Source organism: Carya illinoinensis, chromosome 5 (genome assembly GCF_018687715.1).
Source record: "Carya illinoinensis cultivar Pawnee chromosome 5, C.illinoinensisPawnee_v1, whole genome shotgun sequence".
NCBI classification, from domain to species: Eukaryota; Viridiplantae; Streptophyta; class Magnoliopsida; order Fagales; family Juglandaceae; genus Carya; species Carya illinoinensis.
In genome coordinates, this window is record NC_056756.1 from 35028897 (window position 1) to 35100985 (window position 72089).

General features: G+C 35.5%; 1 protein-coding gene, 1 non-coding gene and 1 pseudogene across 2 annotated transcripts; 2 read left to right on the forward strand and 1 right to left on the reverse strand.

The window, feature by feature from the left end:
• The first annotated feature begins 29934 nt into the window (after positions 1 to 29934).
• Positions 29935 to 33454, forward strand: LOC122311497 ((-)-germacrene D synthase-like). Its single transcript, XM_043126072.1, has 7 exons — positions 29935 to 30135; positions 30247 to 30520; positions 30980 to 31355; positions 31482 to 31706; positions 31839 to 31977; positions 32084 to 32329; positions 32997 to 33454. The coding sequence occupies exons 1-7, from the start codon at positions 30004 to 30006 to the stop codon at positions 33288 to 33290; spliced, it is 1686 nt and encodes a 561-aa protein (XP_042982006.1). The 5' UTR covers positions 29935 to 30003; the 3' UTR covers positions 33291 to 33454.
• Positions 33455 to 47014: 13560 nt separating this feature from the next.
• LOC122310289 lies at positions 47015 to 65379 on the reverse strand (annotated as a pseudogene).
• LOC122312120 lies at positions 52011 to 52114 on the forward strand. Its single transcript, XR_006243033.1, has one exon. It is a non-coding gene; the product is annotated as a small nucleolar RNA R71 (small nucleolar RNA).
• Positions 65380 to 72089: the final 6710 nt, after the last annotated feature.

Sequence of the window (72089 nt, forward strand, 5' to 3'; positions counted from 1 at the left end):
GTTGAGAAATTGAGAGTCTGTGGCTGAGGACTATGAAGCGTTGGGAAATATATTTTAGTTGTGATGTTGGGAATTGACTTGCTATGAAATTGGGTATTGTTTTTAATTCATAATTAATGTTGTTGTCAAGTCATTCACTAATTATCTTTTGCACATTGTTTTCATTATACTTTTTACCTGTCATTAATAATTCGATAATTATGGTATGCTGTTTTTATATGTTAAAATATGTAAAGATTTTGATGCAGAGGATCGGTTCAAGTATGAAGGTTTGGCTCCACCAGAGGAGTAAGGATTTGTGGCCTTTTTCCCTTTTTGTCTGTGTATTTGGGTTGATTTAATTTTGATGACTATAATATTTATATGCTAGAGTTTGGAAAACCTGTGGCGTATAGATATTTGAATGGCATTGTAGCTTTAAATTTTGGTACTGTTAAATTTTGATGACTGTCATTTTTTTCTACTGCAAATTTAACTGCACACACTTGATGTTACTATGTGTTTGGGGCATGTGACCCTTAAAGCCAACATCCCAATGCCACAACTCCCACCAAATCACAACTAGGGGTTGATGGTGCCATAGGTGGTATCAGAGCTTTACGAGTATGGGTAAATCCATAAGTCACCTAGGTACTGTGCTAGAAAAAAAAAAAAACTAGGCTTCAATCCCAAGTTATTACTTCTTGAAATGTGGAGATTAAAGAAGTTTACAGGAGCATTGAGTTTGGATTTTTGGTAGGCAAGGAAAAATGGCAAGATTTCCTCGAGACAAACCCTTTGGCCAAGCCCTACGAGATGACCTATCTTGTGGTGACAGGAGCTACGCCATGAGCACTGAACTGCAAGACAGAGTTTCTCCAGCAGAATTTCCAGAAACACTCGCATGAAGAGCAAAGAGGATGTTCATATGAGCATTATATATCACTAAAATTCATATTTTTACATAATTTTATATTTTTCCACTTGCTTGTATTTTGAGTGTTAATTTTGGTTTCACTTACTGAGATTTTACTAAATTTCACTGTGATGTCCCCACCTGCAGTTCAGCAAAGCAGAATCATAGACTTTGTTACATAGGATAGGTAAGAGTATCAAGGTCCCACTCTGCCTGAGGAGTGAAGATTTGGATCCCTCTCCCCGTTTCATTTAAGTGATGTTATTTAGTTTAATTTATTTGGAGAACTGTAATATTCTTTTATTAGAGTTTGGAAGGTTTGTGGCTTATGGATAATTGCTTGGTGTTGTAGCTTAAATTTTTGGTACTGTTAGAATTATTAATTGTCCATTTTTTTTTCTCTCCGCTACAAATTAATTGTACATTATCACGTTGCATGTATGCACATACTTGCTTTCACAATGAGTTAAGGTTGTACGACCTGAGTAGCCAACATCTCGGCATCACCACTTTCACCAATGCACAAGGGTTCCCCATCTAATATTGATAAAAGACATACATTCACAATTAAGACAAGGTTTCATCATCAATTAGGTATCATAGTCCAAAATCAAGCATAATCATGTAATAAAACATTACATGAGCATTTAGACTTACAATTTGTTTTTAAAAGAAAAGGAGAAGAGGTACATAACACTAAGGAACATTACCTCGACGTGCATAGACTTAAAAATGAAGTCTTGAACTCAATTAGCTATGTTCCAAGAACACGATAAAACCACTAACAAGGAGCAATTCTACAATACGTGCTGAAAAAGACAATTTAAAACATAGCTGACATGGACTGATTTGTATTTGTAATTTGGTATTAATATTAATGAAAGTTTTCCTATTAAAAAAAAAACACAGATAATATTGCTAAAACAAATCATACACCCGAAAAAAATGTTATAACACAAGTATTGAGTGACAAAAAAATATAAGTGCCACACAAAACTGCTGAACATTCAATGTACAAGAATCCAGGTCAACAAAAGGAATTGTTTATCAACCCCAAGCACTTTTCACCTTTCTTCTCTTCATGGTATATAGTGTATACACTACAAGAAATCAGGTCATTTGCAGTGCTTAAAATCGTTGCAAAAAACTGCATAAACTGCTACATATACCCTTTTATAGCGATTTTAATTTCCTTGCACGTTCGCCGCAATAATCGCGTCTTTTTTGCCCAAAGCAGCGCAAAAAAAAATTTCGTTGCTAAAACATCCATTCCCAGCAAAAATTTTCCCTTGCTAATACTTTTAACATCGCTGCAACTAAGCTAATGCCCATATACATCTATCGCTGAGAAATCTCAATTACAACATAATAAAATCCTTGCAAATACTACAAAAATCGCTGCAATTCTTTTCTACAACTGAAGCAATTCATAAAAAAGTGTTGGAAATGAGTTTTTTCAGCATAATATAAATGCTGAAACTTTAACCAAAAGCACTGCTAAAAGCAAAAACTGTTGCAAATGTCATCATTCAAGTGATTGAAATCGTTGTTAAAGTATAATTACAGCATTTAAAATCGTTGTAATAGCTCAATAAAGCGCTGCAATTGCCTACTCTTTTGCAGCAATTTGTTATAAATTTGTTGGAAATAAGATTTTGCAGCGTAACTAAAATGCAGCAAAAGAAACCAAAAGCGCTGCAAAAAAGGAAAAAGTGTTGCAAATGTGATCATCAAATATTGAAAAATCAATGAAGCAATTGCGATTTTTGTGAAATTTGTTGCGAATAAGATTTTGCAGGGTAATATAAATGTTGAAAATTTGTTGCGAATAAGATTTTGCAGGGTAATATAAATGCTGGAATTAGATCAAAACTGTTGCAAATATGGTCACTTAGAATCGTTGTTAATTGCTAATTGCAGCATTAAGAATCGTTGCAATTAATATGAAATTCGCTGGAATTAAGTTATTGGTGTATTTTTTTTTCCCGATCTCGCCATTTACATTAGTTATATATATATATATATATAACCGTCATTTACGAACTTGATTTGAAATATAGTTTTTATTTCTCGTGTTCATGTCAATGACTAATAAAATCAATTTATTACCTAGCCTAAAATTATATATTAACTTTTTTTTAATACCTTAAACTTCACTTAATTTAAGTCATTTAATTGTTGTTAATTCATCATTCATTGGCATCACCACAAGTTTAATGATCCTACATGAAACGATTACACATAAACCTATGAGCAATTCTATTCCATTGCTATATAATACTTATAGCAAATCCAACACCCAATTTAGAAATAGGAAAATTTTAGGCACTTTCATTATAAATCTATAACCTTTTTCATCGAATATAATAAATTTTTTGATAAGTTCATCGAATATAATAAATCAAATACATTTATTCATCTAAAGCCAATGGAAAATTCACATTAATGTAGTTATGGGCTATATACATTGGGGTGGACCAAACTCCTGTAATGGTAGATCAAGAAAGTGTACAACAAGAAGTGATGGTGACACAAGAAAGTGTACTAAAGCTTTACTTCATTTATTTCTTATATTTTTTAAATTATTTATGTGGGTCTTATTTTGTCGTCTATTACATACACAGATGCAACTAGGGATGGATGGGACACAGCCAGAGACAACAGATGGAACGCAGCCAAATAGCATGTTGTAGCAAGACTTTGTGTTTGAGTGTTGTTCTATGTTGTGTGTTTAAGTTGGTTTGTAAACAGATGCTTGTTGGAGTTTGAGATGTTTCAACCCAGCCAAGTGAACTTGTATTTATTGTTGGGCTGCTATTTATGTAAATGAAGTGCTTTGAGTGCATATACTCAATCCATAGTTCAAGTTTGCTGCTATAATGAAGATTTTTTTTTTAGTGACATGCAGTCTGCAGATTTTTGGATTATGGTCCTATGATGTACTCAGATCCATAGTTTCTGTAATGCACATGGGAAAAGTTGCAGAATTTTTCAGTTTATATGCAGATTTTGTAGTTAATGCAGCAGATTTTTTTTTAGTGACATGCAGTCTGCAGATTTTTGGATTATGGTCCTATGATGTACTTAGATCCATAGTTTCTGTAATGCACATGGAAAAAGTTGCAGAATTTGTCAGTTTATATGCAGATTTTGTAGTTAATGCAACAGATTTTTTTTTTTCACACCACCGGAAGTTTTTGTGGTAACTTTTTAAGTCCATAATGCAGCAGATTTTTTCCACCACATGCATACTGCAGCAAATTTTTCCCCTACATGCATACTGCAACAGTTTTTTTGAGTAAAATGGTGAGTTTTTTAGTTAACCTTTTAAATCCATAATGCAGCAGATTTTTTCCACCACATGCATAATGCAGCAGATTTTTTGAGTGAAATGACAAGTTTTTTGGTTCATTTTTTAAGTCCATAATGCAGAGTAAGTTTTTTCCACCACATGCAGCAGATTTTTTCCACCACATGCATAATGCAGCAACTTTTTTGAGTGAAATGACAAGTTTTTTTACTTAACCTTTTAAATCCATAGGACAGCAGATTTTTTCCCCCACATGCATATGCAGCAGTTTTTTTGAGTGAAATGGCAAGTTTTTTAGTTAACTTTTAAAGTTTATACGTAGCAGATTTATTCCACCACATGCATAATGCAACAGTTTTTGGGAGTGAAATGACAAGTTTTTTGGTTCACTTTTTTAGTCCATAATGCAGAGTAATTTTTTTTCACCACATGCATAATGCAGATTTTTCCACTATCAACCAATAATGCAGCACTCCATTGTTTTTGTAGCGCACGTGTAGACTGAGCAGAAGTTCTCAGTTTATATGCAGATTTTTTAGAACTATCCAGCAAGGAATTTCTGCACAGTGAATAGTTTCTGTTTCTAGAGCAGATTTTCATGCTAAAAAATCTCAAAAAGGCTCAAAAACTGTGAGACAATAACCAACTTAAGCACTTCAACATTAAAGAACAACAACAGCCTAGACTTTTTACAAATAAAGTCTCAAGTACATTCATTAAAGTCTAGACTTACAAACGCTAAGTTCCTATCAAATACAAATACAAATACAACATGTTCATCACTTTGAGCGTATCAAATACAAATAAATAACTATGGACATTAGCCATTGCCCACGAAGTAGTGTTCGTGCATGCCACATGTCGGCTTCTTGTCTACGAAGCTGGGCTTCATCGTTGTGGAGTGCCAACTCCCTCTTGTCAATCTCTTCTTATCTCTTTTTAAGTTCTTTCTCTTTCCTTAATATTTCTGCTTTTCTCTTTCCAAGAGCTTGCTCTTTGTATTCACTACCATCTGTCCACTTGAAATATTTAAAATGTGGTAACCCCTGTGTGTCACATAAATAATTAAGTATGTCAAATGTCACAATTTTTAACAAAACATTAATATGTAAATAGAAACACACAAGTACAACTAATTGCATTTAACTCTTTGTTGTACAATGGACACCCAAAAAATGCTCATCCAGGATTTCTTGGAGTATTTGATATTCTAAGTACAACTTCTTTCCCACAGCTGCATATTGGGACAATACTCAATATGCTATTAACAAGTGATGCTGAAGAAACTGATGATGACATCCTTAATTCTTTTTCCTAATGAAGAATAAGGACTATAGGTTTGGAACTTAACAGCTGGTTTGCAAGAAGATACAACATGTATTTATTGGTCAAATAATAAGAAACATAAGTTTTTTACTCTATACTCACCTTCTATGCTGAAGTTAAGATAACTTCCTTTAGTTTAAAGGACTGGATTTTGGGGCCGTATGTAGGCACCCACTAAAATCTGAAGAAATTAAGTAATCAACTAGAATCTTATGCTGCAGATAGGACTACCAAAAAAATAAGCAGTGATTTGAAGAAAGGAAAAAAAGAAAGTAAAATGTTATCATGAGAACCAAATATTCTTTGTTAACAAACAAAAGATTATTTCAGATATAAGTCTCAGGGAGTGTGCATGAGGTTTGACAACAAGCTGGAAAAATTCTATGATATATTCTATGATGAAATCTAAAATACTTGTGAGTCAACCAAATATCAGTCAATATACTTCTGGCCATGATATATTCATTGTACCTGACAAATACGCCAACTGCATGCATGCATATGATACTCCCCAGCCCAATATGTTCATGCATGTCATTTGTACGCTCTTCTTTTTAGTAGGTTTATAATTTACTGCATGGATATATGATGACTAATGGTAAAGATCAATACCACATGGATGCATTCATACATGACTGATGCATTATATATATGAAAGTGACTTCTGTCTTTCTTGGATTTTGACACATGGATATATATATATATATATATAATTATAGAGTATCCTGATCTTGAGGTTAGAAAAAAAATATTTTTGTAACTGGTATTCAAAAGTCATGTATATAGCCCCAAATTATATGCAAAAGAAATATGTTGCAGCAGAATATAATATATATTTAGTTAAAAACCAATCTAGAAGTTCGAAAATGGGGAAAAGTGTTGCCATAGCTACTGGAGACCAAAACAAGTAAAAAGAAAACAAAGTAAGCAAACTATTTTCAAATCAGAAATAGTAGCATAGAAAGTTAAAAACTACTAGCAGTAAGTATAAAGATCAACCCACTACTTTTACTTCTCAATGCACAATTCAAAGAACCAAACAAATAGAAACCCAACAAGAATTTAAGACCCAAGCCTTCCAAAACCCCACTATGAGCCGATCCCAATTGAACTTATAGGGCCAAAAAGGAAAGGGCACTCCTTTTACGGTTATAATTCAGAATACCAAAGTCTTTGTCAAGGGTATATAATATAGAAAATTGTAAATTCTAGTGGGGTGGATCCTTGAAGCTTACGTGAGATCTCAGTGCCAAGGCCAAAAACAGAGACTTCATTGGAGTAAAACATCATTAAAGCTCCGCAAGTCAGTGCTATCACAAAATGGGGAATACAGATAAGAAAAAACCAAGATGATCCCATGAAACAAAAACCCTCCAAAATCTTTGTCTAAAACTTTGATCTTTTCCACTTTGGCTAATCATTAAATAGCAACCCAAGAAAAAGGAACAAAATATAAACATACCCAGATCTAGGGCATTTTTGAGGAACGAAGTATGTTTCCACCTCAACCATTTCGCCGGCCAGTTTTGCAATTCTTTAAACCCGATTTCAATATTTTCATGACACCACATGCATAAACCTTAAACAAACGAAACTCAAAAGGGGAAAATAAAATCAGAAAGTGAACTTTGAGTTACCTAGAGTCCAGCTTTGAGGAAAATCCTCCAGTATAACGTAGCGGGTCTATCGCGTAAGGGTTAGGGAGAGGAACATGACTCGCACAGAGGAGGGCAGGGGAGAGAGAGAGAAAGAGAGAGAGAGAGAGAGAGAGAGAGAGAGAGAGAGAGAGAGAGAGAGAGAGAGAGAGAGAGAGAGAGAGAGAGAGAGAGAGAGAGAGAGCAGGAGAAAGAAAACGAATTTCAAAATTGAAACATACCGTTTCGAGGGTAGGCTACGAAATTTGAACTCAACTAAATGCACCGGTTTATTTATTCAAAATGGTGTGTCTGATGCCACGTTGGAAGCCGTTCGTGCGAAGGCCTCCCGTATGACTGCAGTTAGAGTTTTCGTTTTTCTATTGGCTGGAGTGGCACTGCCATGTCATCTGATGCCGCGGTGATGACGCAGGGACAGTTGTCGCCTAGAAGAACTGTCCACTAATACCCTGTCGTTTTATGGTGCTCTATTAGCCTAACAGTTGGAGCAATTGTGAAATTAGGATTTTCAAAAGCTAGTAGCTCAACCATCCTAAAGCTCTCTGCTTTATTTTTTTTAATGTTTGCCTTGGACATGTTCAGCAAACAGTTTACTTCTAACTTCATTATTCAGAAATTAGTTTGATGAATCTGATAGCATAACAACCTTTCTACGCTTCACATTCTGTAATTTGTGGACTCAAAAAGTAGTTACAGCCTGTTGGTTGTAAAGTTAAAATAATATTAAAGTATATAAGTCTCGTACATTCTTTTTATAAGATAATTTTATAAAAATTAATATTTGATATCCTAAAAAAATAAATTTTATAGTTTTATCCCTTATTTAAATTTTCTGGTGGCTCTTTTTTACTTGCCCTTTTTCTCTTTTATGCACTCTTCCATTTCTACTGAGAAAAAATCTACACAATCTCTTACTATTCACACAACTTCCATACACCACATTTTTTTAATTTTTATTATTTTTTTTCTTTTATCAAATATTTAATATATGAATAATGAATAAAAGAATTGAATTAACTTAAGGAAAATAAACTCAAAAAAAATTTATAAAAATATTAAAATTTTGAAAAAAAAAATAGTGTCTAAATGTTAGGTGGTTGTGTAACGTTGTTCTTCTACTTAATAGAAGCACTCTCATTACGTATAGAAGAAGAACCTTCGACTTTGGGTTAGAGTTCAGTTTATTTCTCTGAAGGAAGTCACCTTCATGCTTGATAGATCTATCGAACAGGTGTCTCTTAGTTTGAGAAATCAGTACTTTACCTAACAACATAGACATTCTTGATGATGGGTTTCTTCTTCTTTTTGACAATTAATGAGTTCTCACAAAAATATAGTCTGTCTACCCAAGTCAAAGTGACAAGGAAGGGAAATCAAAACTAAAAGAAATAAATGAAATTATTGACCTGTACGTCTATGGTGATTGATAGCGAGTGGACAATGGCAACAGACCTAGAAGGATGGCTGCGATGGTGATGCCTCATTTTCTTTTCTTTTTCTTCACTATTTTCCATTTAAGAAGCAATTTGGTGCAAGCCATTTAAGAAACCTTTCAAGATTTGGACCACTTTTTTCTATACGTTATAAATCTTTGAGGGACCAGTTTTAGGGCCACTGCACAGGGAGTCCCGGTCCCATATCATGTACGTGCGTTATGTCCCCTGCATCATGCCTACACATTTTAGCTGAGACGCAATCTTATTTCCTTTTATTCTTTTGCGTTTTGGCCGGTCTATGGTGATTGATAGTGAGTGGACACTTAAAAAAAGTTTTTTTGGTTAATTATTGAGTTAAAATATTACATATTTTATACATATAAAATTAATATATTTTAATTATTTTTTGACATTATTATTAATTCTAAATAGAAAAATAGTTAATAGACATAAATTTGGATTATGATTTATATTAATTAATAACATGATTTATATTTAATTTGTAACTTGGAATTTAATTAAATGGTCAATATTTCCTCAGTGCAAAATATGTTTTTGATATCCTATTTTTATTTCTAATTTTTGTTTCATTTCTTTTCATTTTTTTTTTTATATATATATGCTTTTAAATAAAATGCTATGATACCATAAACATCAAAGAGAGACGCTAGCTGGTGGTTTGAAAAAGAAAAGGAGAGGAGCGGGACTGAATAGGAAAAAGGGACACACAACAGGCTTCATTTTTGGACGTGAGATGCTAGACTTCAGCTTTGAATGGGACTGCACAAGCATCATGCGGGAAGTGTTTTTTTGGTCTAGAAAGGGAAAAGGGCAGCTATTTTCGATTGAGGAAAGGCAACAAAAGAGACTCGCACTTTAGGAAAGAGTGAATGCTGGGCGTTTGGCAAAAAAAGAAAGGAGTAGCGATAGGCAGGAGGGGTGCACTACAGGGTAGGGCTGAAAACCGACTGGCCAGTTTCGGTTTTAAGCCTAAACCAAAACCGACCGGTCCTTCAAAAAAGTCTGCATCAACCGGCTGAAACCGACCGTGCTGGGGGGAGAAAACCGGCCGATTCCTTTGCCGGCCGATTCCGGTCGGTTCGCTTGTTTGGACCATGGTTTTGGGCCCTGTTTTGGACTTTTTATTCAATATGTTTCGACTTTTTTTTTTTTATATATATATATTTTTCCTGAATTCATCATCCATCTTTTTAATTTTTTGTTCTTAACTAATAATTCAATTCATCATCCAAGATCTTGTAAATTCATCATTCATCATAATTCATATTATAAATAAATAAAAATAATAAATAACAAAAGCATTCATCATATTAACTAACTAATTACTATATTACTTACTACAAATTAAAAATAAATAAAAACAATTTCACTAGATATTTAGTATTACATATTACAAATTTGAAAAACAAGCCAAGTTGTCTTAAGCAATAAGCATAGCAAAAATGCAAGTAAAAAAATAACATAAATAAATGAAAACAAATTGTCTTAAAGACTTCAACATAGCAACAATGCAAAAAATTAAGAATATCGATCTTCAAGTTCACTCATTATTGCTTCAAGCCTTCAATCTTCAATCATCAAACTTGTTACGTTCGATTGTGCGGTCAACTCTATAAGAATAAATAAGAATAAAATATCAAATATTAGTAAATTCATATTAGTGAAAAGTATATGTAAAAATGTCTTTAATATTTTATTCAAATGTTAGTGAAAAGTTGACCTAATCATTCACGAACCGACCTATTCATCATTTATCATAATTCATATTAAATTCATTTTATCAAGACTTATTAAGCACAATGTCTTGGAGAAAAGGTTTGGTCAACTTTTCCAAGCCTAAGGTACGGTTCAAATTTCTCATCTTATATATACTATTGACGTGGTGATTTTTACTAATGGTAGTATGAGATCCATTCAGGAGCTATTATCTGTTTTTGATAAGTATGAGAAGTGATCAGGCTTAGAGGATTAATAAAGAAAAAACAGTAATTTGTTTTTCTCAGACTTTCTCTTTGGGTAGTAAGAGAGCTCTCAAGCATATGACAGGGTTTTCAGAAGATTTCACTCCCTTCAAATATTTAGGGGTGCCTATTATTCTAGGGAGACATAAACAAGTGTGGTGGAGATGGTTAAAGTCTGGAATAAAATAAGTACTTGGAAGATGAAGACTCTATCCTTGGGAGGCCACCTTATTCTACTGTGGCATGTGCTATCTAGTATGACATTGCATTTGTTTGCTATTTTGCAAGTACCTCATTCAATCATTAAAGAGTTACTTCACTTGATAAGTACTTTCTTTTGGAGAAAGGCTAATGGTATAGGCAAGAAAAAATGGGTGGCTTGGCATAACATGTGTAAACCAAAAGAAGGTGGTTTGGGTTTACGTAACCTGGATAAAATGCAAAAGGCTTTGCACATGAGATTCACGTGGAATTTAATCAAGGATATTTCTCTTTGGGCTCAATTCTTTAAAGGAAAATATGTGGGTTCCAAACCTTGGACCCTCTTTGATTTGAACAAGGGTATAAGATTTTGGAAGATGATTGTTAAAAATATTATGTTGGTTCTTGATAATTCTAAGTGGTGTCTTAGGAAAGGTAACCTTTTCTTTTGGTATGATAAATGGTGGGATCAGGGTCCTTTAGTCAATGACTTTCTGATTGTGGACCGACCTATGATTAAAGTTATGGATTGTAAACTGTCTAATTCATGGGATGTGGATTTTTTGTCTCGATTAGTGTGGCATGACAATGTCAATGATATTCTTGATTCTCTAACTGTTTGTTAAAAGGGGCTCGGACATGTTGATTTGGACGAAGCATGATAGTGGTTGTTTTTCTACTAGATCAGCTTGGGACTGTATCCGTATAAAAAGTTAGCATAAGCTGATTCCTCTAAAGGTCTCGGTTTCTATGTGAAAAGTTTGGAATAATGCATCGAGCGTTGATGATCGTCTTAGTCAAATTGGTATCCCGGTAAGTATGAAAACCAAAATCATGTGCTATTCGAAGGAGATTTTGCTACTCGGGTGTGGCAATATTATGGTGCTATTTTTGGACTACCTCTTGGCGGCACTTGGAAGGAGACAGTGGCTTAATGGTTTCGTAGGACATCCTTTTCTTCTCAAGTGGAAATTATTGTGGTGCTTCTTGCTTCTTTTCTCTCTTGGCGTCTTTGGCGTCAAAGATGTGTCACTCGCATGGAGGGTAGGCTCGAGCCCTTCAGTGTGGTTTGGCAATCTATCCAACATTGGATTAGTTCGGTCTGTCAAGACATTCACAAGGTTTCTAAGGTTTTGCTTGGCCACTGAAAATTCTCAAATGAGAATTTTGAGTTTTAAGATTAAATATTAAAATATTATATTTTAATATTATTATTGTATTGGGATTTGAAAAAGTTAAGAAAAAGTTAAATTGTTTATTATATTTTGTATGGGGATTTGAGAAAGTTGTAATGATGAGATGAGAATTTTATGTTTGAGATGAAAATTTCTTGGGGCCAAGCAGAACCTAAATGTTCTAGACATGATTTGCAGGTTTTACATTCTTTGTCTATTCCTGCTTTAGTTCCGTCAAGGTGAAGTGCTAAGTTGGTGGCTTGGAACAAGCCCAATCAAGGTTGGTTCAAGTTCAATATAGATGGTAGCAGTTTTGGTAATCCTAGACCCTTTGGGTTGGGTGGTATTATCAGAGATGATCATGATGACTTGATTCATGCCTTTGCTTCTTCTATAGGTGTTGGTTCAAATAATATAGCTGAGTTGTTAGCTCTTCTGTATAGTCTTAAAGCTTACAAAAGCCTAGGGATTGGTTTTGTGGAAATTGAACTAGACTCTCAAGTGATGGTGTTGTGGTGGAATAGAAGGAGATATGGGGTATGGTATTTGGAAGACTTTTAGGAGGAAATTAATCCCATTATGGATTTGATGGTTTGTTTTGTGCAACATATTTTCAGAGAGGGTATTAAAGTTGCAGATTGGCTTACAAAGTATGGTGCAATGGGTTAACACATGGAGTGGCATACTATTGGGGATGTTCCAAGGTTGCTTAATGGTCTCATTTGTTAGGATAAGATGGGTCTTACTTCCACTCATTACTATCAATTTTCCTTTAGTTGATTAGGGCCATTTGGTTTGATCTTATATTGCTTTATCTTTTTACGTGTGCTAACCTTGGTTTTTTGCATGTCATTCTATGTTCCTTTTATTTATATGTGTGTTTTTTCCTTGCACGTTTTGATTTTGGCTTGTGTTGGTTTTGGTTTAGTTTCTTTTTTTTTTCCTGAACTTTTTGTAGATTTTGTATTTTTTGGGTTTTAGGTTTGTTTTTTGATGCCTGAGACTTGTTTCTCTTTGCTTCTTTGGAATTCCCAGGCATTACAGTTGTAACCAAGGTTTTCCTCTACTACAAGTGAGGGCTATTGACTCACCCAAAAATGAGTAGCACTAATGCTATCCCAAGTGCAGGAGGATGTCGTGTAATAATTAGGAATAAATTCCTAGATCGTCTCCTCAGGGAAAGTTGCTTAAAATTAAACTTGTTGAAAAAAATGTGAAAAACTTCACATAGAGAAAATAAAATGATGGTATATGCAATGGATGGAAAAGGGTACTAGTCATGGACTAGATTCATGTCTTTTGATTTTTTGTTTGTTGGATTGGAATGTAAAGGACTAATAAATTAAACTAAGAAACGAATAAAACTAAATTAAGCATTAAAATAATTTAGAAAGTAATTGACAAAACATGAACTGAAAATTAAAAATGCCTAAAACCAAGATTCTAGATTTCATCTTTGTAATTAAATTACGGATTCTCAAAATAACACATAACAATTGTAATCACTATTAAATGAAAACTTAAAGAAGTAAGAAAAATAAATAACACGAAATAAGTAAACAGAAACTCAAAAGTATTCTATAAACTTTAAACTGAAGTTAAATAAAATAGGGAACGAAAAGTCTAAACGAAAACGTCCTTTCACGATTCAATTGAAATTCGAAACAAAAAGGAACAATTTCTTACGTATAAAAACTCTAGAACAATTCCTCTGCTCTTCACATATGATATTCAGAAAAATCAAAAACAAAAACAAAAGCTTAAAATCAAATCTTTCTTGCAATAAATTAAGGTAACACAATTAATTTAGAACTTCTAAAACAATTCTTTATGAAACAAAATAGCACACTTGATTAAAAACTTCTAAAACAATTTCTTTTATTGTATGAAACAAACTAGTAACTTAATGGAAATTAAGGTTTTACACTTAATGAAATACAATTCTAGAACAAATATTAATACACTAAAAAAAAATGCTAAAACAACAAAGCTTTGAAACTAAAAGGAGAAACAAAATTTCTTAAAACAAAAAGGAGCTAATTCTTTCAAATACATAGCAGAAAATTGTGTGTTGAGTTGTGTTTTTCTAAGATTGAGTTGTCCTCCATTGTCCTCCTCTAAAGCTTCAGTGTGCACCTAATTTTATAGCCAAACATATTGGCTACTTCATCTCTCATTCAATTGGTTTTGCATTCACACCCAACAACCAAGTCTTCAATCTTGCTTTCACACTCAATTTTGGCCACTTGCATTCCTCTTTCTTTATTTTGTGTCTGGCATTGCATTCCTCTTCAATTGCCGTGTCTTCCATTGCATTCCTCTTTCTTTATTTTATTCAATTGGTTTATTAATTCAAACCAAACAACCAAGTCCAACATGCCTAACTTCTTGCCTAACTCTTGCCTAACTCTTGCACGGTTTCTTCAATTTGTTTCTTCAATTTGTTATTTCAATTTCAGCACATGTTCCTTCATTCACCTACTGCTTTGACCGGTCCAAATTCCCTCACAATTCATTCCAGCACATGTCTCCATTGATTTACACGGCTCCTTCCTTTGATTGCAAACTCAAGCACGGCTTCTTCTCTACAAGTCAAGCAGCCGACTCTTCCCTTTACAATCAACCAAAACAAATCCCATCCAATTAAATTATTCCAGCTTTCAACCCCAGAAAAATCAGCACATGTTTCTCTATTTTTTTCTTCTCATTTCGGTGGACAAAGCTGACTTTTTCTTCCTTCATTTCGGTTGGTTACAACAGCTCTCTTTTGATTGCACCAATTCATCACATGTTCCTCACTTAGTTTAGAAAACCTTGGAATGCTAGAACACAAAGTTACCCAGCTTTCTCTCAAGAACTCTCTCAGCTTCTCTCTTGGAAGACAAGTAAAAGCATTCAAAGTGTGTCCTGTAAAAACAACATGCAAAGTTTTGGGTTACAAAATGGGGTGGACGTGAAGTTTAAGTGAAAGGGCTGACAAGGTGGGTGTTTGAATGATCCTTGGATGTAAGTATGACTTGTGGAAAAGAGGAGGAAAGTGGGCTTTGAGGTGTAGCTAAAAATCTACTACAACTGGCTGAGTGGGTGGGGGATGGTTGGTAGAAATGGAAAGCATAAATAATAATGGAAAGCAAGAAAAATTATGGACTAGAATGCATAGTAATCAATAGTTGGTAGAATTCAAGCATAAATTCATGCTTTTAATCAGTTAAAATCATAACTTTGATTTATCCTTATTAACTTTTTTTCTATTTAAAATCAATAATAATGTCATGATGAATTTAAAATACATTGGTTTAAATAGCTAAAATGTGCAATATTTCAGCTCAATCACACCCCCCAACTAGCTTTTTGCTAATCCTTGAGCAAAATAGTGAAATTAATTGAGATGAATATTGCATAAAGCTCGAAATTCAAACAAAAACAATCAAACATAATTCTAAATTCTCACAAAATAATTGATTCGTGACTACCCAACACCATGAGTTGTATCCACAAGGAAAGTCTCAGTAATTGTTCACATAGAATTGGGGCAAATGTTTTAGAACTTAGATATGTGTGTGTGGCTAAACCTCTGTATGTTCCTCACTAATAAACATGATTTATCATAGGATTTTTCAACCTTAAGATTAATCATTATTGATTCTAACTACCTCAAAGCCTAAGGGACTAGCAGTTTTCACGCCAACTCTGTTTAAAGGTTGATCATTCAACCCCCAAAGTTTTGGGTAACTGTTTCTAGCCCTTTATTTAGGAAAACTTACACGATCTTTTTCTTTTCTTTTCTTTTCTTTTCTTTTCTTTTTTTTTTTTTTTTTTTTTTTTTTTTTTTTTATATATAAGGCTCGGTAGTCTTGCAGTTTACTTCTTCTGTTTTAAATCAATGAATATTAATGAGGAACACTACAAGTGTAAGCATGTGCAAAATGTTCTTTCAAAACTTGCCCTTCATTCTATATAAATCATACTAATTCTCATTTTTGTAAATATCACATCCCGGTGTTTCAAGTCACTCCTCAACAAAATATGAGGCATCATAAGTCATGTTCTATGCTTAAGGTTGAAAATAAATCTTCACAAAATAATTCCGCTCAACTATTCCACCAAGATACACAAATCTAACAAACATGCCAGAAGTGTGTGTTAATCGTTTACGTTTCAATGCACTTCACAAAAATTTATTTTTATTTTTATTTTTATTTTTTTATTTTATTTTATTTTATTTATTTATTTATTTTTATTATTATTATTATTTTTTTAACACATTTTTAATAGAATTTTAACACATTTTTAACAGAAAACCCTCCCCCCAACTAAATGTGACATTGTCCTCAATGTTCAGCAATGAATATTCGATGATGTATGTTATACAGACATGAATTTGAGCAAGATAAACACTGTAGAACATATATTGAGACGAAAATTATTAAACAGAGGAAAAAATTCACCTGAGATATTCGAGCGTACACAAGAAGTAGATTTCTGTCAAAGTTAAAAATACAAAAAGCAAAAGAAAGAAAAACAAAACAAACAATGCAAAACAAGCAAGAAAGTAAAAGAAAATTTTTTTATTTTTATTTTTATTTTACTTTTACATAAACTTGAGGTTTTTAGCCTCATGTTTGAGATGCTCATGCTCTTCATACAACATCAGGTCATCCTTATCCATGGGAATTGACAAGCGGAATGAAGAATCTAAAAGAGATTTCAACTGTTTATTTTTCTGCCGAACGATTCCTTCCCTTATGTGAGACTCTTGAACAATTCGTTGAAGTACAACAATTTGTTCTTTAAGCCTTTCAACCTCATGGTTTTTGGCTTGTACCCGCTGGGAAAAAGCAACAATGGAGGATGAGTAGCGAGTCCCAAGACTCACCAAATCGTAGATAGCATCGGAGTCTGACTTATTAGCCATACTAGTATTCTCTTGTTGCAACATGGCACCAATGGTAGCTGCAGAAAGGACAGGAGGTTGAGATGCAGAATGCCTCATGGATGGATCTAGAGAAATGCTTGAGGAATGAGCCATTGACAAAAGAATAGAAGGCTTAAAACGAGAATGTTGAAAGAATGCAAATGAGTTATAGAGATGAGAAGAAAACTTGATGCGGATTGGATGAACTTCAGGACTGATTTTATAGAGATAGCACAAAGAACCAGACGAGCTATCATCCAAGTCAAAGAGTAATGTGATTTCGGTGAAAATGACATTTCTTAGAAACTCGGAGCCTTCAATCTCGTTTGTCAACAACATCAGGCGATTTTTTTCAAATCGCCAGCCACACTTGTCAGGTCACGGACGGATCTAATTATTTTTTCAACTTTCAAATCTCCAGCCACACTTGGCAGGTCACGGACTGATCCAATTATTTTTTCAACTATCTACAGTGCCTACTAACGCACCGTTTTCTTCAGTCCACACCTCCCAACTAGTGAGAGACATAGTTCTCAATGAATCGAACGAAAGAAAACAAAGTGCACAGAACTAAGCAAGCAAAACAAACAATCAACATGAAATATAAAACCAAAGCAAACGAACAAATAAAAACAAAACAAGTAAAGAAAACTGTAAAGAAGGAGAAGCAAATCAAGACACTTCCCTGGGATTTACAATGTACGGCCCACTCCGTCGGGATTTGCAAAATTTTTGAAACTGTTTTCTTTGCTCGGAGAGAAATCGACGTTTATTTTGGGTGGACCATTCAGAAGGTATTTGCTCAGTCTCTTGAAATGCTAAAGAAGAATCTGCAAAACAATCAAAAAATTCAAAGTCATCTTCATTATCAGAACAAGGAGAATTTGAGCAAATAAACTTTGTTGGTGTCAAACTCTCCACAACATTCAAACCACTTGTGTCATCAAAATGTGCTGGCATCTTGCAAGCGTTGAAAACGTTCAACTCAAGTGCCATGTTCCCAAAGGTAAGTTTCACAACTCCACTTCTGCAATTGATCAAAGCATTTGATGTAGCTAGAAATGGTCTTCCTAGGATGACAGGAGCTTGGTAAATAGTGGAGACCGGCTGCTGCATGTTAAGAACCACAAAATCTACTGAGTAGTAGAATTTGTCCACCTGGACCAACACGTCTTCTACAATACCCCTTGGTACCTTAACTGATCTGTCAGCCAGCTGTAGCATGATGGAGGTCTTTTTCAGCTCACCCAATCCCAACTGCTCATATACTGAGAACGGTAGCAAGTTCACACTACTCCCCAAATCAAGTAAAGCTCTCCCAATTCGTGATTCACCAATCATAATGGAGATGTTAGGAGAGCCGGGATCTCCAAACTTCTGAGGAGTCTCGCTCAATATTAATGCACTAACTTGCTCCGTTAGGAAAGCTTTCTTCTTCACATTCAGCTTCCTCTTCACCGTGCACAAGTCCTTCAAAAATTTCGCATATGAAGGCACTTGTTGTATGGCATCCAAGAGTGGAATATTGATTTTTCACTTGCTTGAAAATCTCTTGAATTTCCGTGTGATACTTATTCTTTTTGCCAGCTGCCAATCTCTGAGGATAGGGTACCACAGGTTGGCATCCCTTACTAGTTTCAGCATCTGCACTTACAGGCTTCTTCAGTTCTGGTCTTGCTACCTCTAGTTCTTTTTCAGCTTCATCCGTCTCTGCTGCATCTTTAGGCATAGGAGCAATTACCTCTGTGTCTATGGTCATCTCAGGTCGGGGAACTTCCTTCCCACTTCCCAAGCTAAGAACAGCTTTTGCTGTCTCAACAACGTCTCCTGAGACATTATGCACTTGATGTTGTTGTTGTCTGTATACTTGAGGATTAGGTTGAGGCTGTGCAGGAAATTTCCCTTTCTCTAGGGTGCTCAAGGTTGTGCTCATCTTATTAACAGTGCCACGCAACTCATTTGTGGCCTGAGTATTTTGATTATTTGTGGTGGCCTGAATGAATTGCTGAAGTGTAATGGCCATCTGTGCCACACTGTCATCTAGAGTCTTCTTGGCAGATGATGAAAGCTAAGGGCTTTGTGCAGCTACATGAGGCTGAAATCCAGGAGGAGCTACATAAGGATAGCTCTGAGGATTCTGATATGGCGGATACTAGTGCTGAGGAGCACCTTGATTAAATGGCTGCTGCTGAGGTGGTGGGGACCGACCAAGCTGATCATTTCTCCATGAGAAATTTGGGTGATTTCTCCACCCCGGATTATATGTGTTGGAGAAAGGCAAATTCTGTGCTCGATTGACCCAGTTGGTTGATTGTATTGGGTCAGACCCACCTTCCTGAAATACTGGCATGACATGATACATCAATCTAATATGGTAGAGATGAGTGGTTGATGTAAATGAGATGAGTCACCAGAGATAATATGGTAAAGAAAAATAAAATAAAATAACGAGTTTAAATTTAAGTTAAACAACTTATCCCCGGCAACGGCGCCAAAAACTTGACTCACTCAAAAATGAGTAGCACTAATGCTATCCAAGTGCAGGAGGATGTCGTGTAATAATTAGGAATAATTTCCTAGATCGTCTCCTCAGGGAAAGTTGCTTAAAATTAAACTTGTTGAAAAAAATGTGAAAAACTTCACAAAGAGAAAATAAAATGATGGTATATGCAATGGATGGAAAAGGATACTAGTCATGGACTAGATTCATGTCTTTTGATTTTTTGTTTGTTGGATTGGAATGTAAAGGACTAATAAATTAAACTAAGAAACTAATAAAACTAAATTAAGCATTAAACTAATTTAGAAAGTAATTGAGAAAACATGAACTGAAAATTAAAAATGCCTAAAATCAAGATTCTAGATTTCATCTTTGTAATTAAATTACGGATTCTCAAAATAACACATAACAATTGTAATCACTATTAAATGAAAACTTAAAGAAGTAAGAAAAATAAATAACACGAAATAAGTAAACAGAAACTCAAAAGTATTCTATAAACTTTAAACTGAAGTTAAATAAAATAGGGAACGAAAAGTCTAAACGAAAACGTCCTTTCACGATTCAATTGAAATTCGAAACAAAAAGGAACAATTTCTTACGTATAAAAACTCTAGAACAATTCCTCTGCTCTTCACGTATGATATTCAGAAAAATCAAAAACAAAAACAAAAGCTTAAAATCAAATCTTTCTTGCAATAAATTAAGGTAACACAATTAATTTAGAACTTCTAAAACAATTCTTTATGAAACAAAATAGCACACTTGATTAAAAACTTCTAAAACAATTTCTTTTATTGTATGAAACAAACTAGTAATGAAACAAACTAGTAACTTAATGGAAATTAAGGTTTTGCACTTAATGAAATACAATTCTAGAACAAATATTAATACACTAAAAAAAAATGCTAAAACAACAAAGCTTTGAAACTAAAAGGAGAAACAAAATTTCTTAAAACAAAAAGGAGCTAATTCTTTCAAATACATAGCAGAAAATTGTGTGTTGAGTTGTGTTTTTCTAAGATTGAGTTGTCCTCCATTGTCCTCCTCTAAAGCTTCGGTGTGCACCTCATTTTATAGCCAAACATCTTGGCTACTTCATCTCTCATTCAATTGGTTTTGCATTCACACCCAACAACCAAGTCTTCAATCTTGCTTTCACACTCAATTTTGGCCACTTGCATTCCTCTTTCTTTATTTTGTGTCTTGCATTGCATTCCTCTTCAATTGCCGTGGCTTCCATTGCATTCCTCTTTCTTTATTTTATTCAATTGGTTTATTAATTCAAACCAAACAACCAAGTCCAACATGCCTAACTTCTTGCCTAACTCTTGCCTAACTCTTGCCTAACTCTTGCACGGTTTCTTCAATTTGTTTCTTCAATTTGTTATTTCAATTTCAGCACATGTTCCTTCATTCACCTACTGCTTTGACCGGTCCAAATTCCCTCACAATTCATTTCAGCACATGTCTCCATTGATTTACACGGCTCCTTCCTTTGGTTGCAAACTCAAGCACGGCTTCTTCTCTACAAGTCAAGCAGCTGACTCTTCCCTTTACAATCAACCAAAACAAATCCCATCCAATTAAATTGTTCCAGCTTTCAACCCCAGAAAAATCAACACATGTTTCTCTATTTTTTTCTTCTCATTTCGATGGACAAAGCTGACTATTTCTTCCTTCATTTCGGTTGGTTACAGTAGCTCTCTTTTGATTGCACCAATTCATCACATGTTCCTCACTTAGTTTAGAAAAGCTTGGAATGCTAGAACACAAAGTTACCCAGCTTTCTCTCAAGAACTCTCTCAGTTTCTCTCTTGGAAGACAAGTAAAAGCATTCAAAGTGTGTCCTGTAAAAACAACATGCAAAGTTTTGGGTTACAAAATGGGGTGGACGTGAAGTTTAGGTGAAAGGGCTGACAAGGTGGGTGTTTGAATGATCCTTGGATGTAAGTATGACTTGTGGAAAAGAGGAGGAAAGTGGGCTTTAAGGTGTAGCTAAAAATCTACTACAACTGGCCGAGTGGGTGGGGGATGGTTGGTAGAAATGGAAAGCATAAATGATAATGGAAAGCAAGAAAAATTATGGACTAGAATGCATAGTAATCAATAGTTGGTAGAATTCAAGCATAAATTCATGCTTTTAATCAATTAAAATCACAACTTTGATTTATCCTTATTAACTTTTTTTCTATTTAAAACCAATAATAATGTCATGATGAATTTAAAATACGTTGGTTTTAAATAGCTAAAATGTGCAATATTTCAGCTCAATCACACCCCCCAACTAGCTTTTTGCTAATCCTTGAGCAAAATAGTGAAATTAATTGAGATGAATATTGCATAAAGCTCGAAATTCAAACAAAAACAATCAAACATTGTTCTGAATTCTCACAAAATAATTGATTCGTGACTACTCAACACCATGAGTTGTATCCACAAGGAAAGTCTCAGTAATTGTTCACATAGAATTGGGGCAAATGTCTTAGAACTCAGATATGTGTGTGTGGCTAAACCTCTGTATGTTCCTCACTAATAAACATGATTTATCATAGGATTTTTCAACCTTAAGATTAATCATTATTGATTCAATATATCTCAAAGCCTATGGGACTAGCAGTTTTCACGCCAACTCTGTTTAAAGGTTGATCATTCAACCCCCAAAGTTTTGGGTAACTGTTTCTAGCCCTTTATTTAGGAAAACTTACACGATCTTTTTCTTTTCTTTTCTTTTCTTTTCTTTCATTTTTTTTTTAATATAAGGCTCGGTAGTCCTGCAGTTTACTTCTCCTGTTTTAAATCAATGAACATTAATGAGGAACACTACAAGTGTAAGCATGTGCAAAATGTTCTTTCAAAACTTGCCCTTCATTCTATATAAATCATACTAATTCTCATTTTTGTAAATATCGCATCCCGGTGTTTCAAGTCACTCCTCAACAAAATATGAGGCATCATAAGTCATGTTCTATGCTTAAGGTTGAAAATAAATCTTCACAAAATAATTCCGCTCAACTATTCCACCAAGATACACAAATCTAACAAACATGCCAGAAGTGTGTGTTAATCGTTTATGTTTCGATGCACTTCACAAAATTTTTTTTTTGATTTTTACTTTTATTTTTTATTTTTATTTTTATTTTATTTTATTTATTTATTTATTTTATTATTATTATTATTTTTTTAACACATTTTTAACAGAATTTAACACATTTTTAACAGAAAACCCTCCCCCCAACTAAATGTGACATTGTCCTCAATGTTCAGCAATGAATATTCGATGATGTATGTTATACAGACATGAATTTGAGCAAGATAAACACTGTAGAACATATATTGAGACGAAAATGATTAAACAGAGAGGAAAAAATTCACCTGAGATATTCGAGCGTACACAAGGAGTAGATTTCTGTCAAAGTTAAAAATACAAAAAGCAAAAGAAAGAAAAACAAAACAAACAATGCAAAACAAGCAAGAAAGTAAAAGAAAATTTTTTTATTTTTATTTTTATTTTACTTTTACATAAACTTGAGGTTTTTAGCCTCATGTTTGAGATGCTCATGCTCTTCATACAACATCAGGTCATCCTTATCCATGGGAACTGGCAAGCGGAATGAAGAATCTAAAAGAGATTTCAACTGTTTATTCTTCTGCCAAACGATTCCTTCCCTTATGTGAGACTCTTGAACAATTCGTTGAAGTACAACAATTTGTTCTTTAAGCCTTTCAACCTCATGGTTTTTGGCTTGTACCCGCTGGGAAAAAGCAATAATGGAGGATGAGTAGCGAGTCCCAAGACTCACCAAATCGTAGATAGCATCGGAGTCTGACTTATTAGTCATACTAGTATTCTCTTGTTGCAACATGGCACCAATGGTAGCTGCAGAAAGGACAGGAGGTTGAGATGCAGAATGCCTCATGGATGGATCTAGAGAAATGCTTGAGGAATGAGCCATTGACAAAAGAATAGAAGGCTTAAAACGAGAATGTTGAAAGAATGCAGATGAGTTATAGAGATGAGAAGAAAACTTGATGCGGATTGGATAAACTTCAGGACTGATTTTATAGAGATAGCACAAAGAACCAGACGAGCTATCATCCAAGTCAAAGAGTAATGTGATTTCGGTGAAAATGACATTTCTTAGAAACTCGGAGCCTTCAATCTCGTTTGTCAACAACATCAGGCGATTTTTTTCAAATCGCCAGCCACACTTGTCAGGTCACGGACGGATCTAATTATTTTTTCAACTTTCAAATCTCCAGCCACACTTGTCAGGTCACAGACGGATCCAATTCTTTTTTCAAATATCTACAGTGTCTACTAACGCACCGTTTTCTTCAGTCCACACCCCCCAACTAGTGAGAGACATAGTTCTCAATGAATCGAACGAAAGAAAACAAAGTGCACAGAACTAAGCAAGCAAAACAAACAATCAACATGAAATATAAAACCAAAGCAAACGAACAAATTAAAACAAAACAAGTAAAGAAAACTGTAAAGAAGGAGAAGCAAATCAAGACACTTCCTTGGGATTTACAATGTACGGCCCACTCCATCGGAATTTGCAAAATTTTTGAAACTGTTTTCTTTGCTCGGAGAGAAATCGACGTTTATTTTGGGTGGACCATTCAGAAGGTATTCGCTCAGTCTCTAGAAATGATAAAGAAGAATCTACAAAACAATCAAAAAATTCAAAGTCATCTTCATTATCAGAGAAAGGAGAATTTGAGCAAATAAACTTTGTTGGTGTCAAACTCTCCACAGCATTCAAACCACTTGTGTCATCAAAATGTGCTGGCATCTTGCAAGCGTTGAAAACGTTAAACTCAAGTGCCATGTTCCCAAAGGTAAGTTTCACAACTCCACTTCTGCAATTGATCAAAGTATTTGATGTAGCTAGAAATGGTCTTCCTAGGATGACAGGAGCTTGGTAAATAGTGGAGACCGGCTGCTGCATGTTAAGAACCACAAAATCTACTGGGTAGTAGAATTTGTCCACCTGGACCAACACGTCTTCTACAATACCCCTTGGTACCTTAACTGATCTGTCAGCCAGCTGTAGCATGATGGAGGTCTTTTTCAGCTCACCCAATCCCAACTGCTCATATACTGAGAACGGTAGCAAGTTCACACTACTCCCCAAATCAAGTAAAGCTCTCCCAATTCGTGATTCACCAATCATAATGGAGATGTTAGGAGAGCCGGGATCTCCAAACTTCTGAGGAGTCTCGCTCAATATTAATGCACTAACTTGCTCCGTTAAGAAAGCTTTCTTCTTCACATTCAGCTTCCTCTTCACCGTGCACAAGTCCTTCAAAAATTTCGCATATGAAGGCACTTGTTGTATGGCATCCAAGAGTGGAATATTGATTTTTCACTTGCTTGAAAATCTCTTGAATTTCCGTGTGACACTTATTCTTTTTGCCTGAGTATTTTGATTATTTGTGGTGGCCTGAATGAATTGCTGAAGTGTAATGGCCATCTGTGCCATACTGTCATCTAGAGTCTTCTTGGCAGATGATGAAAGCTGAGGACTTTGTGCAGCTACATGAGGCTGAAATCCAGGAGGAGCTACATAAGGATAGCTCTGAGGATTCTGATATGGCGCATACTGGTGCTGAGGAGCACCTTGATTAAATGGCTGCTGCTGAGGTGGTGGGGACCGACCAAGCTGATCATTTCTCCATGAGAAATTTGGGTGATTTCTCCACCCCGGATTATATGTGTTGGAGAAAGGCTGATTCTGTGCTCGATTGACCCAGTTGGTTGATTGTATTGGGTCAGACCCACCTTCTTGAAATACTGGCATGACATGATACATCAATCTAATATGGTAGAGATGAGTGGTTGATGTAAATGAGATGAGTCACCAGAGATAATATGGTAAAGAAAAATAAAATAAAATAACGAATTTAAATTTAAGTTAAACAACTTATCCCCGGCAACGGTGCCAAAAACTTGACTCACTCAAAAATGAGTAGCACTAATGCTATCCCAAGTGCGGGAGGATGTCGTGTAATAATTAGGAATAAATTCCTAGATCGTCTCCTCAGGGAAAGTTGCTTAAAATTAAACTTGTTGAAAAAAATGTGAAAAACTTCACAAAGAGAAAATAAAATAATGGTATATGCAATGGATGGAAAAGGGTACTAGTCATGGACTAGATTCATGTCTTTTGATTTTTTGTTTGTTGGATTGGAATGTAAAGGACTAATAAATTAAACTAAGAAACTAATAAAACTAAATTAAGCATTAAACTAATTTAGAAAGTAATTGACAAAACATGAACTGAAAATTAAAAATGCCTAAAACCAAGATTCTAGATTTCATCTTTGTAATTAAATTACGGATTCTCAAAATAACACATAACAATTGTAATCACTATTAAATGAAAACTTAAAGAAGTAAGAAAAATAAATAACACGAAATAAGTAAACAGAAACTCAAAAGTATTCTATAAACTTTAAACTGAAGTTAAATAAAATAGGGAACGAAAAGTCTAAACGAAAACGTCCTTTCACGATTCAATTGAAATTTGAAACAAAAAGGAACAATTTCTTACGTATAAAAACTCTAGAACAATTCCTCTGCTCTTCACGTATAATATTCAGAAAAATCAAAAACAAAAACAAAAGCTTAAAATCAAATCTTTCTTGCAATAAATTAAGGTAACACAATTAATTTAGAACTTCTAAAACAATTCTTTATGAAACAAAATAGCACACTTGATTAAAAACTTCTAAAACAATTTCTTTTATTGTATGAAACAAACTAGTAATGAAACAAACTAGTAACTTAATGGAAATTAAGGTTTTACACTTAATGAAATACAATTCTAGAACAAATATTAATACACTAAAAAAAAATGCTAAAACAACAAAGCTTTGAAACTAAAAGGAGAAACAAAATTTCTTAAAACAAAAAGGAGCTAATTCTTTCAAATACATAGCAGAAAATTGTGTGTTGAGTTGTGTTTTTCTAAGATTGAGTTGTCCTCCATTGTCCTCCTCTAAAGCTTCGGTGTGCACCTCATTTTATAGCCAAACATCTTGGCTACTTCATCTCTCATTCAATTGGTTTTGCATTCACACCCAACAACCAAGTCTTCAATCTTGCTTTCACACTCAATTTCGGCCACTTGCATTCCTCTTTCTTTATTTTGTGTCTTGCATTGCATTCCTCTTCAATTGCCGTGGCTTCCATTGCATTCCTCTTTCTTTATTTTATTCAATTGGTTTATTAATTCAAACCAAACAACCAAGTCCAACATGCCTAACTTCTTGCCTAACTCTTGCCTAACTCTTGCCTAACTCTTGCACGGTTTCTTCAATTTGTTTCTTCAATTTGTTATTTCAATTTCAGCCCATGTTCCTTCATTCACCTACTGCTTTGACCGGTCCAAATTCCCTCACAATTCATTCCAGCACATGTCTCCATTGATTTACACGGCTCCTTCCTTTGATTGCAAACTCAAGCACGGCTTCTTCTCTACAAGTCAAGCAGCCGACTCTTCCCTTTACAATCAACTGAAACAAATCCCATCCAATTAAATTATTCCAGCTTTCAACCCCAGAAAAATCAGCACATGTTTCTCTATTTTTTTCTTCTCATTTCGGTGGACAAAGCTGACTTTTTCTTCCTTCATTTCGGTTGGTTACAGCAGCTCTCTTTTGATTGCATCAATTCATCACATATTCCTCACTTAGTTTAGAAAAGCTTGGAATGCTAGAACACAAAGTTACCCAGCTTTCTCTCAAGAACTCTCTCAGTTTCTCTCTTGGAAGACAAGTAAAAGAATTCAAAGTGTGTCCTGTAAAAACAACATGCAAAGTTTTGGGTTACAAAATGGGGTGGACGTGAAGTTTAGGTGAAAGGGCTGACAAGGTGGGTGTTTGAATGATCCTTGGATGTAAGTATGACTTGTGGAAAAGAGGAGGAAAGTGGGCTTTAAGGTGTAGCTAAAAATCTACTACAACTGGCCGAGTGGGTGGGGGATGGTTGGTAGAAATGGAAAGTATAAATGATAATGGAAAGCAAGAAAAATTATGGACTAGAATGCATAGTAATCAATAGTTGGTAGAATTCAAGCATAAATTTATGCTTTTAATCAGTTAAAATCATAACTTTGATTTATCCTTATTAACTTTTTTTCTATTTAAAACCTATAATAATGTCATGATGAATTTAAAATACATTGGTTTTAAATAGCTAAAATGTGCAATATTTCAGCTCAATCACACCCCCCAACTAGCTTTTTGCTAATCCTTGAGCAAAATAGTGAAATTAATTGAGATGAATATTGCATAAAGCTCGAAATTCAAACGAAAACAATCAAACATAATTCTAAATTCTCACAAAATAATTGATTCGTGACTACTCAACACCATGAGTTGTATCCACAAGGAAAGTCTCAGTAATTGTTCACATAGAATTGGGGCAAATGTCTTAGAACTCAGATATGTGTGTGTGGCTAAACCTCTGTATGTTCCTCACTAATAAACATGATTTATCATAGGATTTTTCAACCTTAAGATTAATCATTATTGATTCTAACTACCTCAAAGCCTAAGGGACTAGCAGTTTTCACGCCAACTCTGTTTAAAGGTTGATCATTCAACCCCCAAAGTTTTGGGTAACTGTTTCTAGCCCTTTATTTAGGAAAACTTACACGATCTTTTTCTTTTCTTTTCTTTCTTTCTTTCTTTTTTTTTTTTTTTTTTTTTTTTTTTTTTTTTATATGAGGCTCGGTAGTCCTGCAGTTTACTTCTCCTGTTTTAAATCAATGAACATTAATGAGGAACACTACAAGTGTAAGCATGTGCAAAATGTTCTTTCAAAACTTGCCCTTCATTCTATATAAATCATACTAATTCTCATTTTTGTAAATTTCGCATCCCGGTATTTCAAGTCAGTCCTCAACAAAATATGAGGCATCATAAGTCATGTTCTATGCTTAAGATTGAAAATAAATCTTCACAAAATAATTCCCCTCAACTATTCCACCAAGATACACAAATCTAACAAACATGCCAGAAGTGTGTGTTAATCGTTTATGTTTCAATGCATTTCACAAAAATTTTTTTTTGATCTTTTAAACGACGAGCTATGAGAATTAGCAAAACTCTATCCAATGAACAAAATACATGATTAGGTGGCGGCACACCTGGACTACTCACCTTTGAGTCTATTGGATAACACTTTCACTATTGCTAAAAGAAAATTAATTTCTTTGTACCCTATTTTCTATTATAGTCAGCCATCAAGACATATTTAAAAGAGTTATGCAGCTCATCATTTCAATTTTCATCATCTTATAATATGATATTAAATAATTAGAGGTTATTTATTATATTTCACTTATGAATTTATCATCTAATACCGCTACATCATGGGATGATGAGAAAAATAATAATAAATAGATTTTTTCTATTTAAAATTGAGGACTAGGGCCAAAATTTTAAAAGCTACTAATTTTTACTTTTTTTTTTCTTAATAATGTAATTATACACTAACCATTGTAAGTGCTTTTATTGATCTTCATTTAGTTTTTCCTTAATATTACACTCTAACAATTCTTTTCTTTTATATAAACTTATAAGGTTAATTACTTTTTATATTAATTAAACAAAAATAATATTTCAAGATGTTTCGGTTTCTTTAGAGTCATTTTATCAGTTTGGAAAATTCCTTCCTTGGAGGCCTCTTAATATTAGTTTTTAAATAATAATATCAATAATATTTCTTTGGGGATTTAAGAATTTTTATTTAAATTTCCTAACACATCAGCTGATAGGGAAGTAGAGAAAATAATTGTATACGAGTTTGAAACAACTTTGAATGGAAAAATGTGTACCAGTACTTTGTAACCCGCACGGCATGCTATAGGAATAAGCGAAAACAGCAAAGAAGATTGAAAAGAGAGGACACATGGCGGAAGCAGATGGCAAACATAAACAAATTGATATACAAGATTGATGATGAAAAGGAGGACAATGTGTTTAATATGTTTAAACACTCTAATATGTTTAATATATGAGATTTATCATGTACAGAAAAGGCCCACGAGTCATACTAGGAAATCAATACTTGATCTTATGCCAAATGCCAATTACAACATCTTGTACAGTCTGTTAGTTCTCTAATATGAGAAAAATCATATTGAAAAATAGATGTAATTGAGAAAATTTTATAAGAGGTAGAGTTAGCGGAAGAACTTAAAAAAATAAAAAAATAGACCCCAAAATCGAGCCTGACGTAAGCCAATGACTCTCATACCCTATAGAAAATTGAAATAAAATAGAATAATAGATGGAGAAGAGAGAGAGGTTGGTGGACGGAGAAATAGGAAAAAGAGGGAGAATCTCCGGAAAACATCTGATATGGGCCCTTGTTATTTTAAGAATGGGCCCTTGATATTTTAGGAGAGAGTCAAGGAATAGAAATCTCAGACGCAACGTACCGTTTTTTTTTTCCCGAAGCAACGTATCTATATAAAGTAGCTAGCCTTGCATAAGTTGTTTCATTCACGAGTACAAAACTTGATTAAGAACAAGTAGTTATAAGCCAGCTCTCTCCTCCGTTAATTATACACGAAGTTGTTCTCCAAAATGTCTAGTCTTCCAGTTTCAAGGATTCCTACTCAAACCCTGAGCCCAATTTCTGGTGTAAATCGTCCGTTGGCAACTTTCCGTCCAAGCATTTGGGGAGATCATTTCATCTCTTATGGTAGCAAGTCCATGGTACGTAATTGATTATTTGTGAAAGCCTGTGTGTGTATATATATATATTCCAATGCGTACGTATAGTCTTCAATTGTACATTATGGTCTATCATCTTTGTGCTGCATGTAGGAGATTACCTCTGAGACCTTGGAGGAAGTTCAAAGGCTGAAGGAAAAAGTGCACAACATGCTGATGGCTCCTGTCGATAACATATCACAAAAGCTGGAGCTGATTGATGCCATCCAACGGTTAGGCGTCTCTTACCATTTTGAAAGTGAGATCGATGACATAATCCAACAAATTCACAACAATGATGACAACACTGGAGACTCTCATGACGACCTCTACACTATTTCTCTCCGTTTTCGCTTACTGAGGCAGCAGGGTTATAACACTCCGAGTGGTAAGTAGTACTCATTAGACTATTCAAATAAAAGAATAAAGTGTCAAAATCTAATGGCTTGATGGCATATGGCATATGCCTCGATTTTTTAAATGAAAAATTTGAGTTCGTAACCCCACCCTTTATAAAAATAAAAAATGAAAGAATAAAGTAAAAGGCCGCAAAGGTTAATAAATTTAGTTAAAAGATGATTGAGGAATACTACAATAATTCATAAAATTTAAAAAAAAATAAAAATAAAAAACTATGGTACGCACTGACCTTACCGGTTTGATGAACATTAAAAAATGGAACTAGAGAATGCAACTTGATGGGTGCTTCATCAAAATGCTTATCCGGCACTGTATTGTTTCTTATAGAATATAAATATTGGTATTATTTTGTTTACGGAAACTTCAGCTGCACAGAGCATATATATAGTAATTGTGCTCGAAGTCATTTGTTGGGGTGATAATGCAGATGTTTTCAGCAAGTTTAAGGACAGTGAAGGTCGGAACTTCAAGGAATCAATTATTCACGATGTGCGAGGTATTTTAAGCCTGTATGAAGCTTCGCATATGAGGGTGCATGGAGAAGATATACTTGATGAAGCACTTCATTTTACTACAACGCAACTCGAGTCGATGGTGAGTAATTTAAACCCTTCTGTTGCTGCACAAGTGCGTCGTGCCTTAGAGCGGCCTCTTCGAAAATGGTTGCCAAGGTTAGAGGCGAGACACTATTTTTCTACCTACCCAGAAACTGCTTCATTTAATGAAGTTGTTCTCAACTTCGCTAAGTTGGATTTTAACATACTACAACGGCTACACCAGAAGGAAGTTTCCGAGCTCTCGAGGTAAATAAGGTCATTCAGACGTAGTATCGCACTTCAGTATATAATATATACATGTTGGTTTTAATTTTGTATATGCATTTATGGAAAAATTTGATGTCAATTTCCGTTACAATTTTTGCTTATAAGGTGGTGGAAAGAATATTTAGGGGTCCCGGAAAAGATATCATATGTCCGAGATAGAGTGGTGGAGGTGTACTTCATGTGGACTTTGGGAACGTACTTTGAACCCCAATATTCTCATGGGCGGATGATGCTTGGCAAAGTGGTTTGCTTGGTCTCAATTATTGATGATACATATGATGCCTATGGTACCTTTGAAGAGCTTAAACTCTTTACAGATGCAATTTTAAGGTTAACTTTTTGGCTATTGCATCCGATCCAGAATCAATGTCTTCAAACTTCTTTGTTTCAAGTCATCAGCACAAGAAACTTGATTGATTTTATTTTATTTTTATTTTTGGTTTTTAAATAAATAACTTTCAGGTGGGATAACTGCTGCATAGAGCAACTCCCAGAGTACATGAAATCTATCTATAAAGCAGTCTTGGATCTTACTAAGGAAATTGAGGAAGAGATGTCCAAGGAAGGAAGGATATACGCCCGTTACTATACAAAGGAAGCAGTACGACATGACGATCAATTAATCACTTTTACTGGCCTAGATCTTTTTCACTAAATTTGAATTTTTATAGTCTGATTAATGTTTTGATGGTTTTTAATGCAAGCAGTTCAAAACCGTAGCTCAAGCCTACTTTGTTGAAGCCAAATGGATGAAGGAAAAATATATACCCACGGTGGAGGAGTACATGAGTAATGCCCTAGTAAGCGGTGGTTACGGTGCAGTTACAACCTTATCTTTTCTTGGCATGCGAGATGCAACAAAGGAGGTCTTCGATTGGTCTTGCAGTAACCCTAAGATTGTTAGAGCAGCAGAAACGATATGCAGACTCATGGATGACCTTGTCTCTTCTGAGGTATACAAGATGGGACGTCCAATATCGATACAACCTATTCAAAAAAGAGGAAAAGAAAAAGCAAACTACCAATTACTTCAATCATATACTTACTTTATAGTGATAAATTTGGACACTCTCTCATTGCAGAAAATCAATTTAACTTATGATCTTCGATTATCATTTGGCTGTTCTCATTGAAAGAAGGTAGATTCATTTGGAGGCTAGAAAGTAATCTCAGTCAGAATATTCTCCATACTAGCTACCCACATTAATGCATGCATGTAGATGTTAGTTCATGAGGATATAAAATATATAATAAAATTTGCCTTTTTCATTAACTTCAACTTTTGGGACCAACAGTAATTTCACATTTTTAATGGTATCAGATCAAAAGTTCTGAATTTGATCTTAGACTCCACATTTTACCATATTAGTTAAATATTCCATATGTTGGCCAAGTGTACTTATGATGGGGGTCTGGTCCACAAGTGAGAGGGAGCATTAAGGATATAACATATAATAGGTAGATTTTATTATGTATTTTATATCCTTGATAATTCCTTTCCCTAGCTCTACATTAAGTAGGGAATGGGCCGACATCAATTTGGCAGTCCCATAAACAAATCTTAATTTTGTCATTGATGTTGGAAATTAAATCACTAAATGTTTCTATTTTTTGTTGCAGTTTGAGCAAAAGAGAGGACATGTTGTCTCTGCCATCGACTGCTATATCAAGCAGCACAATGTCACAAGGCATGAGGTAGAAGAAGAATTTAAGAAGCAGATCGAGGATGCATGGAAAGAAATTAACAGCGAGTTCCTTAAACCTACTCAGGTGCCAAAGCATTTCCTAGAGCGAGTTCTCAATCTCTCACGTGTAATGGATGTTATTTACAAGGATGATGATGGATACACAAAGGTTACACAAGTGCTAATAGACGGTGTCACTTCATTGCTTGTTGATCCAGTGCAGATATGAGTATGTTTTAGCAAGAAATACTCATTTTCATATAAAATAAGTGGTAATAATTGCCCAGTTTTATGACGGCCTATTATATTGATGTGAAATAATGATCAATATCTTAGTTAGCAACGCTATTGAATGTATCACTTTTGATGAATAAAAGCTATTCTTTATAGATATAATATCTATGTGTTTACTTTATCCATTTGCAACATACAACAATGGAATTTCAACGACAGTATCAAGACAAGAAGTAAAATTTGAATTCATAAAGAATGTAGAACTATCATTGCTTGAAAGTATTTGCAGTGGTTTTTATCGCCACAAATAGTCCTAAAATGCTGCAAATATGCGTTATCTAAGGCAGTGATTGTTCTCTTCGTCACAATTGAATTTTTTTCCAATGCATAGAAATCACTTAAATAGGTCAATTGCACTGATTATTAACATCACTGCAATGACCTCAATAGCATGTCTAAGTTGTTTCCGTCGAGCACAAATCGTTGCAATAGCTATTTTGGTACATTTTTTTTTCCTTCGCCCATAGACATTACATTTTTGGTACCTTTAATTTTCACACTTCATCTAAAATATAATGTTTATCCTATTAATACATAATTTATCTTATTTCTGGTCAGTCACTAAATAATTTTTCATAATTATTTAGTGACTCACCTGAAATAATCGAATAAATCATGTTTTAACAAAACAAACTACACTAAATTAAGTCATGTAAAATAATATTGTTTCATTATTCATTGTGGAACACTTTTCAGTCATAATATTATATGTTAATTTCCAATCCTTTTTCACTTACATGAAACAAGCACATAAATTGACTTCTTTCATATCCATTGCTATATAAAATGAAAATGGAATCAATTTAAAACATAAGTCAAAAAAAAACCCCAACCTATTTGTAATTTTCGCTCAAGAAAGGACAATAACAAAACCAACACTACAACGACCACAAATAACAGTAGAAAAAATTGAGGAAAATATGCAAACCATGCACTTCACACTAAAAATGCAGAGCATACCAGGAAGAAAAATTAGAGGCCAAAAATATGGGAGACCCAATTCAAGCAACCCGTAAGACCAACCCACCTGAGAAAGTGAAAAAATCGCTGTAAAAAACTTGATTAGAAATCATTTTAAGTATTCTGATGAAGGGGGTGAAATATTCGAATGAGTTGGAAGCCATACCTAAGGTGACGAAAGACCTTCAAGAGTCTAAAATGCACAAATTAACCTCTGATGCTGTAATTTCTTTTAAAAAACCCAACAGACCATTGGGTCTCAAATCACAGGGCACAGTAAGGTGAGGAGACACGACCGTAGCTTCTGTTTGCCTGAAAATGGGGTGGAGGAGAAGCAAATGGGCCGGTGAAAATAAATGGAGATGAAATCATTAGGGGTTGGGTGGAGATGACCAGGTAATCGAGACTGGGTACGATGGGAATGGGGAAGAACAAAGAGAAGTGGGGAGGCAAATTAGAACTGGGGAGGGGGGGGGGGGGGGGGGGGAATAATAGACTCCAATTGATTTTGGTGCACAAGACCTAATCTCGGTGATTCTTTGAGTGTTCCAACTAGTTTTTAATTTTCCTGACGAAAACTTTTGCTGCAAAAGTCCAATTAATTGCATAAAATGCAAAATAGGGGACCACCCACTTTAAATTGATCATCGGCTTAAAAAAACACTGCAGCAATTTTAAGATCGCCACAAATAGTGACAACTGCGGTGAATTTTTTTTTTCCTAGCAAAACAAAACTCGCTGTAATTGGATGTCTTTTCTTGCAGTAATAGACTTGTTTTAGTAAGAAATAGTCAGTGCAAGAAATAACTGAACTTAAATAAACAGTTTTCTTATAATGTGTTATGATTGATATTCAAAATAAAGAAAATTTCATCATGGTAAATTAGTTTTAGAATGACTAGTTTCATCATGATAAACAAAAAGATCTTTCTGTTCAACGATAATTTAGGCAAAAATCACCATCAAATGCATATCCTGATGAATTAACCAAACAATCAAATAATATCATCTACCTTCCTTTTTCATCCTTTTTGCACTATTTTTTTTAGTTTATAAATATTGTATTGTTATCTTAAGAAAAATACTTAGGCTAGATTTGGATATAAAGATGATTTTAACTTATCTCAACTCATTTCATGATTTTAACCTATCTCAATTCATTTAATCTCATAATTACAACTTTTTCAAATTTTCATATAAAATAGAATAAACAATTCAACTTTTTCATCTCAAAACAATAATAATATTTTTATTCAACTTTTAACTTTCATCTAAAATTATCTCATCCCATCTTACTATCCAAACTTCACCTTATAGTTTTATTGTTCTTTATTCTTCCTAGCTAGAGACCTTGAGAAGTGAGAACCACACAACCATTGTAACACCCTGCCTAAAAAACTCCTAAGGCCTTGAACTTAGTAGCCTTAATCCTAGTTAATTAGAAGTTGGGCTATATTTTGGAATAAAAACATTTTTGGATTTTTGAGTGGGCAAGAGGACCATGTACTTTGGGTTTAGTTAGAATTATTAGGATTCTATTGCAATTTTGATTTTGAGGAAAATGAAACTTTTGGAGCTGGATTGGTTTAGTAATTTTATTTTGGAGATTTTAGTGCTTAATTAATTTTGAGAAAATGTGCCAAGAGGCCAATGTTAGTATGACAAATGGCATATTGGAAATTTAACCACCTTATTGGGCTAAGTAATTTGTTCATATATATATATATTGGATTTAGGATGGCCCAAGAGATTGGTTTATCAAGGGCCCAAGCTTTTTGGGTATAAAGGCTTGGTAGAGACACTAAGGCCTTAGGCCTAACTTGATGGACATAAGACTTTAGGGCTCTAATTCAATAAGAATGAGATGGGCTAAGGATAAAATGTTAAAAAGTCTTAGGCCCAACTTAGGAAATATAAAGTTTTAAGCCTTTCTTGGAAGACACTATATAAAAGGCACATTGTAAAGGACATAACACCACTGGGTCTAATTTAGTAAGAGTGAATGCCTTTGGCCCAATTTGGAAGGCATAAGATTTTGGGTCTCACCTATTGGACACAAGACTATGGGCCTAACTTATTAGATCCAAGATATTAGGCTCAACTTACTAAGCAAGAGGCCATTGAGCCTAACTTAGTAAGATTCAAGACTTTGACCCGATTGAGGAAAGACCCAAAGTTTAGGACCCAACCTAGTAGGCCTTTGAGGCCATAGATAGGCTCCATAGATCTGGACATAAGGTCTATATAAAACTCACACCCAAAGCCCATAAACCATCGACTCACACTTATGGCCTTTTTAAGCCCAACAAGGCCCAAAGCCTTGTTTTGTTTATTTTCACTCTTCTATTTGAAGCCCAATACACCATACCATTGGTTTCCTCAAGTTTATATTATACCCTAAGGCCACATTTGGGTATCGAGAGTACCTCAAGTACTCTCAGAATGCTCCACTACTGTTCATTACTTTATTATTACTTTTCACCTGTTTTTTCACTATTATTCATAGCATACCTCAACATAACTAAACACCCAAACCTAGCCTAAGTGATTCTTCGAACTAAAATTAAGTTTTAAACTTGGGTTAAAAGCATTAATCGACTTATCCATTATTAGTAATCTTTAAACCATATTTTGAGTTTAATTTCCTTTCTTAATCTTTTTAGCTTTTTTGATATGAAATTTTCTTGTTTTATTATTCAATTGCATCATTATTAGGTCATATTAGAACTGAAGATAAACCTTTACACATGTCATTAAGAGTAATGACATATCGAAACCCCAAACTACACCAATCGATACACGTGTGTCCTCGTGTGCAATGGACTGAACTACCTCAAACCCAATCTTTTTGTGCCTTTTTCTCAAGGGCACTATGGTCTTTAAACACCTCATAAGACTCCTTTAGAACCAGACCAAGCCTTGGCAAAATTGGTTTCAAGAACCAAACTGATTGCACCCTAAGCAATAGTTGGATGGAAACCGAGTACCCTTGGCTCTACAAAGATTTTTCTGCACCAAATCAGCCACCCTCCCCATGCCACCACTCATGCCTCTTTACCCACCTAAAAAAAGCACTCAATCAAAATCTGGACAGTTTTGAAAGAAACCCAAAACCTTTGGCTATGGCTTGCTTGTCTTCTGAATTTTTGTTTCAAAAATATGAATCAAGTAACCCCTGCACCTATGTACTTCTTCTAGCTCTTGGACATGATAAAATGATGACACTTTAGGTTACTATTCAGGTGACCAAGCCATGACAAATCTGGAAAATGCAATCAACACTTCACCTCCCACCTCCACCACTCACATTCACTTCCTTGGAGCCAAAACCATTGTCCCCTCCCATCTTGGAGCGTATAAATACCTCCCTTACTTCCTCATTTCTCCATGCCTCTCCTCCAAGCCTTTTCATGAGTCTTGAAACCGATTGAAGTTCTTAAGAGTTCGAGTGAAGTTCTTTTGAGAGCTTTAAGGGCCATGAAAATTGTAATTTTTCTTGCCTTAGATCTTAGTTTTCATGTCAAGTCTTGCTTTTAGGTGTTGAAGTGAAATTTGATTGAGTTTAGAAAAGATTACCATGCTTAATTCGAAACCGGGTTCATTAAGGATGGATTAAATTTTTAAATTGTTTTAAGTGAAAATTTTAGCTATGACATGTTTTAGCATATTTTGATATGATTTTTTATTATCTTAGAATGATCATTGAAGGTTTGATTTTGAAATTAGAAGCATGCCATGATAGGTTGTTGATCATCAAGCATGCACGGTTTTGATTAAATCATTCTTATTTTATGAAGTTTTGATTTATTTCACCTAGTTTGATCAATGAGCATTTAGAAGACCTTATGATTAGGATAAAAATGAAAATACATGTTTTCGGTGAATTCTGAAATCATGCCTTTTTGATTTAGGCTAAGTGCATCATGTTTGATTAAATGATGATTAATGAAGCTTAAGGTTTTTAGCCATGATTAAGCATTGGGATTAGCTTGATCACCTAAGATTTTGCCTTTATCATGTCATTAGGGACTAGAGTGATTATTTATGATATAAGAAAATTGTATATGCATGCATTCGTAGGGATCAATAGTTGAAAGTACACTTAGCATCAACTAGAGTGTATGCCACAGGTTGTGTATGTTTGAGCTAATTCTATTTTGAATTTTAAAATTCTAATGTATAGATGGTTTTAGAATATGAAAAATATGATGTCCAAGAAATTTGGTTAAATTTGAGATTTGTTTGCAAATAGTGAAAAATTAAGGCTTTAGTGGTAATTTTTGAGAGTTTAGAGGTATTTTTGTAAATACTCATTTTTTAAAATCTTTTGATTATGAACATCTTCCATAATAGTGCAAATCTTAACTTAGTATGAACTTGATTTCAGTCACTACAATATTTCCAAACTCGGAAAGTTTATAGGTTAGCCTCTAACTTACTCTTAGATAATTTATTTTTTGATCTTGTATAAACGCCACATTCATATTATAAATGTCATTTTGAGCTTGAAACATCATATGATACATCATTGAGCATTTTATTACATTTTACAAGAAATGTGAAATTCTCACCATTTTAGCATATTGCATCTATAAATGTCATTTTCGCATGAAAACTTGCTACATATGCATATGTCATGGAATACATTTTTTAAATATAGTATGAAAATAATTTTTTCACGACCCCAAAGGTTAGGATGGAGAATTATCCTAGTGAATCTCCTCTGTCCACTCTAGAGTGTTTAATAATAGAGTTGTAACCCCAATGTTGACGAAGAACAGTCTACGGGTTTCAAATGGGCTCTTTTTAAAGAACGTTTGAGTGAAGTCAAATGTTATGACACCTAAGGCTGGTGGGTGTACATGTTATGATGTTATATTATGTTACTAATGCATTGAAAATGAATATGTAGACAATGTAGTTTCAATGTAAATTGTATTATGGTCACCAGTAGCTACTCACAATGCATATGAAGAAATGTGACGGTACTATATGTTATGATGTTATGATTAAGTATGAATTGCTAATAATGATGAAACGGTATGATAATTTTGTCAGTTAAAGAGAAAAATATTCTTTGAAAAAAAATTTGCATTAAAGTTTTTCTGAAAAATGTTAAGAACTACATATGAGACAAATACTTACTTTTTTTTTTCCATATCATTGCATACATCTCATGTTAATCATTAATCATGCATATTCTATCTCTGTGTAAGTTGCTTGTTTAACTTACTTAAATTTTAATGAATCTCATCGTGGTAGTCCCACTACCATTCCCCTTGGAATGATAGAAGTTGTGTCAGGATTGACATATAATGGGAAGCATGAACCTCTTGCTTCAGATGATTGAAGAGGAGCCTAATCTGGAAAGAAGACTATATTTGATTTTAGTGTTTATAGCGATGGCTTTATACACCATAGAGATAAAAAGAGAATTGATTTGATTGGGAGACTTTGATGTAGTATTTCGACTATGAAGATTCCATCTCCTACATTATGTTCAACTCAAGTAGAACTTTTAAGTGAGGAAATTTCTATTTATAGTTTATAAATAATCGGGATGTTTAGTTCATTTTGGCATAAGTTTTATTTATCACCCCTTATTTCCATTGCGATTTTTGCATACTGCTAGTTGTATTTTAGGACGCATTTATATTAACTATTATAAATAGGGGTATGTAACTATGTGTTATATGTCCCAACATTCTAAGTCTCCGTTCCATTCCAAGCGGAGGTTGGGGATGTCACAACCATCCATAACTTCACCAACGTCCTTCTTAATTTTCATATATTTTTTTAATTATCCCTTTATCATTAATCTTGTCTTGAAAGACATATTTTATTAATGTTGACTATAAAGTTTCCCTACTTACTTCTAACTCACCCAACCTTCATTTGGGATTTAACGAAGATGGAAGTACCGGAACATAAAATGCAAGGTACCTAGCATGCTTCTAACATTTAATGTTAGGATAGTATGCAATGCACCTAGTATACTTCTAACTATATGCAATAATCACATTGGAAAACTTGTGCAATTGTACCAAAATAAACTAAAATCTCAAATTACATTTCATGACATTAACATATATGTTGGTTTAGCCCTTTAAAGTATAAGGAAAAGCCCTTAGAGAGCCTAACCACTTGTCCATGGCCTTGGAAGCCTTTCTCCCTTACCCACTTCCAAATGGAACCGTTTTGATGGTCAGAGGGTTAAAACCCTAAAATTTCCTTCCATTCTTCTTTCTTCTCTCCCCCTTCCTTCTTCTCTCACGTGCTGCACACTCTCCCTCTGCAGTCCGTGAATCTACAATGCCACCCATGCCCACCTCGAGCTCGCCTCCATGCATCAAGTGATGCTTGGCCACATTGCACCTTTTGGCCATCGTCTTTACTCCCCCAATATGCGCTATCCTTCTCGCAGCCTTCTCGTGATTCTTAGCCATGCGACTGCAACCCGCCCATGCGCACCCTATCTGTCGCAACCACACATCATCGGGCTCAACCTTCCCTCTGTCATATCTGATTACCACTCATTCCACCAATTCGAGCCTCGCTTTGTCTCACCTGTGATTAGTTAGCTCCGCCTATATATAGGTCGAGGCCCCTTCCTCTTCTTAGCACCATCGACCTCTCCTCCTCTCTTGATCTCAACCTCCACACTGAGATCTAGCTTTCTCTCCCTCTCAAATCCCTTCTTTCTTCCATTTGTGAGTTTTCTCTCTCCAAGGATTACACTGCCACAGCGTTCCACCACACACAGACACTGACTAAAAGGCGCCCAACCACCCATCCACCTTCTCCATATCTCTTAGCTTCACCCCTGTCAGTTTTTTTGCACTTTATCTTTTTTTCTCTCTCCTAGTTTTTCTGCCTCAAACCGCCACTAACCATCTCGGGCACCACTCTTTTTTGGTCCCTTATTTTTGGGGGATTTACCTTCACCTAGTTTCTTACCTTAACACCTCTCTACTCCACATAGATCCGCCGTTGTACACAGTGCTAGTCATTGCCTTCTCTGCTATGCTTCTCCTCTCAAGAGGCTAATATTGTGAGCTCTTCCACCTCTAATTATAATGTTACTTCTTGTCTCACGTTTAAAACCTAATTAAATTTTACTTTGTCCATCTATGCAGTGAGACATACACACACGCACTAATTGTATCTCAATCCGAAAGGAACAACCATGACAAGCAATTTAGGACTCAGGTTGTTGCGATCATCAAAAAATCACCTTCATGATAGTAAGTGGTTCTCGGACTGGCTCCTAAATTAAATGTTGTTGGAAAATTATGAAATTGTGTTGTGCAGTGTGGTTGAGAAATTGAGAATCTATGGCTAAGGGCCGTGAAACGTTGGAAATTTATTGTAGTTGGAAATTGAGAATTTGTGGTCGAGGGCCATGAAGCGTTAGGAATAAATTGTAGTTGAGAAATTGTGAATCTATGGCCGAGAGTTGAGAATGGCTGAGGACTATGAAGTGTTGGGAAATATATTTTAGTTGTGATGTTGGGAATTGACTTGCTGTGAAATTGGGTAGTGTTTTTAATTCATAATTAATGTTGTTGTCAAGTCATTCACTAATTATCTTTTGCACATTGTTTTCATTATACTTTTTACCTGTCATTAATAATTCGATAATTATGGTATGCTGTTTTTATATGCTAAAATATGTAAAGATTTTGATGCAGAGGATGGATTCAAGTATGAAGGTTTGGCTCCACCAGAGGAGAAAGGATTTGTGGCCTTTTTCCCTTTTTGTCTGTGTATTTGGGTTGATTTAATTTTGATGACTATAATATTTATATGCTGCAGTTTGGAAAACCTGTGGCGTATAGATATTTGAATGGCATTGTAGCCTTAAATTTTGGTACTGTTAAATTTTGATGACTGTCCTTTTTTTCTACTGCAAATTTAACTGCACATACTTTACAATCTTTATGTTTTTCCAAATTTCACTTACAACTCTATTTCAATCCCAACCAACATGTCACTTTTCGTAGTTTATTGAAACCAACACATTTAATATATAAAATACTTCCATGATTAAAAACACTTAAATAACACTGAAATGATTCCATATTTTTAAAGCCAGTGATCTATCTTTACACAACCATCAAAACATTGAAAAAACGAAATAAACAACACTTTACAAAGTATGTCAAAACCACATAGCTCATCCCAACACTTCACATGGCATTCGGTCTCTTTAAGAACAATATAATCATCCAATCACTTCACACGACATACGACCATAGTACAACCATACTTCACTTCTTCTCAATTTATCACAATTAACACATTCAATATATACATAAAGTCTATCCATATATTTAAACACAACACCATTCAATCATATAGACATAATATTTCTTCAGATAAAGGGGTGAAGGTATACCACAAATTTAGGGGCTAGGCCATGGAGGAGGTGAAGATCATGAAGGGCTGCTACCACTGCTTCCTTCTTTCTATTGTTGCTCATGGTGGCCTATGGTGGTTGAGGTGCTGTTAGTGTGGACTACAGGAGTAGTTGTAGTGGCTGGCAGAGGAAATCCTAAGGGAGAGGGAGAAGAGATCAGGAGGGAGAGAGTCAAGATAGGAAGGAAGAAATAGAGATATGAAGTGAGATTTTGTGTGTGCTTGCTCACTGTGGCTGGGGATTAATGGTGTGGGTGCCGACTGAGAATGGGAGAAGTAGAGAGGCGTTGGGGTGTTCCGCGTGGACAATGATTGTTGGTTGTGTTCTACCACTTGAGTAGGTGGTCCACTAGGTGGCGCACGAAGGCGCTTGCAATGGTTGCTAGGCTGAACTTCCATTGGTGACTAGTCCTTGCCAGCATTTCTTGGGTTTCTTGGTAGAAATGTGTACGACAGGGCTGGGCTTCAGTGTGGGGCTAGTGGCGGCCTTGCTGCCATGGGTTACTACACCGGTGGTTGGTTGTTGGATTGTTGTGGTTGTTGCCGTGGGTGAGGAGAATGCTTGGGAGAGAGAGAAGTTAAGAGAGAGGGTCTACAATTGGAGAGAGAGAAGTTGAGAGAAAGCAACTAGAAATACAAAGGGGGGAAAAGGGAAGAGGGAAATATAAAAGTGTTTAGGGATAAGGAGGACAAGAAGGGAGAATGGAAATATTTTTTATTTTTTATTATGACCTTTTGCGGTGATTTACTGTTGTTATAGAACAATAAGAAGTGTCGCAAAAAAATTTTCCGTCAACATTATTTGTGAATGTATGGTGTCACCAGAAAATAATAACAACGAGTTATTGTTCAGATGGAGCCGAACATATCCTAGTACAATGTTCAGTCCAAATGCAAATACGTATTACTGGCTACTGGTCATCAAAAGAGGTCTAGAATGCACCAAATGGATTCCCGTACCCAAGCCACTTAGGATGGGAGTACCACTTAAAAGGATTTAAGTTTTTGTTGGGAAAAGTTGTCGCTAGTGACAAAGTCTGGTCCATTGCAAATAAGTTTCTTTTGCAAGGATGAAAAAACGTATGTTAATTAATTAACTACAACAAATGTGGGTTTTTCTTGCAACTGTTTTGGTCGGAAATAGTGTATAAATTGGTCGCAATCAGCCCATTGTGGCTATTTGTTATTGTTAATGGTTGGCCCCTGAATTTTAGTACCAATCGCCACTTTTTCCATCCATTCATCCAGTGGCCACAATCAACCAACTTTTTTTGACCGTTGAGTTCGTCCCAAATAACCTGCCATATAGTAAAAAATGAAGGTAAAAAAATATAAAAAATAATCATTTCCTAAGGATAATGTTGCCACAATTAATCATTACTGGCCAGAAATTACTTTTACATACTGGAAGGCAATCATGCTTTTTTTCCTCCAAAAGCTTCAATTGTAGAGTCAACACACTTCTAGAATCATATGAGAATTGAATACTATTTGCAGCCAAGAGAACTGAACATAAAACTCCAAGGTTTAACAATTAAGAGGCTAATTGACAATGAATAATTAGAAAATGTAGATTATCAGAGTACATGGCGAATGAAAGTCCATATATTCAATCCCAAATTCCAGATTGAAGAAATTCTTGAACTTATATGAGTTCTTGAAGTACATGGAAATACATATTTTGGAGAAGTTGTGTAACTTAACCAACAAGTTATGCCAACTTAGAGTTTGAAGCTATTGAGATAGAGACCAACTCAAATACACAGATGAGAAAAATTTGATAAAAAATGGTGAAGATACTTCAGTGCATTCTCTCTACTCTGTACTTACGTGACTGCCTACCCTTTATTTTCCATTTATCATTTCTAACTAGCCGATTCTTTTCTTCTATCTCTTGAACCTTGCATTTCCTGCAAACAGTTCCAGCATGAACAAAAAGAGTATCACAGACAACATGGCAAAATTAAATCTTCATTTTAAAAGATTTAATTAACTAATTAACTATAACTCACATCAAATATAAAGATTAATAAATATATTTAAGACATGCATAATACTCCCAATCAGTACATTTTCTGAGGTAGCCAAGGTATTTTCTCTTATACTTTAACCAAAGCTGCATTACCCATCATCCCAGCATATCAAGTTTTACATAGCAAAACTCCTCCATTGCAACACTAGGTTCAAAGAAATTAGAATCTTTACAGCACACCCAAACACAATTAACAAAAAAGAACAAAAAGAACAGAAATTAGAATCTTTACAGCATGCCCAAGAATTAATTTTTCCACCACCAACTATATACCAGTTTTCATCAATGTTTATTCCAGCATGCCCATATCTGGCAGCCACTAAATTACCCTAGATTTGTGGTTAATTGGAACCATTCCATCTGCATGTATAGTGGAGCTTCTCAGACTATAATACTAGGAAACAAAAAAATGCCTGGGCAGGAGAAAAAACTTCAGGCAAACACTAAGTAGATGCCCAAAGTATAGTATAATTTTCAACTTTCCAAAATCTTGGCACTACGCATGTGCTTTTTGTGTTGTTTGTGTGAGTGTTAGTCCACGTGCATCATTCACTTGTGCTGGTAGGTGACAAATACTAATAATCAAGGAATCCAGTTTTACTCTAATGGCAATGTGAAGGATGCATTTTACCCTAGCTATCCACTTCTTGACATAGAATTGAAGCAGGATTAATATTTTGTTATCCCAAAAGTAATCCATATATAAAATAAAAAGGAAAATATGTGAAGAGATTCTTCTATACAAACATTTATAATCCGCAATGTAATGATTCGCTTTTATGTGTATTTTTACTGAAGGGTTGTTTTTAATTTAATTAATATAGTGGTTTATTTATTTTAAATTATTGCATTTTAAATTGGTTTTTATTTATTTGCTGTTGTGTTTTATTTATTTAGTCGTTTTACGGGTTTTTAAAATCGTTTTCGGCGGATCTGTTTTGGTTTCCGGAGTGAGGATTGGACCTCATTTCTTCCCTCCATCTTTTCTTTTCTCTTTTTTCCTTTTTTTTTTCCTTTCTTTTTCTTTTTCTTTTTCTCTTTCTTTTTCCAAAAGTTCCAACCGGATCTCATTTGAATTTTATTTAAACTGAAAATAAGAAGAAAGAAATAACACTCAAAAATAAATTAAAAGAAAAATAGATTATCAAAAACAGACTATATATGTGAGGAAATATTGTCCCATTAAATCATAATTATAAAATTAAGCATAAACATGATATCAATCAATTAAAAATCACAACTCGTATTTATGCTTAAAAATCATTTTTCCATCTAAAACCAATAATAGTGTCACGAAAAATTTAAAATACATTGGTTTTAAATAGTTAAAACATGCAATATTTTAGCTCAATCACACCCCCCAACTAGCTTTTTGCTAATCCTTGAGCAAAATAGTGAAAATTAATTGAGATGAACATTACATAAAACTCGAAATTCAAACAAAAACAATCAAACGTAATTCTGAATTCTCACAAAAAATTGATTCGTGACTACTCAACACCAGGAGTTGTATCCACAAGGAAAGTCTCAACAATTGTTCACATAGAATTGGGACAAATATCTTAGAACTCGGATATGTGTATGTGGCTAAACCTCTGTATGTTCCTCACTAATAAACATGATTTATTATAGGATTTTTCAACCTTAAGATTAATCATTATTGATTCTAACTACCTCAAAGCTTAAGGGACTAGCAGTTTTCACGCCAACTCTGTTTAAATGTTGAACATTCAACCTCCAAAGTTTTGGGTAACTGTTTCTAGCCATTTATTAAGGAAAAATTACATGATTTTTTTTTTTTCAATTTCTTTCTTTTTTTTATTTTTTTATTTTTTATTTTTATATAAGGCTCGGTAGTCCTGCAGTTTACTTCTCCTGTTATAAATCAATGAACATTAATGAGGAATACTACAAGTGTAAGCATGTGCAAAATGTTCTTTTAAAACTTGCCCTTCATTCAATACAAATCAAACTAATTCTCATTTTTTGTAAATAGCATCCCGGTGTTTCAAGTCACTCCTCAACAAAATATGATGCATCATAAGTCATGTTCTATGCTTAAGGTTGAAAATAAATCTTTACAAAATAATTCCACTCAACTACTCTACCAAGATACTCAAATTTCACAAAAATGCCAGAAGTGTGTGTTAATCATTTATGTTTCAATGCACCTCACAATTTTTTTTTTTTTTTGGTACTAATAAATTTTTCAACAGAAAACCCTCCCCCCAACTAAATGTGACATTGTCCTCAATGTTCAGCAATTGAATGTTTGATGATGTATGCTATACAGGTATGAATTGGAGCAAGATAAACACTGTAGAATATATATTGAGACGAAAATGATTAAACAGAGAGGAAATAATTCACCTTAGATATTCGAACGCACATAAGGTGTAGATTTCTGTCAAAGTTAAAAACACAAAAAGCAAAAGAAAGAAAAACAAAACAAACAAATACGGTATATACAATGAGAAATCAGAAATTAATTCTGATAAGTAGGATCCTCTAGAGTAGTGGACTCAACCTCTGGAGTAAAATCATCCAAAAATAGTTTCAACGTTTGTCCATTAACTTTAAAAACATTACCATTCTCTAGATTTTCTATTTCAACAACCCCAAAAGGATAAACAGTTTTTACAACAAAGGGGCCGATCCATCGGGATTGAAGCTTGCCAGGAAATAAATGAAGCCTTGAATTATACAACAAAACTTTTTGGGAAGGCTCAAAAGATTTTCGAAAAATATTTTTGTCATGAAAAATTTTCATTCTCTCCTTGGCAATGCGAGAGTTTTCGTAAGCTTCATTCCTGATTTCCTCTAACTCATTAAGCTGAAACTTACAAAGAGAGCAAGCTTTATCTACATCAAAATTAAATTGCTTGATTGCCCAATAAGCTTTGTGTTCCAATTCCACAGGTAAGTGACATGCCTTTCCAAAAATGAGTCGATATGGGGACATACCAATCGGGGTTTTAAAAGCAATACGATATGCCCAAAGTGCGTCGGTTAGTCGTAAAGACCAATCTTTGCGGCTTGGGTTAACCGTCTTTTCTAAAATTTTTTTGATCTCCCGATTAGATACCTCAACTTGGCCACTTGTTTGTGGATGATAAGGGGTAGCAACCTTATGAGTAATACCATATTTTCGCATTAAGGCCTCGAAAGGCTTATTACAAAAATGTTTACCCCCATCACTGATAATGGCTCGAGGTGTTCCAAATCTTGATAAAATATTTTCTTTCAAAAATTTCAGTACCACTTTGTGATCATTGTTTTTGCATGGAACAACTTCAATCCATTTGGGCACATAATCCACAGCTACCAAAATGTAGAGATTGCCAAAAGAAACTGGGAAGGGTCCCATGAAGTCGATACCCCAACAATCAAATATTTCAACAACCAAAATTGGATTTAATGGCATCATACTCCGGCGGGTTATACCTCCCAACTTTTGACAACGCTCACAAGTTTTACAAAATTTATGGGTGTCCTTGAAAATGGTAGGCCAATAGAAACCACATTGCAAAATTTTAAAAGCAGTTTTCTTTCCAGAAAAATGGCCACCACATGCCCCAGAGTGACAAAAAGATATCACACTTTGAAATTAGTTATTGGGAACACATCGTCTAATTATCTGATCTGGGCAATACTTGAACAGATATGGATCATCCCAAAAGAATTTTCTTACCTCCACAAAAAATTTCTTCTTATCTTGTTGAGTCCAAATGCGAGGAATTTCACCTGTAGCAAGAAAATTAGCAATGTCAGCATACCATGGCATTTAAGATATACCAAAAAATTGCTCATCTGGAAATGTGTCTTTAATAGGAACTGTCTCTATGGAATCTGAAAGAACAAGTCTAGACAGATGATCAGCAACAACATTCTCAACTCCTTTTTTATCTATGATTATCAGATCAAATTCTTGCAGCAAAAGGATCCATCTAAGCAACCTGGGCTTTACATCTTTTTTTGCTAAAATGTACTTTAACGCAGCATGATCAATAAAGATGACAATTTGAGATCCGATCAAATAAGAGCGAAATTTGTCAAGTGCAAAAATTACTGCAAGTAGCTCTTTTTCAGTTGTTGAATAATTCATTTGAGCACTGTTTAAAGTTCTACTTGCATAATAAATAACACAAGGTTTTTTGTCCTTATGTTGGCCCAACACAGCTCCAACAGCATAATCACTAGCATCACACATAATTTCAAATGGTAAATTCCAATCAGGTGATCGCATAATTGGGGCTGAAATCAACATACCTTTTAGCTTTGTAAAAGCTAACTCACAATCATCAGTCCACACAAAAGAATTTTCCTTCAACAATAAATTGCACAAAGGTCTAGAAATTGTGCTGAAGCCTTTGATGAACCTCCTGTAAAAACCTACATGACCTAGAAAAGATCTGACATCCCTGATGTTCTTTGGGATGGGCAATTTAGAAATTAATTCAATTTTGGCCTTGTCCACTTCAAAACCTTGAGAAGAAACAATGTGACCAAGAACAATCCCTTGAGTGACCATAAAATGACACTTCTCCCAGTTTAAAATCAAATTCTTTTCTTTGCATCTAATCAGTACTCTTTCCAAATGAGTCAAATATTCATCAAATGAATCACCAAAAATAGAAAAATCATCCATGAATATTTCAACAAAATGCTCTACCATGTCACTGAATATACTCATCATGCATCGTTGAAATGTAGCAGGAGCATTACAGAGTCCGAATGGCATCCTTCGATATGCAAAGGTACCAAATGGACATGTAAAAATGGTCTTTTCTTGATCTTCAGGAGCAATCTCAATTTGGTTATATCCAGAATAACCATCTAGGAAGCAATAGAATTTATGGCCCGCTACACGTTCAATGATTTGATCCATGAATGGTAGGGGAAAATGATCCTTTCTGGTGACAGAATTCAGTTTTCTGTAGTCAATGCACACACGCCAACCAGTAGTAACTCTAGTTGGGATCAATTCATTATCAGCATTCTTAACTACAGTCACACCAGATTTCTTGGGTACCACCTGAATGGGACTAACCCATTTGCTGTCAGAAATAGGGTAAATGATCCCTACATCCAGAAGTTTTAACACCTCTGCTCTGACAACCTCTTTCATGTTGGGGTTCAGTCTACGCTGTATTTCTCTAGAGGGTTTAGAATTGTCCTCTAGATAAATCCTGTGGGTACAAATCAAAGGACTGATACCTTTGATATCAGCTATGGTCCATCCTATTGCCTCTTTGTGTTCAATGAGAACACCAATCAATTTGCTCTCCTGAATTTCATCCAATTTTGATGAAATGACCACTGGTAATGTCTCCGCTTGACCTAAAAATACATATTTGAGATCAGCAGGTAGAGGTTTCAAGTCGAGTTTTGGTGTTTGCACACTTGAAGGGAGAGACACGACATCATGAGGCGGTAATTCCTCAAAACGTGTTCTCCATTTATCAGTGTCCATTATAGGAGTAGATTCTAACAAAAAATTCATAGATGCAAGTACAGAATCATTATCAAAATTTATACTATGAACCAAACAAGCCTCAAGAGGGTCAGAAAAACTTGATGAATCAAATTTATTTTGAACAAGAGTTTGGATCAGATTTACTTCATGCACATCATCATCATCACCAGGTTGTTTACAAATATTGAAAATATTCAACTCCAAAGTCATGTTGCCAAAAGATATTATCATCACACCACTCCTACAATTTATTAAAGCATTTGAGGTCGCAAGGAACGGCCTACCCAAAATTATAGGAATTTGAGTGCAAACATCAAAGACAGGTTCTGTGTCCAAAACAATGAAATCCACTGGGAAATGAAATTTGCCTACTTGAACTAGCACATCCTCAACTATCCCTCTCGGTATTTTAATTGAACGGTCAGCAAGTTGGAGTGTTACCTTGTTGGGTTTAAGTTCACCAAGACCCAACTGCTCATATATCGAGTAGGGTAGGAGGTTAACACTATCTCCAAGGTCAAGTAAAGCTTTTTCAATTTTAAAATTTCCAATCACGCAGGAAATTTTTGGACAACCCGGGTCTTTGTACGTAGGAAGAGAATTGTTCTGGAGGATGGCTCTTACCTGCTCAGTGAGAAAAGCCTTCTTCTGCACCTTCATCGTACGCTTCACTGTGCATAAATCTTTCAAAAACTTAGCATACGATGGAATTTGTTTGATTGCATCCAACAAAGGAATGTTGATTTTTACCTGTTTGAAAATTTCAAGAATATCAGCATTTTGAACCAACTTGTGAGAATGTTGCAATCTTTGGGGAAATGGAGCAGGTATTGGGGCTTTCACAGGCACATCCAATTCAACCTTCTCAAGTTCACCATCACTCTTGGAATTTAAAGAGTTGTTGGTCTCATCAGCTTTCGTTGTTGAAATACTCTTATCAATTATTTTTCCACTGCGTAGAGTGGTGATGGACTTGGCATGTTTAAATTTTGAATCAGAGGGATTTGAATTTCTTACCTCAAATTTACCTTTGGGATTCGGCTGAGGTTGAGCAGGAAACTTACCCTTCTCTTGAGCATGCAATGCAGAGGTCAAGTCGCTAATGGAACTTCTTATCTCAGTAATGGCCTACATTGTCTGAGTGTTGATATTTGCTTGTCCCTGCATAAAAGCCTGTAATGTTTCCTCAAGGGTTTTCTTATGTGGAGGCACATAAGGACTAGAAGAAGATGGCCCTTGAGGATTTTGATTTTGATTGGACTCATTCCTCCAACTAAAATTGGGGTGATTTCTCCATCCAGGATTATATGTTTCCGAATAAGGAGAAGAAAATGGTCTTCTATAGGAATTCATGGCATTTGCTTGTTCGTGCAACACCTCTTTAAAAGCAGGGATTGTTGGACAATCCTGAGTTAGGTGTCCACTAATCTCACAAATGCCACAATTTTCTTCTTCTTTTTCACTGGCCTTAACCAGATTTACCTTCCTAACCTCCATGGCTTCGACTTTTCTTGTCAGACTTGCTATCCTAGCATTCACATCATCATTTCCTTTAACAACATACAATGGCACCGAGTTTGGGCTTATTTGACCGATCAGAACGATCTGTGTTATCCCAAGATTGGGCATTTTCAGCTAACTGGTCAAAATAGTCCCAAGCGTCATCAGGATCTTTATTTAGAAAATCACCGTTACACATCATTTCTACAAACTGACGCATTTGAGATGTTAAACCTTCATAGAAGAAACTAATGGTGCGCCAAGTCTCATAACCATGATGTGGGCAAGTTAGCAACAATTCTTTAAAACGTTCCCAACACTGAAAAAATATTTCATTTTCCTTTTGAGAAAAATTCATAATATTTTTGCGAAGAGTGTTGGTCCTATGAGTAGGAAAAAACTTTTTTAGAAATTCTCTTTGCATTTCTTGCCATGTGCCAATAGATCTTGGTCTCAAGGAGTTCAACCAATTTTTAGCTTTTTCTTTCAAAGAGAATGGAAACAACTTTAATCTAACAACGTCATCATTGATAGTTTGGTTTTGTAAAGTTGCACAAACTTCTTCAAATTCTTTTAGATGCAAATAAGGACTTTCTGAATCCAAGCCATGAAACTTGGGAAGTAATTGGATTACTCCCGGTTTTAAATCAAAATTTCCCATATTCGTAGGAAAAATCATGCAAGATAGAGTACTTGTCCTTGTAGGCTGCAAATATTCGCGCAAAGTTCTCATTGGCGGATTATTTTGTGCCTCTTCATTTTCTTGTTCGTCATGAACACTACGATTGTCAGCCATGGTATTAGAATGAGAATTTTTAGAATCACCTGACAAAGTATCAACCAATTCTTTTAAAACAATTTCCTCTCTTCTCAATCTACCCGTTTGATCACGTTGCCACTAGATCATTCATCATAGAGGATCGAGTACATTCAAAAAGTAAAAACAAAATGCAAAACAAGCAAGAAAGTAAAAGAAAAAATTTTGGAACGAGATTACCAAATGGTATGAATATGGAAGCAATGTTACATGCTCTGTTTTCCTTAAAAAATCGTACCTGCAAAAAGAATATGAAAAACAATTAGCAAAAGACTACTAATTTTTTTTTTCTTTTCTTTTCTAAAAAACAATTATCACACGTTGCAATCCCCGGCAACGGCGCCAAAAACTTATTGTGCTAAATTCTGACTCAAATTAATGAATCAAAAATTTAGTGTAGTTTTACCTGCAAGTATACAGGTGTTGTAGTATCTTACAGGATCGAATCCATAGGGATTGACTTTTGTGATAAAGCAAATAAATTCAGACAATGAAATGAAATTACTAAAAGAAACGTGCAATCAGATGAAGATTGATAAAATAACTGAATCAAACTAAAATGATAAAATGAATTAATATGGAGAAAGACTAAGGTTTCGAGGATCCGTTTAATAATTTATGATATTGTTTCCGATCGATTAACTTCAATTAAACTAGAATAATGATTCTGTTTAATTGGAAGATTTAACATTTAAGATCAAGAAAAATAGTCGCTTATGATTGAGCGTGAACGATTGATGATTAAGACATTTAAAAATCTATTTGAATACCACAGGGATTCCTCAAGCATTCACTGTATTCGAAAATCACAATGAATCAAGACGAGTATATAGATCATCAAAATATCCAATAATAAAATCTTTCAATCGATCAAGGTCGCAAAATAGATTTTATGTGGATCCGAAAACAATATTTAAATCATTAAACTTCACCTCTAACCTTAGTATGAAAATTTAGCCAAACATATTTATTACAAATACTATAGAAATCATATAAGTATTCTCCATTAAATAACTAACACAAGAAATATTAAGCAATAACTTAGAAACAACAAAATCTGAAATCCAATTGATACAGAGGAATAAATCAGAGATTGAATTCCATCCGTCTCTTCTAAATGAAAATGAATCAATAAAAGAGCTTTATGCCACAAGTAAAAAAAAAAAAATCCACTCCGAATGAAAAGCAAGGAAATGGAAACAACACAACACCTCCCTTTCTTCCACTCACAAGTCCCCTACTCTATTCAATTCCAACACATGAATTTATTCCAACCAATAAAAACTAAGAAACCGACTTGCTCTCTTCTAGCCATCATGACTTTTCTCTCTTTTTGCTTGCTTAGGACCGACGGATTCAATGGGTATTTACTCTCAGCAAACTCCACCTCACTTACATCAAACCGACTACACACTTTCAAGAGAAAAAAAAATAATTCCAGCGGTCTCCCCTTAACTCCAGCCGATTCCTTCCTTCTACCATCAATCAAGATAAATCCCCAACCAATTAAATTACTCCAGCTGATTCCCTTCAACCCCAGAAAAAGCATGCACCGACTCACTCATTACTCACCCTCTCTACTCACTTTTTTTCAACCGATTGCTTTCTTTTCTCACCTTAAACCGATTGCTTTCTTTTCTCACCTTAAACCGATTGCTTTCCTCTTTATGTCCCTCTACTCTCAACCAAAATAAACCTCAGCCAATCAAATTATTCCAGCCAATTCCTTTCTCTCATCTCACCTTCTTTTCTTTAATGAGAGCCCACGTAAATTCTTATCTCAGCCAAAATAATTTCCCATGACCGACTCTAATCCCCAACCGACTCAAGTGCACTTGGTTGAAAACTCTGCACCGACACAACCTCCCTCTCTCCAATTCTCTCAACTCCCCACGTAACCCTCTCACTATACACCTCTCCAACCGATTGCTTTCTTCCTTCCTTTTCACGTCCAGCAACATATATATATATATATATAATTGCTTCTAGTCGTCCAAACTCCCTCCCTTTTCTCTTTTCTTCTAGCAATATATTTATATATTAAGTCGGCACCAAACTTCCCCCAACCACAATTCACTTCAGCCGACTTCTCTTGTTGAATATGGCACTCTACTTCAAGCACGACACTTCTCTTATCTCTTTTCTTCACAAGTCAAGCATGGTATTTCTTTTCTTCATCCTTTTCAATTTCTGCCGTCCAGCCACACACACACACACACACATATATATATATATATATATATCTTTAGATGGCTGCCTCAAGTTGGTGCTGCCCTTCCTCCAAGTCAAGTAATGCACGGCATCTATCTTCCTCCAATCAAATTAACCAGCCGAATTCTATCTTCAATTCACACTTGGTTGAAAACTCAAGCATGTCTTCACACTTCAAACGACTTCTCTTCCAATCCATCACACGTTCCTTACCTTAATTTAGCTGCACCAACCGATGAAAGTTAAGCCAAACAAGTAGCTGTCCAATTACGTCCTTCCTTCTCTTCATTCCTCTCAATTAATATGCACTTTTGGTCAAAAGTTCCAACCGGATCTCATTTGAATTTTATTTAAACTGAAAATAAGAAGAAAGAAATAACACTCAAAAATAAATTAAAAGAAAAATAGATTATCAAAAACAGACTATATATGTGAGGAAATATTGTCCCATTAAATCATAATTATAAAATTAAGCATAAACATGATATCAATCAATTAAAAATCACAACTCGTATTTATGCTTAAAAATCATTTTTCCATCTAAAACCAATAATAGTGTCACGAAGAATTTAAAATACATTAGTTTTAAATAGTTAAAACATGCAATATTTCAGCTCAATCAGAAAGGAAACCCAACACCTTTTGAATATTGTCCGAGCCCTTATTTTTCAAGCTGCATTGCCTACCTCTTTTTAGGGGGATGCCATTTTAACTGCAGCCTACCTCATCAATAGAATACCCACACCTCTCCTTTCTAATAAAACTCCCTATGAAATACTCTTTTCCTCACCACCTTCCTATGCCCACCTTCATGTCTTTGGCTACCTAGCTTATGCTAGCACTACCAAGCATCACAAAACCAAATTTGAACCTCTAGCCAGATGTTGTGTTTTCATAGGATATCATGCAAATGTCAAAGGACACAAACTCTATAATATAGACACTCATTCTATCTTTATTTCTAGGAATGTTATGTTCCATGAATCCATCTTCCCATTCCACTCTCATCGTCATTCTACCTCTCATCCTTCCCTTGACATTCACTTCTCTTTTTCCCATGATTTAGTTCTACCTCCTGCACCACCAGATGACTCCTTCACACCCTCTCTTATTTTACCATCTGACACATTCAATATTCCCCAATATGAATAACCTCCTCTTGAGTCAACTCTACCTATCAACCCTTTTGATTCAATCCCTCACTCAAAGCACCCTGACTCCTTCACACCATCTCCTGCTGAGCTGCCTAACACTCTTCCTCTTCAAAGATCTACCAGACATAGACATCAACTTGCCTACCTCCATCAATATCACTGTCAGCTAGTAGAATATTTGCCTCTCAATGCTTCCTCTCTAGCCTCAACACTTCATCCACTCAACCATCATCTCACCTACAGAAACCTTTCCCCTTCTTACCAATTATTTTTTGTTTCCATCTCCTTACTCTCTGAACCTGCCTCCTATAGTGAAGCTGTGAATTTTAAGCATTGGCAAGATGCCATGAAGGTTGAAATCGATGCCTTAGAGGACAATCACACTTGGAATATTGCTTCCCTTCCTCCCAATAAAATTGCTATTGGATGTAAATATATGTACAAGGTGAAGCTCAATTCTAATGGTTCTCTTAAAAGACACAATGCTCGACTTGTGGCCAAGGGATATACCCAAAGAGAAGGCTTTGACTTCCAAGAAACATTCAACCTAGTTGCCAAACTCAACATAGTTTGTCTTTCTTGCATTAGCTTTTATTCACAACTGGCTTATGTCCCAAATGGATGTCCATAATGCATTCTTACATAGGGACCTTGATGAAGAAATTTATATGGAACTTCCACCAGGCTACCAACTCCACAGAGAGCAAATTAAGGACTTAAACAACTATCAAGGAAGTAGTTCTCAAAGTTCTCTAATTCACTCACTTCCATTGGTTTTCATCAATCCAAATCTAACTATTCTCCATTCACTATAGTCACTCAAAAAGGATTTACAGCTCTCTTAAAGTATGTGGATGACATCATAGTGGGAAGTGATTCTCAAGAAGAAGTTGATTCACTCAAAGCTCACCTTCATAGCAAATTCAAAATCAAATATCTAGGATCACTCAAATATTTCCTAGGATTAGAGGTTGCAAGATCATCATCTGGAATCAACATTTGCCAAAGGAAATATACTCTCGAGATCTTGGAAGATGTAGGCTTGCTTGGTACCAAAATTGTCTCTACACCCATTGAATTGAACCATAAGTTGAGCCACACCACACATGAAATTTTGCAAAACGCTACATCCTATAGAAGACTCGTTGGTAGGCTCATTTACTTAATAATCATCAAGCCATATATCACTTATGCTATTAATGTCCTAAGTCAATTCATGGACAAACCCTCACAAACTCACTTGCATTTAGCTTATAGAGTTCTCAGATATCTCAAGGGTTCCATAGGCCAAGGGATTTTCTTATCATCAAGATCATGTCTACACTTAAAAGCATATAGTGATTCTAATTGGGCTACTTGCCCCTTGACTAGAAACAAGTGACTGTTTCTAGGTCCTTAGCGGAGGTAGATTATAGGGCATTAGCTTCAACAAGTTGTGAAATCATGTGGCTTCTTGGTTTGTTGAAAGAATTCAACATCAACCATACACAATCTGCTCTCTTGTTTTGTGACAACCAGGCAACCATCCACACACAAAGAATCCTATTTTCCATGAAAGAAGTAAGCATATAGAGTTGGACTGCCATTTTGTTCGAGAAAAGGTCATAGCTGGAGTCATTATCCTTATCCACATAGCCTCAAAATTTCAATTGGCAGACATCTTTACTAAGGCTCTATCATCCTCTCCTTTTTAGTTTTTGTTGTTCAAGATGGGAATCCTAAACACCTATGCCCATCTTGAGGGGAAGTCTCACGAAATGAGGTATGATGGGAATGATCATAAACAAAAGGATTACAAAGTAATTGAGCAACCATACTGCAACACACAAGAAATAAATGCAGCAGAAAAAGTGGATGAAAAGCATACTGCAGCACACATGAATCGAAAAGGCAGCAGGAAAGTAAAAACACACTAGCACATAAAAATAAGTTTGAATTATGAATTACATGGCAACAGCAGAATGAAGATATCAGGAAGCTCGATGTAAAAGCATTACCTCTGTTGCTATCCATACTGTTGCAGATGATTACCTGTAAACAAACAGAAGATCAAAAGTTATATTTAGGACTCTTTCTTTCTAGCTTTTATAATGTATGTATATATCTACTATTTTTGTATCATTCAAACATATAAATGAGAATGGAACTTTAGTGCTCACCACCTCTTTATGTTGATTTTGAGTTCTATTTTACAAATATATCTCAAAAACTGGTACCAAATAAAGGATAAATAAATAGATCTTTTTAATATCAAGTGATATCAAAGCTAGTGTTCGTAACCAACAAAATGAAAATGGCCTCCAAACATATTATAGCACTGAAAAATGCTAGCACTGATTTGGAGAGAGGGAGAGTAGGTTTAAAACTCAGTGCTCGTGCATCATACACATACCCGGCCTAAGTGGTACTAGTATGGATGATGAAGTTTCTAGCCTGGGTAGAATCCAACCTGATTGAACGGTCCTATCAACTTATGAAATCATTCTCCATTTCATATAGAATTTTAAAAGAGTTGTAAGTTGAAAATTTTCTATTTTCCTATGATGCAAATATGATGTTAGTAGATTGAGGAGATAATTTAATTACAACAATTTATTGAAAAAGGATATAATGATCTGCACAAAGGAGATTTTTTTAATAATAGTACAAGATTTCGGTAACAATGTATGACATTGATAATTATTATGTATATTAATTCTCTCTAATTATTTTTTATTTGAAATGATATTACAAGCCCTACCCTTTCATAATTTCTTCCCATTTTTGTTTTGCCTCACTACGTCTTAGTAATCAGATAATGCAAAAAGTTCCCTTGCCGCTACCTTTTGATGTTTATAAATTGTTATCAAAGTCAATTCCGCATTTTGAAATATACAAACTTAGAGATTTGAGTATTCTTATGTCTTTTTGAATTAAAGCTTCATTTCTAACCGCAGTCATCAATATTGTCTAAAATACTTTCTTGTTTTGCCTTCTTTAGTCTCACTCATTTTTTTTTTTTCTTGACTAAAGAAAAGATGGATTATTTACTGAAGCAAATATGTTTTCTTTATTGATTCAAATTGCCTGATAGTGTTTCACTCTTTTCTAATTTTGTCAATACTTATAGAAGTTGTTATACAATTTTCCAAAAAAATCTCTATGTATGGCATAGTCATAGAGGCCTAGCTATATACCTCTTCAAGAGGAGGGAAGAGCACACTATAAGACATTTGAGTTTTTGAAATGAAATTTGTTTATGCTCTACATCAATTGTGGGGAATCTCAACCCCCTAGTCGACAACATCCCTTACGATCATGGAAATCTTGTGTGCTCATATGTCAAGCACACGTGTGTATAAAATTGAAGTGGAATAATTAAAAGATATTAGTTGGAAGCTAATACTAGTAGTACTAGAGAAGTCGTACTAATACTCTTTCATTAATAAAAATATCCATATGTCATTGTTCCTTCATACCAAATGTAATTACTTACCATCATTAGATCATAACTCCTATGTCGAGATACATAACACCATAAATTGTATGTTCCCTAATTTCAATATATAATGAAGTTTATAAAGATATTTCATTAGGACTAAATTGAGATAGGCCCCCACTGAGTGGCTACTCCTCAGGCAGGGCTAGTCATTCTACATCAAGGTAACCCTCCTAAGCTACATATGCAACGAACTCTAAGGTTCTGATGGATGGAACTGTAGTGGGGCTGCCATGGTGAGATATCAATGAAGCCTTAGTAATTTAAAAATCATAAAAGTTTTAACAATGGGAGACAACGATTATGAATATGATTACACAAGTTCCATGTAAACAAGACTAGAAGCACATATCTAAAGCATGACGAGGAATCACCCTTTGAGTAAAACGTGCCCATAAAATCATATGTATGACAATGAATAACTCTATGAGCAAAACACATATATATTCATAAGCATATCAAGGAATCACTCTTTGAGCAAAACACATGTATGTAAATGATCACACATAACACCATGTACTGGGAATCACTCCCACCCTTTTAGCGATAGAAACCTCTCTGCCAAGCCAATACATGGAATACATCCAAAAAATCATAATGCAAATGCTTCACCTAATCAACATGTGGGACCACATGAAAATATCCTACCCCAATCAAAACAAAAAATCCATCTACTCTGGTGAAACCTGTTGTAGCGTGCTTCTAGGAATGGTATGGGGAATCAATCAAATTGATCCCATGAGCATTGAGCACCTTGAAATCACATCACTTTGAAATCACATAACTTAAAATCACATCATAAAGTAAATCAATAACCATAATGGAAAAAATATGGATTTTCATGAAAGAAATAGGCGAGAATTAAAATATAAAATCCTGAACATACTTGTAGGCATTTAACCCACATATCTAGTATCATCGTAGGAGTGAACCAACTTGAATAGTATTCTAAACACTAAGGTTTTCCCTGATGGTAATATTCTCTTTGTTAATGAAGACTTCAAGCTCTTAAGCTCCTTGAAGTCCTTGAACAGAAGAGGAAAGAAAAAGGATTGTTTTGAAGTACATTATGATCTCATGAGTGAAATGTTGACTATTGTACAATGTTTTTTATACGGTAAGACTGTTGTCATAGTCCTGATGAATCTTAGCCTCTATTTGACTCAAAGGGTGATCTTGAATCTCGGTCATTCGTGTGTACAATGGACTGAAGAATGGTAGATACCAAGTGGACTAATGGGACAAAGCATGCATGTCTATGCAGCTTGCCTTTGGATAAGGAATTCAGACCTGCAGTCCTTCTCCTTATGTGAGAAATCCATTAGGCATTATGCCTTACTTCTAAGGTGAGAGATATGGTCGGCATGTTTGTATTCCTCCTTTCACAAGCGCACTTCTATGGAGACGTCATTGATGAAGTATGGGCCTTAGAAAAACACCTACTACCATTGGAACCACTCTGCGTCATCTCAAAGTACTCCTAGTTTCGCACATGTCTTGCCTTTCACGTTGCTCGCCTTTTTTATGGTCAAAACATCCTTTGCTTGCCTGGTGTAGTGCTAACCTTTCTGGTTGCCTTATTTTCTTCATGTTGTTCATACTATCTTTGTTTGGCCAACATGTTGCTTGCTTTTCTTCGTCTTTGGTTGCACGTTGCTCACCTAGTTGCCTTCTACTCATTGGTGCTTTCCGTGTGTGAGGGTAATCTTTCCCTTAGTTTGGTGTGGCCCTCACGTCCTTCCCTCCATAACAAAAAATTTCATCCTCAAAATTTGATGATGGCTATCACTTATTGTTAAATTGCAAGGGTTGTACCTAAGGTAAGACATTTTGGATCATAGTTGTCATTCCTTCCAGTGTTTGATTCGTACTAGTATTTCCTCATAAGTAAGATGCATTTGTAATTGAATCTCACTTTTGCTAATTATTCGGGGTGTTCTAGTGTCCCAAAATTCTTTCTTAAAGATGAGACGTGGAATGCATCATGCAACTCCTAGTATTCAGCTGGTAGTGCAACCATATATGCTACTAGGCCTACTTTTTCCATTACTTGCTATGGCCCAACATATCTTGAGCACTGTTTTCATTTCTTTCCAAATATTTTCACGCCTTTTATGGGAGGTACCTTAATATATACCCAATCACGAAGGTCAAGTTCCTTCTCCTCATGCTAGCATAACTTTTATGTTGACTTTGTGCTGTTGCCATTTCTTCTCGTATAACCTTGACTTAGTTTTTATCTCTTGGATTATATCCGATCTAATGAGCTTGCCCTCGCCAACTACATCCCAGCATAGAGGCCACCTACACTTTCTCCTGTGTAATGCTCCATAAGGCACTATTTGGGTAGTCTTTTGATAGCTGTTGTTATAGGTGCACTCAATGAGTGGGATATGATTCTCCCAAGTGCCTTTGAACTCCAAGGCACAAGCCCTCAACCTATCCTCCAGTGTCTAGATGGTTCACTCTGACTGTCATCCATTTGTGACAACATACACTACTAAACCTCAATTTAGTGCACATTGCCACCAGTAAATGCTTCAAGAAATAAGAAGTAAACATTGGGTCTCAATCTGATATTATAGTGTTAGGCACGCCGTGTAGCTTAACTATTTTCATAATGTACAATTAAGTTAGCAAGTTAGCTTCCCTAAGGAATCTGTGTTAGCAACTGGGAGAAAATGAGGGCTCTTGGTTAATTTATCCATGATCATACATACTAAGTTCTTTCCGCTTGGAGTTTTTGGTAACGCAACCACAAAATCCATGACAATATCATCTATTTTCACTCTAGGATGGGTAGGGATTGTAAATTCCCAACAGGTCTCTGATATCTCACCTTTACTTATCTACACGTCAAACATCTCTCAATGAAGTGAGTGATTTTCCACTCCATTCTTCCAGCCAGAAAGTTTTCTTGAAGTCTCAATGCATCTTTCTGCTTCCCTTATGTATAGAGTAAGGTGATGAATGAGCGTTGGAAAGTAACCATTCCTTGATCTTTGAATTTGTAAGAATCACCCTTTAGACTTTGTACAGTAGGGTGTCATTCCTACCATGATTGAAATTTATGGGCCTCTTTGCCTTTCTCACCCTTTGTCGAACGTCCAATAGTTTATGATCTTCTCTTTGCTGCTCCTTTAGTCCATCATAGTCTACCACCCTTATCTTATGTTGTGAACCTTCCACTAGTAGTCTTCTCACTCTGTTGAGGAGAGAATCCATATCCAAAGATTCAACTGCTTCCTCCAATAGAGACTTCTGACTTAGAGCATCAGCGACCAAATTAGCTTTCTCCAGATGATACTTAATCTCACACTAGTAGTTGCTTATGGTCTCTAGTATTGTCTTTTGTCTTATGTTGAGGTTCTTCTAGGTGAAGACATATCTTAGGCTTTTGTGGTCAATGTATATCTCATAGGCCTTGCCATAGAGATAATGTGGCCAAATCTTCAAGGTGAACATAAGCTCAGCCAATTACAAATCATTGGTAAGGCGATTCTTTAAATAGTCCTTCAATTGTCATGAGGCATATACAACTACCCTTCCCTCTTGCATCAGGACATAACCAAGTCCATACTTAGATGCATCACTAAACACCACCATTAGCTTGTGAGGATGCTAACACAAGAGCCATAGTCAATCTGCTCTTCAATTCTTTGAAACTCCATTTGGATTGCTCGATCCATATAAATTCGGCATTCTTCCTAATCACCATAGTGAGTGGATTTGAAAGTTTAGAAAACTCTTCCTCAAATCTCGGATATGACGCCCTAGATCTCCACTTGGGATTTGGCAGACTCTAAAGGGTCAGGACATGCAACACAAGGTTACTTCCTTCCATTCATGAAAAATAAAGATGTAATGTACCTAGCACGCATCTAACAATAAGCAATATTTGTAGTGGATAAATGTTTTTGAGCTATACTATTACCAGAAGTAACATATCCCAAAACCATAAACATACTTCATAAAATTCACATAATAGATGTTTAGAAGTTACAATACAAGTACTAAAGTTCACACTCATTAAATACATGTAAATACTACTAAAAACATACTGGGCTAATCCTTCATGTAGCTCACACAAATCGGCCAAGGAAGCCATTATACTATCGATGAATCAAAGTATCAAGGCTATAAGCTCTGCATCATGGCGTTGACGCCTAATCGACCTCTTTCAATTAGCCGTTGTTCATGTCTCCTGATCCTAGCACATGATCTACCAATCCAGGGGGAATGATAGTTGGGACTACCAAGTGAGATTTAATTATAAATCTTAGCAATTTAGAATGTAAATGTAGTGTACAAATGCATGCATGACAGTAAAAACGTGAATGCTGACGTGAATATGAATAATGTGATGCTTCAGAATTATGTGACATGAACTGACATAATCTGGAATTGATGTGGCATGAACTTGGACTGTACGTGAAATAACATGACATGAAAACTGAACATGACGTGAATTGAATTTGAACATGAACTTGGAATCTTGTTCCAAATTAATTGCTTGATTAAACATGAACTATGGATGCTACATAGGTCCCCTTGAGCTATGTGTTCCTACTGATACCGCATCACATAATAGGTATCTGCACCAATTGTGAGTACGTTAACATACATAACAAGTATCTGAACCCGTTACGAGTATGTAATGTATACATTTTGTGACAAGTATCTATACCTGCACTAGTGTGTGTAACATGAATGTGAATTGTGCAAGAGAGTCTCAGCCTTTGCTTTTTGTTCTGCTAGGGTTTTTGTACCAATAGGTTTTCCAGTTGATGTGTTGTACGTGCAGCTGCATGGCAACCCTTGAAAGAGGTGATGGGGGGTACTCCTTCGCAAACCTTGTAGCTATAGTGCCTTAGTTAATCACAGAAATTGAATTAGAGCCTCATGCTCCTAAGGTTTTGGACGGGGAGATATACTTCTAGTTCTCCTAGGATGAAATCAACTGATCGACACTCCCTTTTCGGTTCTCAATAGTCTTGAAATTCTTATGGTGGCGCCCTTCCATGGACACCATTCGTGCCTCATTCACAACTATTGGGGATTGTTCTGGACTCTAGTCGTTTGAACCACGAGACGACCACGTAATGTGTTTTTGCATTTTTCTTCCAAACTTGATTTCGTTAAAGCCCTACCAAGAGAAACTTGTGATGTTAATAACATCCTATACCATGCTTTCCATTGTACACCTAATTTTCTAGAGGATGAAGAGCGTTCCCATGTTCCTATGTGGATTTCCTTGCCAGGTTTGCCTCCCAACTATTATCAAGAAGCTTTTTTGACAATTTTTATACCCCCTGTAGGACGGTTTATTCATCGAGACAATCCAACTCGATGTGCTACTCGAACCGACTATGCTAGATTATGTGTGAAAGTGGATGCTAGTAAGGAACCCCTTTCACATTTTTGGATTGGTCCTCTAGGTTTGGACACTAGCTTAAGGCAAGAAATTATTTATGAGACTTTACCTACATATTGCTGTAAATGCAGGATGCAAGGTCATAATACTAAAACTAGCAAAGCTAAAAAGACCCAAAGAAACAATGAGAAGCAATGGGTGAAAAATAAAGTGCATTCTGATGGTGGTATCAATATTGAGTCGGCGCAGGAGGTGACTTTAAAAGATAATGATGCTGAGAAAAATCCTAGAAAAAAAAAATAGTAGTCTCCGATTGAAATATAGTTTCGAATATTGCTTGCTCATCATCCCAAGGGCAAGTCAAAAAAGTGGCCAATTAATTAAATCCTGAAGTGGAAGTCAATGGTATTGTTCAAAAAGTCCAAAAAGGTTCAAAAGAAAAGTGTGATTGATTCCATTTTTACCCTTTTTCCTCTCTATTAGTGCATAGGGTTTACACTCCATTCGCATAGTTTGGTCCCTCAAGAGGCTGCATGGTAGCTACTGATGGTGGCACAGGTTGGCCTTCCTTTGCTGCCCTGGTGGCTGCTATTCTATAGCCCATCCCTGAGATGGCGCTAGTGCCCCGACCTCTGAAGATGGTAGACGGTAAGGTCTACTTTCAGTTCTCCAAGGATGAGATTGAACATTCTGTAGAGCCATTCAGATATTCTGTGTGCTCAAGTTCTTGAAGCAACATCCTTCGCTGGAAGCTGTGCATACATTCATTCATAGCTGATGGGGTCTTTCAGCCATTCAAGTAGTTTCTTCCATGTGGCTTCCTCATCATGTATTCATGTGAATGGCTACGGAAGCTAATTTTATGAAAGTAAAAGCCTTATCATGGGATTTCTATGAGATTAATGGAACTTTCTACCATGCCTTTCATTAGACTCTAGAATTAGTGAGGAAGAAGAACCTTTGAGGGTACCGATCTGGCTTTCTCTACCTGGTCTTCCTCCCAATTTCTACTGTGAAGCTTTTTTGAAAATTCTCATGGGGCCTATTGGGATGTTCATATGTTGGGATAATCTGACTCACTATGCTATGAGAACGGATGAAGCAAGGTTATGCGTGGAAGTGGATGTAGCAAAAATTCCTTTGACTCACTTCTGGATTGGGGCTCCGGGTTTACCTGCTAGTCGCAAACAAGAAATTATGCATGAAACACTTCCTGCATATTGTGCTACATGCAAAAATGCAGTGTCATAATATGTAAATGTGTAGAATAGGAAAATTAGGGAAGAATGGGCATGTTTGGGCTAGGAAGAAAAGTCATCAAGAGGCTATGAAGTCTATCGCAGAACCTGGGGCAAAACCGATGCAAAGTGCATCTGTTTTTACAAAAATGTCTCTCGTTGTAGAGGAAAATATGGTGAACAGTCTGGAAATAGAGGGTGTCACTATAGAAGAGGTCCTGATTTCGTCTAACGTTGTTCCTATGTCTGAGCCAATGGGTGGTTTATTGGTACTCCCTATGAAAGAAGTTCATTTGGTTTTGTTGTTAAAAGGGGGTGAAGCTAAGCCAGTGGGTGATGCTATTCCTCACGGTGATAATAAGCTTATTTTGGAAACAGAGGGTGGCAAGGCAATTGAATTAGAAAGAGCTCTCGTAGTTTGTGATGAGAATGCTACGGTTGATGCAATGGGGGAGACTTCAATGGTTGGTGGTTCTCAGCAAAATCTTGAAATCTCGGTGATCTTACCAAATGAGGGGGTGGAAATGTTTGTGGTGTTGGAAAAGCTCATGGTGCATAATGAAACTCTTGGAGAAGAATAGCCAAGAATATGTGAGGGGATACTTCTGCTAGAAAATATTGTCTTAGAACCTAAACCAGGTATTCAATCAGAGGTCTTTCCATAGGATAAATAGTATCTTACAGAGTTTGAGACCAATGAAGGTAAAAAGAAATAAGAGAAAAAGATGTTTGTTAAAATGCGAAGTTCGTCTTTCGTTCATGCCCAACTTTCCAACCCTGCTTAATGATTGATTCTATTTTTGTATTGAATATTAGAGGGATTGGGACCTCCAAGAGTAGAGTAAAGAAGTTAATTGGTAATTTGAAACTGAAAGTTGTTGCTCTTTTCGAACCTTTTCAAAATTTAGAGGGAGCTTGTAAATTGGCTTGAGTTTTGAATTTTGATAATTTCATTTCTAATGAGGATGATGGGGGCAAAATCTGGATTTTCTAGAATAGTACCTGTGCGGTGCATGTGGTTCGGATGGGTATGCAATTTATTTCTATGTTAATAGGTGAAGGAGTCAAGATGTTCTTGCTCATGGTGCGTTATGGGATCACACCCTTGTTTGTTTGTTGGTGATTTTAATATTATCCATAATGATTTGGAAAGGAGGTGAGGTAGGCCTCAGCCTAGTTTGCCTATGGAGGATTTTAATAATTGGATTCATCAAGGGGGTCTGGTGGAAATGGCTATGAAAGGGAGTATGTTTACATGGTGTAATAGGCAATCAGGGCTTGCTCGATTATGGGCACGTCTTGATTGTGCTCTCATGGATAGTTCCTCTCTTGCATTGTTTCCTAGTACTTCAGATCATGCGCCCATGTTTATTGAGTTCAAGAAGGATCCTTTCTTCTATGGCCTGGCCCCATTTCAATTTCAATAGATGTGGGTGGATCATCATAGCTTCTTGGACTGTGTTCGGATAGCTTGGACATTGTCGGTGGAGGGTTCGACTCTTCAGATATTGACTAGAAAATTAAAGCAGACTAAGGTGGTGTTAAGGGAGTGGAATAAAAGGGTCTTTGGTCATACATTGGGAAGTATTGATGCTCTTGAAAAATAGGTTAAGGAGATTGAGCAAAAACTTCTAGTCAATTGGGAGGAAAGTTTAGAGTAAGACTTACATATGGTAGTCTCGGATCTTGCAGGGGATAGGAAGAGATATGATTGGCACAAATGGTGAAATTAAAATGGAAGGTGGATGGTGATCGAAACTCAAAGTTTTTTCATGCGCTAATAAGAGAAGAAAAATGGTGCTGGAAATGCAATCAAATGTGGTGGTTTATAAGATGCAGAAAGCATCCATCAAGGTGCAGTGGAATTTTTTTCTTCTTTCATTCAGGGGGACCACCGGTTAAGCAACCTAGACTAGAATAGCTAATTGATTTTGTCATTTCATAAGAGGAGAATGCATTTCTTCTTAGTGCACCTACAATAGAGAAAGTTTTTGAGGCTTTGTCTTCTATTCCGTCTCAAAGTGCTCCAAGTCCTGATCGTTTTGGTTTGGGTTTCTATAATAGTTATTCGGAGGTGGTTAAAGTTGATGTGTGGAATGTAGTTTTGGAATTCTTTATGTACAAGCACCTTCCTAGGTTTTTCATGGCCTCATATTTGGATTTAATAACAAAGGTGGATTCGCCTACAGGTTTTGATAAATTTCGCCCCATTAGTGTTTGCTTTGTTTTTTTTATAAAATTTGCTCCAAGATTACTGTGAATAGATTAATAGGTTTCTTGCCTCGTCTGATAACCCCGGAGCAAGGAGCCTTTATTCCTGGAAGGAGTATTTTAGACAATATTAGCCTTACCCAGGAAATGCTTCATTCTATTAACAAACGTAATCATGAGGAAAACATTATGTTGAAAGTGGATATGGCGAAAGCTTATAATCATGTGGATTGGGACTTTTTGATTGTAGCTTTGTGCAGGTTTGGCTTTTCTTCTCAATTTTGTAATTTGGTTCATTCTTGTATTTCAAGCCCTTGGTATTCAATTATGATTAATGGTACGATCAAGGGTTTCTGTCCTGGAGGCCGTGGTCTTCATCAAGGGGTTCCTTTGTCAACTTATCTATTTATCATTCAGTAAGAGGTCCTATCTAAGATGATTCATGCCGATGTGATAGAAATACAATTTTGGCCAGTTTTCTCAAGCCTGAGGTACCCCTATTGTGTCTTATTTGATGTATGCTGATGATATAATGATTTTTTCTAATAGAAATCAGAGATTGGTTCAAGCACTTCAGCACATTTTGAGTCAATATGAGAGATGGTTGGGCCAGTCTATCAATATTCAGAAGTCAGCATTGTATTGTTTGAACAATATTTCCCCTATGCGTAAGCAAAGACTATTAAGTCGTATTGGGTTCATGGAGGGGACTTTTCCTTTTAAATATCTTGGAGTGCCAATTATTATGAGGCCACTTAAGCAGTTTCATCTAGAAGGCATGGTGAATAAAGTTAGGCAAAAAATCAATGGTTGGAAGATGAGGCTACTTTCTACTAGTGGAAAACTAGTTCTGTTAAGGCATGTTATATCTAGCATGGTGATTCACCTCTTTGCTGTTTTATAGGTCCCTCAAGCTACTATCAATAAGATTCATAGATTGATGAGCTCCTTCTTTTGGGCAAAATCCGAGGGGCGGGTGAAAAGGAAATGGGTGGCTTGGAAACATATTTGCAACCCTGTGGAAGAAGGTGTTCTTGGGTTACGCATCTTCATGACATGCAGAAAGCCTTACACGTGTTTTGCTTGGAATCTTATACAAGGTAATTCTCTATGGGCTAATTTTTTCGAAGCAAAATATGTGGGTTCAAAGCGTTGGGCTTTAATAGAGGCCATGAAAGGGTCAAGATTCTGGAGAATGGTTTGCTAATTGTATTCCTCTATTGTTGAGTAATTCTAAGTGGAAGATTAGAGAAGGAGAAACTTTTTTTTTTTGGTATGACAAATGGATTGATAATGGTCCCTTAATTAATGAGATGGCATTAGTGGGTTCACCCCTCCTAAAAGTTAATGAGTGTAGACTGTTGGATGGTTGGGATGTGGATCTTTTGGAAAACTTAGTTGGGCAAGAGAAGGTGGATGAGATTTTAGTCTCTTTATCTGGGCCTAATTCTGGAAAAGATGTTCTGGTTTGGACTCCGATAAAGACAGGTATGTTCTCTACCAAATTTGCTTGGCATTGTATTCGTATCAGAGGTTCTCGTCTTGACTGGCATAATTGGATTTGGCATAAAAGTCTTCCTTTAAAAATGTCCATTCATTTTTTGAGGGCTTGGCATATGGCTTTTAGTGTGGATGATTGATTGCGCCATATTGGTATTCCCCTTGTTTCCAAATGTGATTGTTATAATGTAGGCCATATTGAAAATATTAACCATGTGCACTTCTTCTTAGGTGGGTTTTCTAGTTGGCATCATTCCCATCATTGTTACTTGGCTTCTATGGAGGAGAAGATGCCTTGCTAGAATGGAAAGCATTCTAGAAACTCATGAAGTTGTTGTTCATTCTATTGCGTGTGGCTTCGTTCCCTTTGTCATATAGCTAAGAATCCCATGCGTTTGCCTCACCTAGGATGGCAAGGTAATAGACGCCTTGCAGATTAAACTGATTGTGCTGAAAGCTCCTTGTTGTAAATTGGTTAAGTGGATTAAGCTACTGTCGGGATGGTACAAAGACGGATGGTTGTAGTCTTAGAACCCGAGCACTTGTCGCATTGATGGGATTATTTAGAATGAGTCAAGTTGTCTTGTCAAGGCTTATATCTCTCCTTTGGTTTTGGATCCAACAACAAAGCGAAACTTTTGGCTCTTCTTCAAGGTTTGAGAATTTGCAAATCTTTACATATAGATATTTCTAATGTAATCATAGAAATTGATTCAATGGTGGTTATTTCTTGGTGGTTGAGAGGGCATTGTGGTGTGTGGTATCTAGAGGGTTTTTGGAAGGAACTTGTTGGGTTGGCTCGCACTCTTCATTGTCATTTTCAACATGTGTTTCGTGAAGGTAATATGGTGGTGGATTGGTTGGCCAAGGAAGGGACCTTAGGTGCCGATTTGGTTTATTCTAATAATTGCGCTTTGCTGCAAATTCTTCGAGGTTTGCTCCGTTTGGATTTCTTAGGCCTCCCATCTCTAAGATGTTAATTTCTTTCATATTTGTGCTTTTGTTTCCTTTGTCATTATATATGATTGTCATAGATTGGTTTCTTGGTTGCGGTCTTGATGGGTTTTCCCATGAGCTATTTTTGTTACCACGGTATTCCACTACCATAAGTAAGGGCATTTTTAATAAATTTAGGAGAGGGTCATTATTGGACACCTGACTTCTTGCTCTTCTAAAAAAAATGGTATTGTTCAAGAAACAAAATTGCCTGTGGCTAATACTGAGACTTCTACTTGTATCATGAAACCTATAGATAAATCTAAAGAGATGCCAATAGAAAAATCATCTGAGTTGCTTCTAGAAGCTGTAGAACAATCTGACATGCCTAATGGTAATTTGGAGATTCATTCTAATATTTCTGGCTAGGAAATTGAGCACCACAATATGTCCGTTGCAGCTCAGGAAAACCGAATTAGTGAGGATACTCAAAGCTTATAGGATGATGAATTTTTGTTAGAGGATTGTACCTCAGAACTGGAACATGATTGATTACCTAAGACTATCCCCCAGAAAAAGAGTATTATACAGATTCAAAGGATGCAGTGATAGAAAAATATTATAAGAAGAAATTTGTGAAGATCAGGAGCTCTGCTCAGGTTTTAGCTTGAGTGCCTTCTTCTTCTCTATGAGTGAACCTATTTTTGCATGGAATATTAGGGGTATTGGTATGTCCAGGGTTAGATTAAAAAAGTTGATTGCTAAACTTACACCAAAGGTCGTGGCTTTGTTTGAACCATTCCAAGAGTTTCTGAGAGCACATAAGTTGATGAGATCCTTGCATATGACTCAAGCCATTACTAATGAGGATGTTGGTGGTAAAATCTGGGTTTTCTAGAATGATTCGATTAATGTTTATATTGTTTGTCAAAGTATTCAATTCATAATGCTTCAGATAGATGAGAGCGCTTTCAAGTTCTTATGCACTTTTGTGTATGCAAAGTGTAATATGTATGAGCAGAAGAGTTTGTGGTCAGAGCTCAGTTCCTATTCTATGGGTATGGATCTATGTTTATTTATTGGGGATTTTAATATCATTCGGTGTGATTTTGAAAAGAGGGAAGGCTATTGTAGACCAAGGGCAGCTATGGAAGACTTTAATTCTTTGATCCACCATATGGGTTTGATTGAGATAGGTACTAAAGGAAATGCTTTCACTTGGTGTAATGGACAATCAGGCTTGGACCGTTCTTGGGCAAAACTCGATTGTGCTTTGATGGATTCTGCTTTCCTAATGTGATTTGTTTGCATCTTCCAAGGTCCACTTTTGATCACTCACCTTTATTTATTGAATTTAACTCTGACCCTTTTATTAATGGCATGGCTCTGTTTTGCTTTCAACAAATGTGGGCTGATCATCTAGATTTTT

Bases quoted from the DNA above. Each gene is read 5' to 3' on its own strand.
- LOC122311497 (XM_043126072.1), top strand. From the start codon at position 30,004: ATGTCTAGTCTTCCAGTTTCAAGGATTCCTACTCAAACCCTGAGCCCA. The intron at 31,356-31,481 runs GTAAATAAGGTC...TTTGCTTATAAG, and splicing joins GAAGTTTCCGAGCTCTCGAG to GTGGTGGAAAGAATATTTAG. The intron at 31,707-31,838 runs GTTAACTTTTTG...AATAACTTTCAG, and splicing joins TTTACAGATGCAATTTTAAG to GTGGGATAACTGCTGCATAG.